The 60,948-nt window shown below is 33.5% G+C and overlaps 6 protein-coding genes across 8 annotated transcripts in view; 5 read left to right on the top strand and 1 right to left on the bottom strand.

Moving 5' to 3' along the window:
- Positions 1–12,151: 12,151 nt before the first annotated feature.
- On the top strand, positions 12,152–12,714 carry LOC142519577 (uncharacterized). Its single transcript, XM_075622621.1, has 2 exons — positions 12,152–12,161; positions 12,281–12,714. The coding sequence occupies exons 1-2, from the start codon at positions 12,152–12,154 to the stop codon at positions 12,712–12,714; spliced, it is 444 nt and encodes a 147-aa protein (XP_075478736.1).
- A 1,596-nt stretch (positions 12,715–14,310) lies between these two features.
- LOC142518961 (uncharacterized) lies at positions 14,311–15,325 on the top strand. Its single transcript, XM_075621825.1, has 2 exons — positions 14,311–14,774; positions 14,930–15,325. The coding sequence occupies exons 1-2, from the start codon at positions 14,457–14,459 to the stop codon at positions 15,194–15,196; spliced, it is 585 nt and encodes a 194-aa protein (XP_075477940.1). The 5' UTR covers positions 14,311–14,456; the 3' UTR covers positions 15,197–15,325.
- Positions 15,326–16,590: 1,265 nt separating this feature from the next.
- On the top strand, positions 16,591–20,552 carry LOC142518795 (65-kDa microtubule-associated protein 3-like). The gene is made up of 12 exons (XM_075621609.1): positions 16,591–16,676; positions 16,794–17,000; positions 17,170–17,403; positions 17,711–17,920; positions 17,990–18,145; positions 18,231–18,390; positions 18,649–18,800; positions 18,893–18,980; positions 19,175–19,248; positions 19,344–19,418; positions 19,519–19,780; positions 20,092–20,552. The coding sequence occupies exons 1-12, from the start codon at positions 16,620–16,622 to the stop codon at positions 20,439–20,441; spliced, it is 2,025 nt and encodes a 674-aa protein (XP_075477724.1). The 5' UTR covers positions 16,591–16,619; the 3' UTR covers positions 20,442–20,552.
- A 5,960-nt stretch (positions 20,553–26,512) lies between these two features.
- Positions 26,513–30,612, bottom strand: LOC142518044 (protein DOWNY MILDEW RESISTANCE 6-like). 3 transcript variants are annotated; one of them, XM_075620639.1, is made up of 6 exons: positions 30,456–30,582; positions 30,253–30,328; positions 29,033–29,386; positions 28,495–28,742; positions 27,772–28,096; positions 26,513–27,103 (listed from the first exon to the last, which is right to left on the bottom strand). In XM_075620639.1, the coding sequence occupies exons 3-6, from the start codon at positions 29,225–29,227 to the stop codon at positions 26,861–26,863; spliced, it is 1,011 nt and encodes a 336-aa protein (XP_075476754.1). In that variant the 5' UTR covers positions 29,228–29,386; positions 30,253–30,328; positions 30,456–30,582; the 3' UTR covers positions 26,513–26,860. The 3 variants fall into 3 exon arrangements, with proteins under 3 accessions (XP_075476754.1, XP_075476752.1, XP_075476755.1); XM_075620637.1 differs by lacking the exon at positions 30,253–30,328 and having other exon boundaries at positions 30,456–30,612; XM_075620640.1 differs by lacking the exon at positions 30,253–30,328 and having other exon boundaries at positions 30,460–30,596.
- A 20,404-nt stretch (positions 30,613–51,016) lies between these two features.
- On the top strand, positions 51,017–54,153 carry LOC142519202 (proteasome subunit beta type-1-like). The gene is made up of 7 exons (XM_075622140.1): positions 51,017–51,193; positions 51,277–51,384; positions 52,492–52,573; positions 52,891–53,020; positions 53,112–53,254; positions 53,342–53,428; positions 53,812–54,153. The coding sequence occupies exons 1-7, from the start codon at positions 51,147–51,149 to the stop codon at positions 53,884–53,886; spliced, it is 672 nt and encodes a 223-aa protein (XP_075478255.1). The 5' UTR covers positions 51,017–51,146; the 3' UTR covers positions 53,887–54,153.
- Positions 54,154–59,519: 5,366 nt separating this feature from the next.
- The window catches only part of LOC142518593 (methylsterol monooxygenase 1-1-like), a 6,942-nt gene continuing 5,513 nt past the window's right edge, over positions 59,520–60,948 (top strand). Inside the window, exon 1 of the mRNA XM_075621384.1 lies at positions 59,520–59,960. Coding sequence (XP_075477499.1) covers positions 59,631–59,960 — 330 coding nt within the window. The 5' untranslated portion in view covers positions 59,520–59,630. The remainder of the gene's footprint in view (positions 59,961–60,948) is intronic.

Genomic DNA, 60,948 nt, shown 5'->3' with positions numbered 1-60,948 from the left:
GTGTCGCCATATCCGTATCGTATTCGATACGATATTCGTATCCGTATCCATACAACATAGCGTGTAATAGCTACGAAGTTTACTCACTGGTCCATTTATGATGGAGCAGCACTAGGACTTTGTCCAAATCCGACACAGAGTTTCGGAGGATTGCAGTATAATATATAGTTTTTCTACTAGGATCTATTTACCTTAACGTACAGAGGAAAAGTGATTTGTCAAAGTTTGATTTTTTTTCTTGAATTCAATCGTTTTTAACCGATTGGTTAATAGGATGTCGAATGTTATTGATGGATATGTACTTTTATTATATAATGGCAATGAAGCAATTACTTTTGTGAAAGAATTTTTTTAAAAAGTAAAGATATGTAAGTGAAAATATATATTTAATTCGTAAAAATTATATTATTTTATAATATTTAATTTAAATTGAAAATGTAGTGAATGTGGATCAAAAATGTGATGAGTCTTAGAAAGTCAAAGATGATTGTTCGGCGTTCAAAGCACAAGGCGACAGCTAGTCTAGATGATGTCACAAGTAACGGAAGGGGAACATTGGTGACCTCACCACTTTCTAGATCTACTCACCCTCTTTTAACCCACTATTAATCAAATATTTTTTCTTTCGAAATTATAATAATGGGAAAATAATGTTATGCATGTATATATTGAGATTATAATTAATTTTGTCATGTTGTCAAAATATAAAAAAAAATTGTATGAAGTAGCACTTGCACCAGTAGAGATTTCTTGATTACGAAATGTATCGAAGTCTTGGTTAGTAAAAAAAACGGATGCTGGAACGAATATGTATGAAATAGAAGGATTCCAACACCTAAAGTAAAGAACTATTACAAATAATGAAGAAACAAGTAGGCTTAGAGGTGAAGCAACGTAAAATAAACTCAAAAAGAAAAATTATACAAAATTATATATAAGTCGCTACTCTTTTAAACGTATCTAAATCGATACCGCGTTTACATATGAATCCCCTTCGTCATTCCATTTCATTTAGGTTCAGAAATAGGCATAATTGGACTTGCTTTTTCATGTGAATGAAACAACTAATAATATCAAAGGAAGCGATAAATGCAACCATTTGTTTCTCTTTTATTTTGATTCTCTTTCGATTCGATTATTTATTTGTACAACTTTTTTATAAAGAAAAAGTTATAAGTTACGTAAGTGTGTGTATCTTATATTAATTATATATACTCTTGAAATCTTATAAGATGCTGAGTATTAATTTACTTACATGTACATATGCATGTATGCACATACTTTGGATGTATGAGAAGCGAATTGGAGTCAAGTAGAATTATTAAAAAGGAAGGCCAACGAAATATATATAGAGTGTTGAAAAATATATTTAAAATGTGAGTATTGAATATTTGAATGTTGAATATTTGAATGTTGAAAATAAGAGTTGTAAATATTGAAAATTAGTGTGTGATGATGTAGGTAATGATGTATTTTATTTTTGGATTATTTGTAAAGATTTCCTATAAATAGATCTCTCATTTGTGAAGAAAATCACAATTGAGTAGAGAGAAAAATATTATAAAGTGTGTAGTTTGGTAAATTTTGAGAGTTTGAGATTTTTACTTTTTACCATAAATTTTTATTTTTTCACAACACGTTATCAGCACGAAGCTCTAAAAGTCCTACATACTTTTCCAAGCTCCAAACAGAAGAAAAAGGTAACAAAAATAATTATATTTATTTTACTGTTATTTATTTATTGTGTATTTATTTAATATACAATATAATGTTATTATTAGAAATAATAAAAATAAATTTTTCATAAACTTGTTATAAATCCTGGGAGGATGTTAAGACGACATCCCACACTCCCGGTAAGGGATACGACAAGTATAAAAGCCTATAAGGTTTTTAAACAAAATAAATTATGACACTCATTATAATATTATGATATGATATACATAATTATTTAAACATGTCTAATATTATATATATCATATTATTATCATAAAATTATACAAATACATACCTTTATTTTTTTTGTACCCCAACGGTCATAAATGGTAAACAACGGCTATTTTTTGCCCTATAAATATGATCTCACAAACACATTCCATCACTCCAACTTTCTCTTCTTCTCTAAAAATTATTCATCATCAAATTTTTCGAAGAAAAAAGAAGATGGCTTTCTCAAGGTTATTTTTAATTATTTTGGTTATCATACTCACGAGTCTTTTATTTATCGGAGAATATCCTCCTCGTGTGTTTTCTTTATTTTTACAAATACTTGTACTTGTTGTTTATCCGTTACTTTGTATTGCAATAATTATTAACTAATAAAATGCATCGTAATTTTTTAGTACCACCATGTCAAATTTAACAAAGCTCGAATTTGTTGCGCTCGACATCACGGGAAAGAATTATATGCCATGGACTCTAGATGTAGAAATGCATCTTGAGTCATTGGGTCTAAGCGAGACCATTAAAGAAAATGGCATATGCACGTCACAAGAAAAGGCAAGAGCCATGATATTTTTGCGTCGACATCTCGACGATGGATTGAAATGTGAATATCTGACTGAAAAAAATCCCATGGCTTTGTGGAAGGGATTAAAAGAAAGATTCGAACATATAAGAGAAGTTATACTTCCGACCGCCCGGGATGAATGGAATACATTGAGATTCCAAGACTTTAAAAAAGTCAGTGATTACAATTCGGCGATGTATAGAATAATCTCGCAATTAAAATTTTGTGGACATGAGGTCACAGAATCTGAGATGCTTGAAAAAACATTTTCCACGTTTCATGCATCAAATATTACTCTACAGCAACAATATAGAGTACGTGGATTCGCGAGATATTCTGAACTCATCGCCTGTCTTCTTGTGGCGGAAAAAAACAACGAGCTATTAATGAGAAATCATCAGTCCCGACCCACTGGATCAACAGCATTTCCAGAAGTAAATGCTGTAAGTAAAAATGAATTTAAACCTGGAAACCAAAATCAAATTCAAAGACAAGGTTTTGGTCGAGGTCGAGGTCGAGGTCGTGGACGTGGACGTGGACGTGGAATTGGCCGTGGTCGTGGTCAAGGCCGTGGTTTTGAAAATAATCGAGATAGTTATTTTTATAACTCATCTCAAAAGAACGTCCCAAACCATCCACAGAAAAGGCATCATGAGAATACAAGTGTTAATGAGAAGCACTCAAAAAGATATGAAAGTTCTTGTTACAGATGTGGTACTCCAGGACATTGGTCCAAAGTTTGTCGAGCCCCTGAGCACCTTTGTAAACTTTATAAAGAATCATTAAAGGGGAAAGAAAAGGAGACCAACTTCACTGAACGCAGTGACCGTTTGAGTGATTCAACTCATTTTGATGCTGGTGATTTTATGAATGATTTCTCTGGAAATGATCAATATGTTGGTCGGATAGAAATGAACAATATTGATGCTGCAGATTTTCTCAACGATTTCTCTGAAAATGAACAATATAATGGTAGAATATAAATGTACAATAATCTATTTTTCATGTATTCATAGAATAATGTTTTATTGTATAATTATGATTTGTGTTATATTTAAATATATATTGCAAGTAATTTATTTCATTGCATATTTTTTTGAAGTTCAAATATGGAAAATGCTATGAGCAAAGCTGAAGTTTGCATACCCGATAGTGGTACAACGCACACTATCCTCCGAGATAAAAGATATTTCTTGGAACTAAAACCAACAAAAACAACGGTGAATACAATATCAGGTCCTGTAGACTTGATTAAAGGATGTGGTAAAGCACAATTTTTGTTACCTAATGGTACAAAATTTTTGATCAATGATGCTTTATATTCACCACAATTGAAAAGAAATTTGTTGAGTTTTAATGATATATATTCCCATGGGTATGATACTCAAACAATGAATGAAGGGAATGAGAAATATATGTGTCTTATCACATATAAATCAGGAAAGAAATATGTGATTGAAAAACTACCAATGCTCCCTACTGGATTGCATTATACACATATAAGTCTCATTGAATCAAACATGGTAGTTGATAATTCTTCGATATTAACCAATTGGCATGATCGATTGGGACATCCTGGTTCAACAATGATGCGAAGAATTATAGAAAATACACATGGTCATCCACTGAAAGACCAGAAGATCTTTCAGAATAATAAGTTTCAATGTAAAGCATGTTCTCTTGGAAAACTTATTATAAGACCATCACCAGTCAAAATCCAAACTGAATCACCAATGTTTCTTGAACGTATTCAGGGTGATATTTGTGGACCAATCCATCCACCATGTGGACCATTCAGATACTTTATGGTATTGATTGATGCCTCCAGCAGATGGTCACATGTATGTTTATTGTCAACTCGAAATGTTGCATTTGCAAGATTACTTGCTCAAATAATAAAATTGAGGAATCAATTTCCCGATTATACAATCAAGAAAATTAGACTTGATAATGCTGGTGAATTTACTTCCCAAACTTTCAATGATTATTGTATGTCTATGGGAATCATTGTTGAGCATCATGTTGCTCATGTACATACACAGAATGGATTGGCTGAATCATTGATTAAACGTTTGCAAATGATTGCTAGACCAATGATTATGAAAACAAAGCTCCCTATTTCTATATGGGGACACGCAATTTTACACGCTGCTTCATTAATTCGCATCAGACCAAGTGCATATCATAAATACTCCCCATTGCAGCTTGCATTTGGTAAAGAACCAGACATTTCTCATCTTAGAATTTTTGGATGTATGGTGTATGTGCCTATTGCACCACCGCAACGAAAGAAAATGGGACCTCAAAGAAAGGTTGGAATTTATATCGGTTATGATAGTCCATCAATCATTCGATATCTTGAACCTCAGACAGGCGACGTGTTCACGGCACGTTTTGCTGATTGTCATTTTAATGAGGAAATCTTCCCAATGTTAGGGGGAGAACAGAAACATACCGAAAAGGAAATTACATGGCATGTATCATCATTGTTACATCTGGATCCAAGAACAAAACAATGTGAAAAAGATATACAACAAATTGTACACTTGCAAAGAATAGCAAATCAAATACCAGATGCATTTGCAGACACAAAAGGGGTAACTAAATCATATATACATGCTGCAAATGCCCCTGCTCGAATTGAAATTCCAAAGAAACAAATGGAAGATACTCATGATGTCATTAAACGCCTGAAGCGTGGAAGGCCAGTCGGTTCCAAGGATAAAAATCCTCGAAAAAGAAAATTCATAGAGAAACACGATGATCACAAAATAAAGAATGACGTTTCTGAAGAAACACATGATGATCACAAAATAGAGAATGGTGTTCCTGAAGAAACACATGATGATGAAAATGTTCTGTCAGAACCACAAACTGACGAGAATCATGAAATCTCTATCAATTATATTAATACTGGAAAAATATGGAACCGAAAAGATATAGATGAAATTGATGATATATTTTCTTATAATGTGGCAATCGACATCATAAATGATAACGAAGATCATGAACCAAAATCTTTTGGTGAATGTAAAAATCGGCAGGATTGGATAAAATGGAAAGATGCCATCCAGGTTGAATTAAATTCGCTAAATAAACGTAATGTTTTTGGACCTATAGTCCTTACACCTGAAGGTGTAAAACCTGATGGATACAAATGGGTTTTTATTCGAAAGCGAAATGAGAAAAATGAAATAGTGAGATATAAAGCTCGACTTGTTGCACAAGGTTTTTCTCAAAGGCCTGGAATTGATTATGAAGAAACGTATTCTCCCGTGATGGATGCAATTACGTTTCGGTATTTGATTAGCTTGGCGGTATCTGAAAATTTAGAAATGCGTCTTATGGATGTTGTTACAGCTTACTTATATGGATCACTTGATAGTAATATATATATGAAAATCCCTGAAGGATTTAAGATGCCTGAAGCACAAAGTTCAAAACCCAGGGAATGTTATTCTGTGAAATTACAAAGATCATTATATGGGTTAAAGCAATCAGGTCGAATGTGGTATAATCGACTAAGTGATCACTTGATGAAAAAGGGATATATAAATAATTCAATATGCCCTTGTGTTTTCATTAAGAAAACAACATCCGGATGCGTAATTATTGCTGTATATGTTGATGATTTAAACATCATTGGAACGAATAAAGAAATTCAAGAAGTTGTGTCATACTTGAAGGAAGAATTTGAAATGAAGGATCTTGGAAAAACCAAGTATTGTCTGGGTTTACAAATTGAACAAAAAGAATGTGGAATGTTTGTTCACCAGACAAATTATACAGAAAAGATCCTTAAACGTTTTAATATGGATAAAGCAAATCCTTTAAGTACTCCAATGGTTGTTAGATCATTAAACATAGAAAAGGATCCATTCCGTCCATGTGAAGATGATGAAGATATTCTTGGTCCAGAAGTACCATATCTAAGTGCCATCGGTGCCCTTATGTACCTTACAAATTGTACAAGGCCTGATATATCTTTTGCCGTGAATCTGTTGGCAAGATTTAGCACATATCCAACAAAGAGACACTGGAACGGAATTAAACATATATTCCGTTATCTACGAGGAACGACAGACTTGGGACTTTTGTATTCAAAAGATGCTAATCCAAGTATAATTGGTTATGCTGATGCTGGATACTTATCTGATCCACACAAGGCACGTTCCCAAACTGGATATGTATTTACTCGTGGAGGCACTGCAATATCTTGGCGTTCTCAGAAACAAACGCTCGTAACAACTTCATCAAATCATGCCGAGATTATTGCACTACATGAAGCAAGTCGTGAATGTGTGTGGTTAAAATCAATGACCCAACATATCCAAATTTCATGCGGATTATCATCTGATGAGAAGCCTGTGATACTATATGAAGATAATGCTGCATGTGTTGCTCAAATGAAAGAAGGATACATAAAAAGCGACAGAACTAAACATATTCCTCCTAAGTTCTTCGCATTCACTAAGGAGCTAGAGAAGAATAAATATATTGATGTTCGTCACATTCAATCAAGTGAAAACTCATCAGATCTCTTCACAAAGGCACTTCCTACGTCAATATTCAGAAAGCACATATATAATATTGGGATGCGCAATCTACGAAATTTGTGAAGAATTGTTCGTGTCAACATGAGGGGGAGTTTACGTGACTGCACTCTTTTTCCCTTACTATGGTTTTTATCCCAATGGGTTTTTCCTAGTAAGGTTTTTAACGAGGCAGTATAAAAACACGTAATGAAGACAATCATTATGATCATCATCACAAGGGGGAGTGTTGAAAAATATATTTAAAATGTGAGTATTGAATATTTGAATGTTGAATATTTGAATGTTGAAAATAAGAGTTGTAAATATTGAAAATTAGTGTGTGATGATGTAGGTAATGATGTATTTTATTTTTGGATTATTTGTAAAGATTTCCTATAAATAGATCTCTCATTTGTGAAGAAAATCACAATTGAGTAGAGAGAAAAATATTATAAAGTGTGTAGTTTGGTAAATTTTGAGAGTTTGAGATTTTTACTTTTTACCATAAATTTTTATTTTTTCACAACATAGAGTATATATATATATATAATATATATATAATGAAGGGAAGTAGTAGAAATGATGTTGCAAAGTTCAGTAACAGTGGCTAACGGCGCCACCACCGCGCAGTCCGGTTGCTGTCTAAAGCTTGTGGTGTGAAGAGGAAGCAATGACAGGATGGCCTATCTTGTCTCGCATTCACTGCATGCCAATAATATTAATAGCTATCATTACATAATAAAATATATGTAATTAGCATAATATAGTATGTATTTATATGCCAAAAATTAATTAATTAAAAAATAATAAATAAATTATCTTGTATAGCATAAATTGTCTAGAACATTTCGTTATGGAAAAATACAGATGTATAGGTTTGAATTTGTCAAGGATATATATAATCCAATTTAATTTATTAATCAACTTCGCATTTTTAAATATATATATATATGTGTGTGTGTGTGTGTGTGTGTCTATATATATATATATATATATATATATATATATTATGAGAATTTTTTATTTTTAGCATGCATGTTATTTAGGAGTATCAATGAGGTATTATAAAAAAGCAAAGTATAAATTTTGATAAAGCAATTAATAATGGTGTGGCATATGAATTATGTAAAATGTTTAATCGATAGATGATATTTCACATGCTCATTTAACGCAACAAATGAAATGATCAATATAAAAATTTACACTTCCACAGTGTTTATACAAACATAACAAATTTAGAGGCGACCAAATAAAAAAGAATATTATGTAAAAATTCGATTAATATTTTCTATTTCAATGGTGCAAGTATATTATATGCGATATCGTCACTCAACCATGCATGTTCACTCGAACATTTACTTCGAAAAACACATGGTTTTGACGTTTCCTCTAAGAAAGAAAAGAGTCCTTACTCTTATTACAAATAACCATACTTCAATTATGGTCAATTTTTTCGCCTTCCCATTAAAATAATTTTGGGAACCGTAATTATTACATTAATATCTACAATATAGTATAAAATTCAGTGAAATCCTTTGGACTAAATCATGTATGTTAGAAACATTGTATTAAAATAGTGAATAATTAAATTTTGATTCAATCAAGTCCTTTCGTTCAATTTAATTCTCATAGTTGAAATTCTATAATTTCTCTAACATATGTACACACACATAATTATTTTCTTTAAAGAAAATTATAACTATCAGTAAATGTATAAATGTAAAACTCAAATAATTGGATTGTTAACAACTCAAAACACATTTTGATTCTATTGTTACATAAAACTGCACAATGATTATTTTTTGGAACTAAAAATAATAGAGTATATTATTATTATTTTTATATTGTTACCATATATACCCAAATATCTATGTTATATATCGAAAAATATACTTCTCGGCGATGAAGTATTCATGTACCCTAAAAATCTTTGAGATTACATTCAGATGGATGGATCGGCAGTCGGTGATTTCAAATTCATAAATCATAATTAATAACAAATACATTGGTTTGTTTGACAAAATCCACTTGATAAAGAATTTCAAATTCCAACTAGCTAGTTATTTTTCGAGTCATTATGTAAGATTTCAAATTCACCGCAATATAAAATCATTTCAAATTCTCTCTTCAAATATATATTCTCTCGAATCCAAATTCTCTATGAAAGGAATATTTTATTCCTTTATTATTTTGAGAAATTGATATTATCAATTTATGATTTTGTCTTTCTAGATTATTATTTGATTTATTTCTAGATTATAAAATCTTGCTTGATTTATTTCTAGATGATAAGATCTTGCTTGATTTATATCTAGATATTATAGGATTTGTTTTTAATATGATTTTTATCTCCAAGATATTTTATCCTTGTTAAAAAGAGTTTTATATCTAATGAAAATCTTGTTTCCATATTTTGTAGGACTCTTCTATGGAATAACTTTTAGGTCAAGCTATGGATATAAAGATGAATAGCCTTACAGCCGAACTAGGTGCTTTCAGAGAGAGAACATCTTTTAGAGAGAGAAGGTGCTAAAAGCTTTTAGAGTGAGAAGAGCTTTAGATAGAAGATAGTCTTTTTTCGTGGGAGCTTTTCGTGTGTACCTTTTCGTGAGGCTTGAGAGAGGTCGGCGGAGGAGTTCTTACATAGAAGAAAAATACGAGAGCCGAGCTTATTTTGATAAGAAGCTTTTGTGTGATCGTTTGATCACTTTGTGCAGTTGCTGAAGGTTTTCGTATAATCGGTTGATCACTTTGCGCAGCTGCTGGAGTTTGTCTATGAACACACTTATAGTTCAGAGTTGAAGATTTTCCTGTGAAGAGTTTGTGTAATTGATTCACTGTTATACCGTGTTGCTGATTGGTGTTGCCAACACTCGAAGAATAACACTGACGCAGAGTGTTGATCGAAGAATAATTTCGTTTGGTTTTAAGCAATACGTGTTTGTTTTATGCTTCTAGATTTGATTTGTGTTTTTTATGCATATTTTAATTCCTTGGAGTGTCAAGAATTTAATTTTTTTATTTTCACTAGTATTGTTTTGGTGTAAACGATTTACAGATTTTTCTAGTGAAATTTTTGCCATGAGGCATCGTACAAGTATTAGTACTTGTGCATAATTTAAATCTGGTGTTAATTTATTAATGTTATATTTGTGTGTTAATAATTAATTTTCGCTGCATGTTGTGTGCTTGTGTTGACAACATCAGAGCACAACACTAACTTCTGATACACACATTATAATATTTAATTAATTTCCTGTACGTTTATGAGCAACATTCTTTTCGCTCTCATCTAAACACAACATGAAATTATGCAAAAGATCACTCATATCTTTTATCTGATCATGTAATTAGAAATATTGCATGAACTAAATGATTTTATAACATTCATTTTCTCACATGTTGGGAACAAATACAAGTTCCTAAATTAAAAAAACAAAAGGGGGGGGGGGGGGGGGGGGGGTATGCATTTACTTGAAGTGAAAATATTATTTCTTCAAAATTAGGTCTTGGCAAATGCGTACGTGTCTAATTTCTTTTTTCATAAAAAGTATACATACTTTAGACTCACTAACTTAAATTTAGGAAACAAAATGATAATGACTTCAAATGATGAATGTAGGGCCTTAGATTTTCCATTCGTGTGGTCAAGACATATGAATGATTAAACTTAATACACTATGAAAATCATTATAGAAATCAACTTGGAAGGTAGAAATCACACAGTTTCCAGAGTTTTGGTGAATGAAATGTGTTAAAAATTACAGGATGTCACCCCAGCATAGTGCAACTTAGACTTTGGACATAATTATTAATATGTTGGATTGCTTTACCAAATATAGAATATTCAAAATGGGATGAGCCCTTTAATAAAAGAACAAAAGAGTACCCTGTGAAATAGTTGAATATTTAATGAGATTTTTTGATAATCATTAACTATTGCTAGTGTAGAATTCCATGTGTAGAATGGTATTATAGTATGTGCATAAAAAAGTACTCATGTGGGTGCTTTAGAAGTAAAAAGGGTCGGCCTGATGTCGATCTGGTATCAAGTTCTTAAGTCTGAGACGAGAAATGGGTTCGAAACACAATCCAGAAAAAAGGAAAAAAGCTAAAAAGGATTGGTCAAAGTTAATTCAACCATGCTAACCATGAAAGCTGTTAGGAAATGTTTTCTCCTTAAAAGTAGATACAGTCAACTAATATACAGAAAAATATAAAAGAATATATTCTCCAAGGTTATATTAAAATACAACATGGTCAAGTTTTTACTACAAGATAGTTATCAATGCTTCCCTAATTTTTTCTAATTCTGTTGCTATTTCTTTTTTTTTTTTTTGGAAAGGTTTTCCTAATTTTTTTCAATTCTTTTTTTTGTGAAGACGGTTCTTTTTAAATTATGGGCTCATTTTACCTGTGAAAAATAGGCCGTGGGCCGATTAAACAGCAGACACTGAATCTGCGTTTAAAATATTGAGGAATACTTTATGACCCAAGCCCGTGCAGAGCATTCAAGAAACAGAGACATGCGGAAAGTCTACATGAGCATTCAAATTTTTTTAAAAGAAAACCGAAAGTAAAAGTTTGCAAATAAAAAGTGTGTGTCAACATGAGTTGAGTCTGTCTGGTTGATTCGTCTCGCCTAAATATACATGTTGGGTCGGAAAATTCTCGACCAAGTCCAAATGCAGGCCGGCCTGCTCTAATCTGTCAAATATAAATAAAAAATGACGAGACTCAAATCGTGGAGTCGACCAACCTTGCCGGCCTGTTGGACACCTTTACACCCAGGTTCAAATCCTTCTTATCCTAATTTTTTTTTTTTAATAACCATTTTTCCTTCTACGAATGAAATGTGCCTTATCAGTTAAATCTTGTCAGTCTCTCTATATATATTTTTTATTTTTTTAAAAATATTGATTGGAGATTTTGTGATGTTCACGGATGAATGGAAACTAAACTGCATCCGTTAAAATCAGATTGAGCCCGAGTGGACAGCCTACGTGTGTGTGGATTTGTTTTGCAGACCTTGATTTCTGTGCACCAAAGAGCAGCTCGGCTGTGGGCCGCTTTGTACATGTTATCCATATAAATATTATCATTAATAATGATCACTGGTTTATATACTATGATTGAACAAGTTATCGTGATTTATACATTGAACACATGTTTTATGTATTGAGTAGATAAAAAAATTATTTATATGAGAAACATAAACAAAACCGCTATGTACCAGGTTCTTGGCGTCTAGATGTGGATGTATGCTATGATGAGAGGCGTGGGTCCTTTGGCACGGGAGGCATCATCAGGGGAAGTGATGGTTTGGGGATAATTGCTTTTGGTAAGAGTATACCCAAACCTCAATCAGTGATGGACGGGGAGCTATTGGCAATTCGGGATGGCTTGAAAGTTGCAAAGGAACGACAATGTTTTCCCTTACAAATTGTTTCAGATTCTCTTTTGACGATGCAAGCAGTCATCAACCCAAGCGAGAATCTGAGCCATACTGGTATCCTGATAACTGAGATTTTGAAGCTAATGGAGGGACATGAGATCACCAAAATCGGCCATGTTCGTCGTTCGGCTAATATGGTTGCGCATTATATTGCTAAATTTTCTTCTTTATCCCCTCTTCCTACTTATTGGGAGGGTGGGACTTTCTCTTTTTGATTGACATCTTTTGTCTAGAATTATATCAAAAAAAAAAAAATCATAAGTCCATATACTATTTTGGTGATTATCCCTATTATGTTATTCTCTCCTTCATAAACATATCCAACACATGTGAATAATAATGATATTCATCTCCATCTCCATCTCCATTTCTCCAATATTATAATAAAAAAATAAGAAACCTATAATTTGAATTACCCCAAAAGGGAAAAAAATTGAATAGGTTGGGAAAAGACAGATCTTCCTGTTTTTCTCACTATGGAACTGATGGAAGTGACAGGAAAAGAAAGAGCACAAGGTTTTTGCTGAAAAGATGGGATGTTGTCCCACCTTGAAATGAATAAAAGAATCAACTCTCATTGTATGTATCAAATGTTTTTCTTCATAAACTTGCATTTTTTATATTTTTGTGTAGGTCATGCTTTTTCATAGATAACTCAAATAAAAAATTTGTCTCACAAAAATACGATCCGTGAGACCGTCTCACATAAGTTTTTGTCTTTTTTCACATATATTTATGAATTTTTGGTAATGTTCAGTTGATAATTATTTGTGAATTCAATTTAAATTTTTAAAATTATATATCATCCTATATATAATGATTATATATTTTGATCGCTCATATACACCATAATTATACTCTAATAAAAATAATTGAGATTAATGTAGACATATATAGATCAAGAAAAAATATCTTATGAAACAATTTCGATCCAATCAATTCCTACAATGAAAATAATTTTTTTGACTTAAAATATAATAATTTTTCATGAATTGGATCGAGTCGAAAATCTATTTTACAAAATTGACTATGTAAAACAATCTCACGGAATTTTTTGTCATAGATCATGTATCATTCACGTTTTCAGCTATATTCAATGGCAAAAAGTTGTGTGATACGGTCTCACATGTCATATTTTGTGAGACATATATCTTATTTGTGTCATCAATGCTAAGAGTACTACTTTTTATTGTGAATATCGGTAGGGTTGACCCGTCTCACAGATAAAGATTCGTGAGACCGTCTCACAAAAGACCTACTCATATTCCATTCGTTTAAGATAATCATATTAACTTGTAAGGCTTTATTTATTTTCTATATTCTAAACTAAATCATATTTATGATTTTATGTACACACCATTACAAAGTTAGGTATTTTTTTTTTCCACCTGCTGTATTGTATTGTACTTAGTTTAGATCAAGAAGTTGTCACTTAATATATACTAGTTACTATACACACGCGATGCGTGTGTGTACAATATTTTTTATTATTATTGATGGACTAAAGTGAAATTTGATAAATTATGAAGAGACTAAATTGATATTTGAATCGTTGAAATAAAAAAATAAAATAAAAATGTGTGTTGAATTTTTTTTTTAAATATAATATTTGTATCATATAAAGGTAAAGTTAAAAGAATAAGTTGGGTGTCCTTCCTAAGTAGTTACTATAATGTCTTAGACTTTAATAAAATAGAATAGATAACCTAAGATTAATCCTTGTACGTGGATTATGTTTCAAGTTGTACCTATGAAAAGATTTAGCCTTACGGGTTGAAAGAACGTAATGGTGAGATTTTGAACTGTTTACCCAGTTCGACTACTACTAACCCTGTCAATTGACCCACCGCCAAGTCAAGCGGCCTCCATCCTTTTATTAGCAAAACCTATCAACTAAGCTCTCCATAAAGCAAATCTCCATGAGAAAGATCATACGTAACTATAAACCAAAAGATAAATGAATATTTGTGGCGGTGGCGACGATCAAAGCACTGGAGGTGGGGGCGGCGTTGGGCCTTGCGGTGCTTGCAAGTTTCTGAGGAGGAAATGCTTGAAGGGTTGCATTTTCGCTCCGTATTTTGACTCAGACCAGGGCACCGCTCACTTTGCGGCGGTTCACAGGGTGTTCGGTGCTAGCAACGCCTCGAAGATGCTGCTCAGAATCCCGCCGCACCGCCGGTTTGATGCGGTGATCACTCTTTGTTATGAGGCTCTGGCTAGGGTTAGGGACCCTGTTCATGGCTGTGTGGGCCATGTTTTCTCTCTTCAACAGCAGGTAGATTCTACGTGGTATTTATAGAAGAAATAGACTCATATGTCCGAGGTTTTTTAGAATACTCGGCAATGAGTCTCAGATAAAGAAAATAATATGGGTTTTTTCGAACTTATGAAATTAAGCTCTTATTAATTATTTTGAATATGCATATGCAGGTGGTAAATTTACAGGCAGAGTTGGCGTACATCCAAGCTCGTATATCAACCCTTCAACGTTTCTCCTCGCTGCTTCCCAGTCTTTCGTCCTCCAACTTTCATTCCTCGTCGAAACTTGTTCAAACGTCGATGGAGATGGTTAGTCTCCACGACCAAGAAGATGACTTCATCGACGAGGATGAGGGCGACGAACTACATTCGCTTGCTCGGGAATATGTTGCGAGACACTTTCCAGGAGTTAGATTTAGGCCTCCATGTTCGAAATGAATTTATTACTTTAAATTACAGTAGAAAGAACGTACTGTGCAGAGCTTTCCCGATCTTGTCAAACTACGTTTTGTGTGCATCTTGTATTCATCTGTAATTTTAGCTGGAAAAAATTAATTTGGCGTTGTGAATGAGTTGCTTCTAGATTTAACGACGGACATAATTAAATTTTAAAAATTGATATGATTAAAGAAGAGACTAGAGAGAGAGAATCAGTGGTTTTTTATTCAAATAATTCAAAAAATCATTAAATTCGCCAAAACAATAATAAATATATCAATATGGGAGACTGTAAAGGGAGGAAAGAAAATCTTTTTTGAATTTCGAAAAATGAAACCCAAAAGATATCAATTCTTAATCAATGACCTGCTGGTATATAATGCTTTCCAAGATCAAAACATGCGTTACGCCAACTTTCCTTTTTAGGGGTGTTGAACGGTTTCAATCTTTCCAGACAAGCTCCACACTCGAAAACCCTTATCATTTTAGCCTCCAGCGACAGTGATCAAACTTCTTGAAGTTGAGGTGCGGTTTATAAATAATATCTGCTCAGTTTTTGTGTTTCTCAGAAGAAAAGGGGTGATGGTAATGAAGTGGCATTATGTTTTTTTTTTTGGTTTGCTCTTTCACTGTTCACTGAGTACGCATATGAAGTTTCCGGTTTGAAAAGTCTTTGCACTGTTTGAGCGTTTCGTTATCGCTTTCTGAAACAAGGGGTGAAAATTACATTGACGCTATGTTTGAATGAGATTGATAAAATCGAGTGGGTTATTGTGCATACGAGTGCGAGTAAATATTGCACTGCTGTTAAAAAATTGGTAGATGAAAAATAAATAATCTTTTCGCGCCGATTTCTTGATTCTTTGATATATCCAGAAATCTTCTATGTTGCTTAAAAGTTGGTATATGAATGAAGATTGGTTCTTTGGTGCTAATTTGCTTCATTCTCTGTTGCGTCAGGTTGAGGATTTACGTTATAGTTCTGAATGAAATTGATGAATTGGTTTAGTAATGCTTCCATAGCAGAATGGATCTCTGTTATTATTTCCCACTTTCAATTCACAAAGTTTAATTCGATGTAACAGTAGAAATGAGATGAAAATTTACAACTGTGTTTGCCTTATAAATGTGAAACGGTTGGATTGGTACTTAAATTAACATAATTCTTGATTTGATTGATCTTTCTGTGTTTCAAACTTGCTCGTTCGATTATGGAAGTTAGATGATCTACTGCTCAGTGGTAACATTTGTCATCTTTCTAGTACTTTTGTGTTCTTCGGTATTCTTGGTTCAAAACTTCATGAAAATTATGGGTCACATTTTTACGCATGTTGTTACCCCAATTATCTATTTCTTATATTCATGGCGCTTTTCTTCTGTGTATCACATTTGGTGCAGTTGTCTTTGCAATAATAACCACCCCATGCATCAGCCTTTTCAAATGGAAACAACTTGTGGTTCCCTTTTATCTGACCTGCAGGTGATTTCAGACTATCTGTGTGTTTTTCTATTTCTCTTTGTTCTATTGTGAATTCAAAAACTTTGCTGAGGCGAACATAAAGTCTTCGTATATGAAAGAATTGTTTTGTGGAATCAGAAAATATGGGATGAAATTGGAGAGCCTGATAGCGAAAGGGACCAAATGGTTTTTGAACTTGAACAAGAGTGTTTGGAGGCATATAGAAGGAAAGTGGATCAGGCAAGCCATTGTCGAGCTCAGATGAGACAATCACTCGCGGAATCAGAAGCACAACTTGCTGACATTTGTGCTGCATTGGGAGATCAATTGGTTCATATAACGAAGGTAAGACTAAGACTTCCGGGAGTTCTGGGAACTATAGACGGTAGCACTTTAACACGATATGTAATGACGTCGTGTGAATCATATGATAATACCATGTTTGGCACGGTGCATGATAATATATGACACTATGTGATTCATAAACAATACCATGTTTTATGTTTTTAACTAGAGTTCTGGGAGTTTGAAAAAAAAGCTTCAAGACATAATGCCTCAACTTGAAGATATTAAAAAGAAAAGAAACGAGAGAAAGGGTCAATTTGCCGAGGTTTTGAAACAGATAAATATAATATCCAAGGAGCTTTCTGGATCCATGGAGAACAAAGTGATCATCGATGAGGGTGATTTATCTCTGAAAAGCTTAGATGATTTACAAAATCAGTTATGTTTGCTGCAGAAAGAGAAGGTCCGTTTTCTTGTGTTTGCTCACTTCTACTTATTTCTCTTATATTGATATTGATTTCGCCAAAAAAATAAAAGTAAAAATGGCAGTACAACTTCCATGAATGTGCCAGAACTATCCTACTTCGAAATTATACAAAAGAACTTAGGTTTAAATTTGAAGTACGGAGATTTTTCTTTTGGTCAATCAAGTAGCATAAACAAAAATTGAAAGCTTGGTTTCTGTGTTCTAATAAATGCGAGTATCATCTTGTTTGATAGTTTTATCACATCCGACCATATTTGAGCATATATTTTCATGATACGCACAGAATGAACGACTAAAACACGTGCTCGGCCATTTGAATGTTTTAAACTCTCTTTGCTTGGTGCTTGATATGGACTACAAATTAACAATTCGAGATATTCATCCAACTTTGGAGGATTCCAGTGGCAAGAAAAGCATAAGTGTAGATACGGTCGAGAGATTGTCTGCTACAATACATAGGGTCAAGGATGTCAAGTTGCAGCGCATGCAAAAGGTATACCATTTTCTAATGAACTTTCTTCATGTAATTTATCTACTTTCTCTTATTTTGATCCTTTTTCAGTTGCAAAATCTTGCGATGACCATGGTAGAGCTCTGGAATCTGATGGATACACCAATTGAGGAGCAACAAAAATTCCAAAATGTGATACGTACTACTGCTGCCTCAGAAGATGAAATAACAGAGTCCAACACTCTATCTTTGGAGTTCATCAACAATGTATTTTGCTGCCTTTTCTCCTTACATGTGTGCTCGCTCGATCAATGATAATTTTTAATACATTTGCAATAATTCTTGTGTTCAGGCTGAGGCAGAAGTAACGAGATTGGAAGAAATTAAATTAAGTAAAATGAAGGAGGTCCTTTCGAAAAAAAGGGTGGTTTTAGAGGAAATATGTAGAGGAGCACACATGGCTGTTGCAGTACAACACACAACAGATCTTTCAGTGGAAGCTATGGAGTCAGGTGCTGCTTCTACTCTTCTTTTACTTTAAAATGGAGGCATGTTTTTGTCTGGAAAGGGAGGTGTCAACCCACTAAGTCTCCCCTTCCCCACAACCCCAAATGATAAAAATTAAATTCTGCGTCATTTTTCAAATTTTCTGCTCCTCCCACTTTTGTCTCATCTAGTTCCGAGCTTCGTTGGTCCGGCCATTTTCACAGCGACCTGGTACCGTCACAAAATATTACTAGTAACAATCTGAATTTTTACCATCTTTGCAGAGGCAATCAGTCCATTACATCTTTTAGAACAACTGGAGGTTCAGATTTCTAACGCCAAAGAGGAAGCTTTCAGTAGAAAAGAGATCCTCGAAAAGGTTAAAAAATGGTTGGCTGCTTGTGATGAGGAATGCTGGTTGGAGGAATATAATAGGGTCGGTAATAATGTATCTTTTATGTCCTAATGTTGGTTCGTTAAGTATATTTATTTGTATTTTTTTTCATTTCAAGTGTATTTCACATACAGGATGAAAATCGATATAATGCTGGGAGAGGTACACATCTTGTGCTAAAGCGTGCTGAAAAAGCTCGTACACTGGTCAATAAAATTTCAGGTACTTGGTTTACATTCCAGCTTAGCAAGTAATGTAGGTGAAAAAATGTGTTTAATTGAAGGTTTTGTGAGAGAACGAGTGCTTACTAATTATGCTGCATGCTTATATGTCAGCATCAAGTTATAAATGATGTTTCAATGGTTCAAATGATAAAAAAAATTTCAATAGTTTCTTTTTAACTGTGCTATCTTAAGGAATGGTGGAGACGCTGAAATCAAAAGCAAAAGCCTGGGAGATGGAAAGAGGAACCGAGTTCTTATACGACGGGGTAAGCACCGGTGTCTTATACGATGGAAAGAGGAACAGAGTTTTGACATTGTGTTATGTTGTAATCCGTAGTTTCTTGTTATTTCTTTTGTTTAGGTTGGTCTTATGTCCATTATTGAACAGTACTGTGACATAAAGCACTTGAAAGAACAAGAGCGTCAAAGGCAGAGGGTATATACTTGACATTTGACATGAATCCCATATCTATGTGGGATTTTACCGCATTTATATGCTAAAATATGAAATTTCCTACTTCTTTTTGTCACATTAGGATCAAAAGAAACTTCAGGGACAATTAATAACAGAGCAAGAAGCGATTTTTGGGTCAAGACAGAGTCCATCAAAAAGCTTGAACAAGAATTCTAGACCGTCAACTGGAGGTGTGGTTGGTAAAAGGTTTTCCTTGGGAGGGGCAATGTTGCAAAATATGCTTGTGGAGAAAGTTGGTGCTCATTCATTGTCAAAGAATAACCATGTTAAGCAGCAGGGTTCTCGAAGCCATCACCACAGTGGCCTTATGGTTCATTCTTCTGGTAAAAACATCATAAAACTTCTCAGTCTAAAATGTTTTACATCTGATCCATTTGTAGTTGGAAGGATACTGAGCAGCAACAGTTACCCCTATCATTCTATATGGCTACCTATGTAGTATATCAACTGAAATATGGCTTGGATTGCTGTACAATTCAAAAGATTTGAGCTGCATCTTATGCATCAGCTATATCTTGTGTAGAATGCTCCTAGGGACTTTTGCTTATTATTAAGCTCTTATATCACAGCACAATTTTGTCTAATTTAAGTTTGAAACTGTATATAAATCATCTGCCATGAATTTTTGTCACAGGCAAGAAAAACATATGTAGTGGTCCTGTAAAACCGCAATCCAGCAATGCATCCAACACACAGCACCTACAAATGTCGCCTCTGAGGAAGCCCCTCTTTCCCCTATCTTCATTTTCATCGAACAGCACTTCTTTAAATATGAAAATTGTGGAGTTCCAGGACACACATAGTGTTTGCGGAACTCCGGCGGAAACCCCAAGAAAGATCCTCTCTTCTAGGAATGAAAACCAAACTCCCAAGACAATGCCAATTCCAATGCCAACAACTCCTCCAACAGTGTCTACGGCAATGCAAACCACTGGGACACCTTTTAGCCAACCGGCCTGTGGTACTCAAGAAGTCGTTGTATGAGGATCAACGAGCTGGATTTATTGTCCCTGAATCACATTCTAGCAGTAGTCATCAATAAGGTTTTATGTGCATAGTTAGTCATTTTCCTATTTGATTCACCTTTTTGTGTTATTCCGGTGATGTCATTTGGTTTATGGCTCTACTGTTTCATGTGTATCACACAAATCTTGAGGACTTCTCTCTTATTTTATTTTTGGATATGATACAATATTTTGATCATTAGGTTATGATTGCCTAGTTTAATCAATAGAATTCTGACATTTGGTGGTATATCGAGAATATCTTTTCAATTCGCAAGAGAAAACTATAATTTATGTTTCGATTTTGGTAATCAATGTTGTCAACTTTAGTCTTAGTTATATATCTTTCAATTTTTGATGATTTTCGTAATTTTTCATTGGAAATGTTATGAGACTGTACATATCAGTATCATGTCGTATCGTAATCACGTAGACTATCGCATATGTGTCACATCAGAAAAAAGACCAAAATTACAAAATAAAAATGATACCAAACCAGTATAAGAGTTTGAAAAAATAAAAGATCATAAATGAGATTACAAAATTAATATGGCAGTTTTCCTCATTTCATGGTGTGTAGTTCTTTGTTTGTATTGTGTTTTAAAGTTTTTGTTGTCTGAAAAATTTCACGATGACGCCAAATTCATGATTAAATAAGTTTATATATAAATGTTCCTTATAATTTGTTTAGAATGTTTCAACAATTTGTGTGATTTTTGTTTTCGTTTAATTTCTCTAGTTTAACTTGTTAAAAATCGACGGACATATGTTATATACATAGTAGACACAAAAACTCTTTTGAATATATCTTACAGATTAATTTTATGAGACATATTTCTAACCCGATTCGCTTCATGAAAAAATATTATTTTTTATATCAAAAATTTTTTTTTTATAAATATAGATCGAATCAACTCAACTCACAGATAAATATCTATGATACCGTAGAAGATTTACTAGTATATAAATTAGTGATCGAAAGTATATCTATATGAATTTTGATACTTTGAAATTAGCTAAGTTGTGTAGAAGAAAACTTATTGTTAAATTATATTGGAAATTCAATAATATTGCAAATGCTCCATAAATTTAAAATCCCCCCTCGACTCGTCGCATGCTGGCGTTCCTACGGTGATGTAATGGATGAAACGATTACACTTAAATAAAATAGTAAATAAAAACTCTAAAAAAAATTAAATAAATTAATAGAATATATGAAGAGAATTAGATAAGGATATATCGTGTTTGACAAAATGATAACGATAATATTTATTTTACAGTGAAGTAGATGGCTTTGTATCGCAAGTAAAGGCCCGTTTGGAGATTTGGACAAAGATACTAAAGTTTTGATTAATTTGTTTAATGTTTTAGTCAATGAAATCGAAGATCCAAACATGATTCATATATACTCTAATTCTTGGTTGAACAGGTAAACTAATTAGGGAAAGCTGCAAATTGTTGTGATGAAAATTGGCCGTTCATCTCTTTATATATTCACGTACTTTTCTATATATATAAAAAAATTATGCAAAAACTTGTGTGAGACGATCTCATGGGTCGTATTTTGTGAGATGAATATCTTATCTGGGTCATTCATGAAAAAGTATTACTTTTTATGCTAAGAGTATTACTTTTATTGTGAATATCGGTAAGGTTGACCTGTCTTACAGATAAAGATTCGTGAGATCGTCTCACAAGAGACATACTCAAAAAATTAAGGTTATTATTATTATTTTTATATATATTATATGTATATATAAATCAAGTAGAGACATTTCCGTTTAATATTTTATTTTTAAGTCAAATATGTGTGCTATATATTCAGTGGCGGAGCCACATACATGGCCACGTAGGAGCCCAAATTTTTTTTAAAAAAATTATATGTTAGGTTAGGATTAATTTTATATGTCCGAGTGAAATAATTTTAAAAATAAAAATATTATAGAATTTAAAATCTTGATCCAGATAGAGCAAATATCCTGACTTTGCTCTTCTATATATTGACATCTTTGACTGAAAATTATACGTATAAATTTTGTGAAATTATCGAGAATCAATATTTTGATTAAACAAGAAATCGAGTTGGAGTTCATATGTGATGTGCTAATTCAAGTGAAAATATTATTCTAAACCGTCAATTATATATATATATATATATATCGAATTTGTTACCCTGCACACCAGGTGTGCAGGGTAGCCAAACTTAATTCTTAAACGTAAAAGAGAGAGTTTGTATAATTTCACCTCACATCTATGATATCATAATGGTCAGAAACAACTTGTTGATCACAGGGGTGAACCATTTATAAGTTTTACATTTAATAAAGATGGAAAATTGTTTGTTTGCGATTTTGATCTTTTATGTTGTCAATTTTAGTTTTAGTATGTTAGTTTTCTTCGGTTTTATTTTTTTTTCTCGGATATAGCGTTATGAAATCAATTTCCAAATTACACTAGTTGTAAAATTATTATACTACAATTAGTCAACAAAACTCACCTTTCGTGGACCTAACCATCAGGCACAACATATATATTATAGGTCCGAATTTTTTATTTTTTAAAAAAAGAAAAATAAAATATTTCTCATTTAACGTTTTTTTCAACTACAAAAGAAACTCAAAGGAGTCTCATTATTCTCAACACTTGGAGGAAGCCTAGATGAATACATTCAAAGGAGCTAAAGTGGCATTTCTCATTATCTTTTACATAAAAATCATCAACTTTTTCCTCAAATTTCTATGCATAGATCAATCTCAAAATTTCACGAGACCAAATCCTACTACCGTTATGATCTTCCTCGCAATCATCTTCTTCATGTTTCATACCAACAATCCCACCATTAAAGAACATTCCAATTCGTCCTCGCCATTCGACGAGCTTACGAGTTTCATAATCTCTGAAATCTCATCGATCCCATTTCTCGATCCGTCCACAAAATATTCGGTTCCTATAATCTCAGCATCATGTGATCTTCGGGTTAATGAAAACATATTGATCATGGAGGGAAGTAACATACTCGACGAAAGGGGCGATGCATTTAGCCCTCCGTTACTACTCTTGGAGTACAAGAATATGCATACAGAAGATGAAGCCGAGAGAATTCAGCAAGAAAAAAAATATACGGTGGAAAACAAGCTTATAATTTCCTTCGGCTCTCTACACGATGAAATTGGCTATGATAATCCTCGGCGTGATCGTCGAAAATCTATAACTATCTATGATCATGGTGCAGAAATGGATGAATATTCAAATTATGTTACATGTCAATGCGGATATGAAGGGGATAGCGAAGATAATGGATATTCTAAACATGATGATTTAAATAAGATATTTGAAGAATTTATTGCTGAAAACAAAAGGGTCTGGAGGGAGGATTTGATCAAAGAAAAATCCCTTTACTTGGAGGGTTGACAAGATAATGTAATTAATTTAGATTTTATATTATTTTTATCCTTTAATTTGTACGTTTTGTTCATCTTCTGTATGACTGTATAGTTCTTCCTTTTTATCAACTTTAAAATATATAGAGTTTGAATTTTATGTTAAAAAGTTATTGATAAAGAGCGGTTAAGATATACATGTTGTTTCAATTTTTAGTCTCGTAACATATTTGAATAATATCTCACCAATAATTATTAAAAAAATAATTTTTATTATATTGATATTCTGATTTTTTATTATACTAATGTTTTCTAAATTTTTAAAAAGTATATTATATTATATTTCGGGAAAAAAATTGTGTGAATTTAATTAAATATGAATAAATAATTTGTTTTTCTTTATATAATAAGAAAAAATATAGTTCACTTGATGACATGTAAAATTAATTAATCTTTTTTTTATTTCAAACAAAACAAAATTATATATTTGCTTTATGTTTGGAATTAGATTCCACCTACCAATCAATTTAATAAGCCATTTGAAATTTTCATATATTAATAATTCTAGATTTCAAATATTGAGATAAACATATCTAAATCTCAATTAATAAATATTATTGACTTGGGAGGCACACATCACAAATATTATTGATGTACTTAATTTTATTTTGGGGTGAAAACTGATTTTATGAACTTCCCAATTAAATATCATAATTTTTTAATTGCATGTCAAATTTAAGATCACGTTTCAAATTTAAGATATTGATGTCAGATGTGTGATAAAATATAAGAGATGAACAATTTTGGTTTTCCCCATTGGTAATTGATGCATAAATCCATCTTAATATTTAATCGGAGGCTCGCCTTAGTGTATTTTCCTAGTATCCTTTTTTTGTCAACTGTGATGACAATTTTGTTTGGTTAGAGTGAACGTCATCAGCTGGACTAAATCCCACTTTGTTTTTTGTTTGTTTGTGTTGAATAAGACATGGTTTTAAATGGATAACTGTTCATTCATGGACTAAGTCGACAAATGACGACAATATAAGGGTGGGTGACGTTCACTGAATTGCGTCACCAAAAATTGATTAATTTAATTTACATAAAAAATAAATTTATATATATATATATATATAGATCTGAAATCTCATCGGTTACATTATTAAAAAACTTCATATAAGAACTAGTATATCGATGCTCGTGTTGCGTGTTTGTATAATATTTTTTATAATTAATTTTATTTATATTTAAATGAGAATCAAAATATAATTATAAGAAATAATGAGATATTACACTACAATTTTGATAGAAAAAAATTTTGGTGAATTTGTCCATAATGGAGGGGCAAAAATGAATATAAATATTTTGATTTCTTTAATGGTTTCTATCATTTACTCAACTTTAATGAAATTAAATAGATATAACAAATTGCAATTTGTTATATATATATATTCAACTAGTGGTGCATAAAGAGACCGGGCTTTAGCCCAAGTGGTCTCACCCCTTTCACCTGTGTAGTGGCTCGGTTCGAGCCCTCCCCCATCTCATACTTAGGATTTAAAAAAGAAAAAAAAAACAAACTACTGGTGCAGAAAAAAACTATAAAGAATTTTAATCCCTCAAAACACATTGTAATTTGTTCATTTATGTTTGCTTTCGGTTTGCGTTAGTTAAATATTTTTTTGTTCTATATTTTTCAGGTTTTAATAATTTTAATCATTTTTATCGAGAGTAATGATGTATTACCTTGTATATTAGTGTTGTCTCGATATTTATCGGTCTCATGTCGTGAAAATGACTAAAATTGTAAAAAAAAAAATGTAAATAGTAGATGAGAATGATATTTGACAACATACATAATCAAAATTGCAAATACAGTTGATAGAAATTTTCGTCTTCTTTTCTACAAAATAAAAGGTATTAGATCTGTTAAGATCATGGAATTGGTTATTATTCTACTAAAAAACTAGCTTATGTGGAAGATTGTCTAAATTCATATATAAAATTCTCAAAAATTAAATTTAGTTGATATGAGACATCTAATATAGATCTTCCAAAAATCGGGTGAAAGACCCAAGCTAACTTGGAAAATCTTAATTGAAAGAAAAACCTTTGACAATCCAGAGGTAAACCATAAAAAGTTAGCCGAGAAGTTCAAATATTTTTTAAATGTAGACTTTAATCTAAATATATTTTAGCAAAATTTGTGTTAGACGATCTCACGGTCTTATTTTGTGATACATGTCTCTTATTTGTGTCATCCATGACAAAGTGTTACTTTTTATGCTAAGAGTATTACTTTTTATTGTGAATATCAGTAGGGTTGACCCGTCTCACAGATAAAGATTCGTGAGATCGTCTCACAAGAGACCTACTCATATATTTTATACATGAAATATTTTTTTATTGAAAAGGATGGATCGAACCACCCGATCTGATCTCTAAATGGCAATATTCTAGTCCCATCTGTTTAAGAGATTAATATGAAAATTTTCACAAAGATTACAAAATGGAATCTTTAAGAAAGTTGACCTTAATATTCAGAAATTAATTGGTTGCTGAAGTTGTACATATGATGTAAAATTTCACTAGCCCGTGTATATAAAATGTGCAATTTAGTTATTTGTAAAGAAAAAGTTCATATTCAATTTCGTTAACCAGTTGCAAATCCTACCTTAATCCAAATGTAGATTCAAGAAAGAACAGTGAATTCATCACGATGTCGTGAAGTAGACAACATCCAAACTTTTGAAATTACAAGGGAGGAACAAAGATACATGTAGACTAAATTTACAGAAATCATTAATGTAGCATAAATGGATTTGACACTTTTGCGACACTACCGTTTAAATAAGATAGTGGAGAGATCAAACACTGGAAGCAACTAACCGCTGCTTATTCAACAAACGAAAACATAGCAAAGCCGGTGATCAAAGACGTCCCAACCCATAGTCTGATGGGGCCGAAGGCAAGCTAATAAGTTGGCTTCTTGACGTAATCCAAGAAATGAAAGGTGAATCTAGTTCTTGAAAAGTTCCAAACAGTGTTCCTGATCCAAGTTCCTGCTCCAGAATTTCTTGTAATACTCAGTGTATGTGAAATCTCGATAAATAGTTGGCTCCCCTGAGCTTGTAAGAGATTTTGGTGCACTAATGGTTGAACTATCACATGGACAGAGGAAGGAGGCTACGGAGAGTCTTGGTACAGCTGCATTTACCACGGCGCGATGCCAAACACTTTTGTACTTTCCGTTACTCAGCGCCTACAAGAATTGATTGATGATAAGAACCATTCAATTTATAAACTTCAATATCAGTCTTATATGTAGTCCGCTATGATACATAGGCGACTGAATTCACTTACAGCCATCACATAACTACAAGGTCTGCATTTTCACTCATTCTTACTCCTACTCTAAGGTAAGGTACCCTTAGTATTACGGCTTTTGCATTTCTACTGAGAATCCAAGAATCCGAAGGAGTCTTAGTTTGAGTCAAATAAATTGGGTTTGCACGTAAAATTTGCCATTTGAAGCATTTGAACATGTGGCAAGTGACTAGCTCCTATTCAATTTTAGTGATGTCGAAAAATAGTATCAATTTTGTCTTCATTTATTATAATTCATGAGGAGAAAAAACATCAGCAGCGATCTAACATACATGACTGTAATATCTTGCATTTCATAAGTTTTTTTATAAATATATATATGATCGAGCACTGGTCGTTATTATATCAGAAACTATAGCTTGCGGCAAGTGTAATTCAAATGTTTTAGATTATAACATAGTGGCCTAAGCATCATGTTGGGATTTTTGCACATATGACATAAGTCACAATTGTTACTCTCCTGCAATTGCACAATTCAGTTGTTCAAAAGAGTATTCTCATATTCATAATCTACCAAAACTATAACTCCGAATCAAGGTTTACCTGAAGTTGATCACCAATGTTGATGACAAAAGCATGGGGGTGGGGTTTTATTGCCAACCATTTCCCATTTTTAAGGACTTGAAGCCCAGCAACATGCAAATCTTGAAGGAGAATGGTGAGAGCATTTGGATCTGTATGGGCCGGTAATCCATATGTCAGCTCCGGTTCTGGGCAGGCCGGATAATAATTAATGGCCATATGTTGACCTTGTTCTCCTAATATGTTCTTCAAGTTGTCTTTATCTAAACCTAGGCTCTCTGATATAGCTTCCTGCAACCTCAATCCAAGTTGTCGAACCTCATTGCAATAACTGCTTACAACATCCCTACCAGAATAAAAAGTTTGTTAATTTATTGTTTTTCTACCATCAAACAACATAATGAATTGCTGCTCAGTTGTAGACGACCAAGTTACAAGTATGTAAAAGATTGGTTTACCTTCCTTGCATTGTTATCACACATGGTCACCAAAATAAATAACCTTAAAATCTTTTAAAATCTATACAAGAAAGTAAGCTACTTTCTTTCTATCGTAAGGGGTAACTTGATATTCATTTCTTCTTCAGTTCCTCAAAAAATAAACATTTTTTGAACTATAGTTCGACACATATATTTCATAGTATTCTCCACTGCAATTCTTTACAGACCGTTCCATGCGTGAGAAAGTTATGGTAGGTGATAAATTATAGACCAAAAGTGAAGTGAGGAATAATATTTTTCTCACTTGAAAGAAGAGGGAAGCGAAGGCCACTCAGGGACGTATTTATCCAAGGGATAACAGTGAAGCCTGAGATAGTCCCTCCAGTTGTGAACTGTCTCCTTTTTCACATTAAAACTTGTAGACAGTCTCATTGTTTTGGAAGGATCATCAGAGTATAATTTCATCTTCTCTTCCACTGGTAAACTAAAAAATTCATGAGCCACCTCTAGGACTCTATTCACAGCTTCCATGGATACTCCATGATTGATCACCTAATACCACACATTCACAAAAGGATAATACGTAAAAATTTCCCCAATATGCCATAGTATCTGAAATCACGCACTTGGTAACAGTATTTAATCTGGTCCAAAAAAATTATAACAAGGGGCAGATTCAGTAGGGCGAGGATAGCTATCACTCCCCCTCATAAGAAAATTTGTAATTTTTCTAAAAGTTCAAGCTTCTCGCATAAATACATCAAATCACCCCCAGTCCGCCCCATCCCTCACCCACTTTTTTTAATCTGCCCCTTGATAACATGGAAATGTCGTTAAGGAACCTGGAAGAAGCCATATTCTTGACAAGCATTGCCTATTTGTTTGATGGTTAAGCTTTTATCTTCACATCCCAAGTCAATGACCGGAACATTTTCGCATTCCATAACTTCAGACAATTTCGGCCTCTCATGTTCCGGACGGATATAGCTAGCTGGAAGACTGGAGAACTGGATACCGCTGATGACTTTTGTTTCCATGGAACCAACTCCTTAGTGGTAAAGAAGTAAGTGGAAAGATTCACCAGAAAGTGTGGCCTTGCTTCGACACCAAAGATTCAAGGATCGCCAGGAGAGGGAATGCAGGACCGACCACTGGATCTTTCACAAATTCCTCTGGTTCCCCACAGTGATCGGTACCTGAACAGTTCAGGAGTGCATAAATTACTTTTTTTTAAAATCAGTAACAGGGTGAAAAAATAATTAGTTGGGAGTCCTGCGAAATTAATTCTATGGTTTCATCAACAAATATTTTATCAGATTCATGTAGCCAAATGCCCAGTGGATAAATTCTACAAACACGAGCCATCTTTTAGAATGATTTTAAATATTAATCCTTATCAATTCAGGCACCACAAATTGACAACAAACCATCTTTTAATTCCTTTAAATCTTCAGACATGCATCCAACAACAAAAGATGCAAATGCCCATCGAACCAGTGGCAGGCGGATTCCCCAAAGTGTTCTAATTTGTCATGATTATCAACTAACTAATTTTGGGCATGGAGTTGCAGACTGCAAAACCATAAACCAATATCTTACTTTCGATAATTTAATTTTCTTGATTAAATATGAATACCATTTCCCCAGCTGCTTCACAAACCCACTGGTTATTCCCCTATGACGAGCAACTCCATGTAATCAACCAGCGGCCGATTCCGAAGCCGAGGTTAGGCTATTTACTCATTCTCGTAATTTTTGGGTTGCAGTTTTTTTTAAATAAAATAAACATTAAGAAAAATTATCATGGCTTGTATTTGGCTCTGACTCCAAAGTCAACTCCATATCCCCTTTCCTGTTAAATAAGACTGAGTTTCAAGAATTGAATCTCAAGATTAATATAACGATAAGACTTGAGAAACAGCTGAAAAAAGACCTCAAATTTTTCTTTGGAATGAATCTGAGGCCTACCATTACATAACGAATTGTTAAAAAAAAAAAAAAAAAAAAACTCGACTTTGATAACTTGAAGAAATAAAAGAAAAACAAAAACGAATCCCTGAACCTTTTCCTTGGCAATTAAGAGAAATAACTGAAACCAGCAAATTACACTTCCACTGGTAAATATTTCGATTTGAATCCTAAATTAAATCACCAAGAAACCAAATAAAAAATCCAATTAAGCAGATAAAAGATTCAACTGGTTCTGAAAATAAGATAAAAGATTCAAGAAGGAATAAAGATCGAAAAAAGATAAAGAAATCTGACCCACAATTTATCCTGCTTCCAATAAGCAATTACTATTTCTGTCAACTTTGTTGCGAGAAGAAAACATAGAGACTAAATTAAATAGGCAGCGAACAGGAAACCGAGTTTATAAATTTGATAAATAAATAAATAAATCTGACAAGAAATATAATCTGGCATGAAACTCTTTCATTCTCGTGAAAATAATTCGTCGACTTCACCGGTTTCTCTTTCTTACGTCAACACGCGGGAAATCTGCTTTCATCACCAACCTGACGTCACGTTCTCCCTAGGAGTACCCAGCCCATACCCGATCTAGTGGGTCTACTAACAGGTACGAGTGTGTCTCGGTTTCGATTAAATCCACCCCATACTTGTCCTTCAAAATATAATGCCCGGTAAATTCTTCTCGTCTCAATTCATTGTCATCCCTGCTATTTCTTTATTAATCATGGTTGAATGAGTGGTCATGATTTATCAATTGTACACACGTATCATGTGTTGAATGAGTAAAAAGACTATCCATGTGGACAACATTAACAAAACATAAATAAAAGAAGAAAATAGAGAAACTGCTCTAGAAAAGTTTTCGGGTAATTGATTTTATCATATTATCCCTCGCTTAGTGTTTATGTTTATCATTTAATAAAATAAAAAGGGTATTCTTGGTGTTTAAATAACAGTCATGCCAAGGAATTTAAATCAGTTATATCTATATCCCATGGAATTGCACCATCTTAGCAAACTTTTATGATCAACCAAGAACAATTAACCAAGTAAATAGGAGTGAATGTCTAGAAAAGCTATGATGGAGAAATTACCCCTTAGCCGTGTTCACCGTGAGTTCGAAGACTCTCTTCTGGATCCATCCCTTCGGGTTGATTTTCGTGTGGAAATAATATCTACGCCTTAGATATAGTGTCTCACACACGACGCCAATGATATCAATCAAGTAGCAAATCGGGTTGAAATTAGTAGGAGATTATACCGGGTCAGATGGATTTTTTTCTCGGGCACGCTGGATTTCAAGCGGAGAGTATCTGAGTAGGAGAATCTGCACACTTAAAAGAGCAAAGAACTTTAGTGGGGCGTCGGAAGGTTTCAAACGTGACTACTCCGATGTTCGAATCAGTCAAGTGTTTACGCAAATAAAAGTATATAAAGAGAGTATGCTTTTTAGTGAAGAAAAATCTGAATGCATTAATATAAAGTAAACATTGTATTTATAAAGGAGAAATCAGTGATACCTTATTTTCATTGTTTGGTTGCTACTCATGACAAAATGGTTTCTTATGCACTGCTATCTGACAATGCTACATTTGACATCACATATCAATCATGATCTAGTCGTGCACTGAAAGACATGCCAATATATCAAATATTGATGTCTTATACCTATGGATCCGGGAGTGACACTTGTACCAAAATGCTGGGGTAGGTGATCACGGTGTAAAGCCCTAACCTCTGGATCTCACTATACTGCTCGAACTTACACTACCCGAGCTCCAGGCTTTTTGTGGATATCATCGTGGAAGGTGTTCGTGGAATGATTTCAGAATTGTATATCATTTGGCTACCTGTAAGGGAACGTAGCCAAATCCCATATATCTTGAATTACGAAAATAATAAATATATTAACACTTTTACAAAAAAAATTAATTACCATTTATCACAATCTTTCCCATCTAAACAATTTCTATACTATTATTTCTTACAATATAATGTAACCTCATTATAACATTTGAATTCTCATTTAACCAACAAATTCTCACGTTTGTTTGGATGGCGATGCCCTTAAATTTGGTACGCTTTTGCGGATCCGAGCCTCATCAAGGTGGTCTCCTAGACCACAACTCCTAACACTATCAGAAATCCTAGCCCAACAAGGTGCTGGGAAATCGAGCCCACCAAGGAGTTGGGAATTCTGAGCCCTGACGTGATTAAAGGATATGAAGATATTCTCATTAATTAATAAGGGTCCCAACGGATGCAGGATATGGGTAAATCTAATCAGGATCAGGCAAGAGTCCCAGCCGCTATGGTCATGGAGTCCTACTGTTTGAAATCTCATATCCCAGGTATGATTCTATCTCAGCAAGAGTCTACTCCAATAAAAAAAATTAATCACCTCCATCTATAAATATCAGGTATGTGCTACGGTTTTACACATTCACACTATCTTGTTCACTTCGCACTACTATATCTCACTCTTAAGTTTGCTCTCTAAACTGACTTAAGCATCAGAGTGGTCATGCTGGAAAACTCTCTAGCGCCCCCTAACCTTATTTATGTCTGTGCAGAACTGAAAGTTCCGACCCGACCCAATCAACTATTAAGTTTTGAAGATTCACTCTTCAATTCGAACTCGATGTCAAATTTGATATTATCAAATGACATATCAGATGGAGTTCAGTTTTTTTCTTTTTTTTAAGAAAAATAATAATAATGGGTTTCGTGTTAGGTCCAATAACCCGACAATGGTTGATGAAAACATGAGATACTACCGACTGATCATCACACAAGTTTTCTTTTCCAAAATAGATGAGCTAAAAATAGGTCAATAATAGAACTGAGATATTATAAAGAATATGTTTATTTTAAGATGATATATTTATATTTAAAATAAAATTAATAATATTTTGACATAAAAAATAATATTTTTCATAAATAATTCAAATTAAAAATAAATTTCACAAAATTGTATCATAAAATAATCTTACGACGGTTTTTTTTTTATATTCTAAAAATGTGTGTGGAGAGGTTGAAATGGTCAATAGCAGTGCATGTGCAAAAGAAACATTGTAACATGTACATGTTACCCTATTTAATTTATTATTATTATTTTTCTGGAGTTGAGTTACAAGTGAGTTTATCTTGGTGTATGATGAGTAATAGGTCATCGGCTATTTAAAATATTTTTCCATATCGCGGATATGATGCAAAAAATAGATACGTTTTTAATAGTTTTTTAATTTGATTTGATTTGATTTAATGAATTTTTGTGTTTTAATTTGATTTTGTTTATACTTTATTTTGTTAGGGTTTAAGCTTTTTGTAGTTTGATGCTGTTAATTTATAGAATGATATCAATGAAATCTAGAACACTTGCCTAGATATTAGACAAAAACTTGTGTGAGATGGTCTCACAGGTCGTATTTTATGAGACTGATATCTTATTTAGGTCATCCATGAAAAAATATTATTTTTTATGCTAAGAGTATTACTTTTATTGTGAATATCGGTAAGGTTAACCGGTTCACATATAAAGATTCGTGAGATCGTCTCACAAGAGACCTACTCTAGATATTATTCGCCAATGCATCTCTCAATACCTCAGTTTTGTATATATTTCTCATATCCACATTTATTCATTATCTTCATTCTAACCAATATTTTCTCAGTTGAGTCTGTCTCCTAAAACTTTTTTAGTATAATTTATCTGACTGACTTGATTTACAGACTACTAAGTTAAGCATAATGGTTTACCCAGTACACATACAAAAAGAAGCCGTTGTGGATTTCTCAGTCAAAAAAAGGGTATGATTATTTTTACTGTCTACACCATGTCACGGCAACATCAGAATTTATAAATTATATAATTATATAAAGATGATTTATTTGATTTTTTTAAAAAAAATTACAATGTTTACTCAATAATTTGACTAAAGCCGTCAAAATAATAATTAATTTCAAAATTAAGATGAGTTGTGAAATTTTGCAAAAATAATTGCAAAACTCCATTACTTTTGGCGTACGTTGCGAAATAAATTTGCAGCATCTGCCAAACACGGAAGTCATACCGTCCTTCGTCAGTGGCAACGACGCTGTAAAATTTGCACCGCCCGCTACCAACATGATCAGATACTGCGACATTTTTTTCGATTTTACTTATTATTCTTTAGGAGTTGAGGGTCATCCCTTGTTAAACATAATGAGACTTGATACCATATATTAAAAAAAGTGAGTTAAAATTCAAGTTCACTAATTTGAAAAATAAATAATCCTAGCTACCAAAATGGATTGTACTCGTCAGGTTGACCCATCCCGCTGCATAAAATAGTTGGATTGCGTTGATAAAATGCTGGCCTTCCTACCCCCTTCCCCGCTCCACATAATGCGTGTTGAGGTGGCTTGCGAGTTGGCCCGTCCCGTCCCATCCAGTCAAATTCAACACAAAATTGATAAAGCTTCTCGGGTCGATCCGTCCAGACACACAAAATAGGTGAATTGAGTCGGTAAAATCTCCTTTATGGGTTAGCTTACTCTGTCGTCTCGTTTTGATAGTACTACCTAAAATGTGATCAAACCATTTTTGTAAAAAGACAATATTATGAAATTTATCTTTGAGAAAAATTGTATTATTTTTATAAAGAAATAATTCTTTAACTTATTTAGATAAGTGTTGATGTTGATTTAGTTTTCGGAAAAATAAAGGAGATATATGTGTGTCGGTAAACTTATTTTTTATTTTATCTTTACAACTAATATGATTAATATATTCAAATATCATTATTATTTTTATTAATTCTATTACTAGTAAAAAAAATATTCACTTTTTTTAAAAGAAATAATACATGGATAGATTATTATTTTCCAAATATTATTACTATTTTTATTAATACTAGTACTGGTAAAAATAAAAAATAGACAAATACACATACTGAGGAACGCATCCTTATTGTTTTGAAAACTAAACCAATATATATTAAATAATAAAGGAATTTAAAAAACAATAAAAATTAAAAGAGGACAAACTGAGGAATTTTGCATACAACAATTCAAGAATTCTGCGCACCAAGAATTAAGATATTTGAGAACTTGCACATGCATAATTTTAAAACTATTAAATATCTATAAATTATAAATAAAATTATAATAAAAATAAATTAGAAAATAAGTATATCAATACACATATACATTTATGTATTTTCTTCGAAAACTAAACAAACACTTATGTAAATAAATAAAGGAATTTGAAAAAAAAAGTAGAATTTTAAAAATAATGTCTATTTTTTTTTAAAAAAAATGGCTGCCCGATTCAATATTTTTAAAAATATCTTTCGAATTTGTAAACTTGAGATTCAACTCTGTTGAGTTAAGCGCCTATGAGTGAGTAGTACCGAAAAATAGTGACTTCATGGGAAGCTCTCATGCGTCAAGCTGTTCACGTTGCACTGTTTGATTTGATTGGTTATGTAGGCCGTAAAAGAGTGACGCCAAATATTAATCGGTAATACTGTCTCTGGTGAGAACATGACCGACGGTAAGGAAAATGTAAGATTGATTTCTAAGGGATATGAGACAACACCAACAGATAGACATGCAACCTCCAGACTCATGGGCGTAATAGACCAAACCATTAGCACCCAAGTAGGTGCACTTCGGTTGCCTCAAGTATAAAGAAATAAAGTCGCGTCTTGGCTAGCAGCTATAGACTCTAATGATAAACGTTTGATCCTAACAATTGGTATCAGAGTGAGATCATAAGTTCAACTCTCACAAGAAACATATTTATATACTTCTTGGGGGATGTTGGGTTAAGCATGCATGAGTGAGAGTAGTACACTGATGAGCTGCTGACGTTGCGTCGCTTGATCTGATTGGCTAGGTGAGATGTAAAAGACTGACGTCAAATTTTAACGGGTAATATTTTCTCTACTAGGGACAGGACCGATGGTAGGAAAATGATAAGATTGATCTCTAAGGATATGAGACAGCGCATGTAGATAGACACACATCTTCCCAGAATCATGGGCATATTAGTTCAAATTTGATTTTTAAAACTCATTGTACAAACCCATTTCAACTTAATAGTTATTTGTTGCCTAATTGAAACTCCTAGCACACTTTCGATTGTAGGCCGCAGCTTCACAATCTGCATAATATTTAATGTTTCTTTTTCCAATACTACAAACACAATATTTAACGCCTTTGTGTGAAGATCAACTTAACTAAACTTTGAAGCTTAAATCTCATGAATATATGTGAGGATTTAATCCATTACAGTGTGTGTATTTCTCAAATGTATCATCACACTTGGGTTTGCTCTCATTGTAGCTATTTTCTTCACGTATGATGTCCATATTTTTAATCTTCTTCCAAAGCTTGTATTTTATCTTCAAGATATTGTAATCATAGGTTCTAAGAAAAATGTATATGTTAAACACAAGAATATCAAGTTTGGGAAGATTATGGACAGTTTTTGACGTTAAAACATTCATTTCCGCCTTTATGGCCTCATTTCCTGAGCCTGACTGATTTTGAGGTCGACTGTAGTTAAGCTCGTCAGCTAGACTAATTATTCAGTTGGGCTTGTCAGCTAGACTTAGCCAAACTGATGAGGTCTGTTGAAATCAAAACTAGTAGTTTCATCGTCAGTTATCAGCATTTTAGGCTCCGATTCAAACTTCTATTTGTGAATATGATTTGCATATCATGGTATTAGCTTCGTAACTCATACTAAATCATTTCATTAAAGTAACCGAGCTGATCAGGCATACCAAAATACATCAACTGTTTATAAATAATTGATTGATATTTTTGTTGCAATTAGTTTGGTCTTTCAACCATTAGTTTGTCTATATAACATTCGATTTATCCCATTGACGTGAAATATAACTTTCCCAAATTGAGTTTTATGTTCATTCATTTCAGCCGTTGGCTATTTGCATCAACGAGCTGTGAGATATAATCAAAATACTACAACTTATTTTTTATTTGGCTAAAATCGGGTTTCAGTTTCCATATCGAGTTAATAACTTCACATTTCAATAAATATATTAGAAACACCATTAACAAATTTTTTTATTATCAAAATCAAGATTGTTAGAGTTTCTAAATCACTCCCATTTTTGTTATGTCACATCAAGTCCCATTTTAGTCCCATTTTATTAATATTTGACGTGACCTCAAGTCTTAAAGAAAAAATGAAATTGGAAAAAAACTTCCAATTTATGCCGCTGCGAAATCTGCAATGTTTGTTGCCACCGAGAAAGGACATTTGCTCTATATGTATGTATCTTTTAGTTTAAATGCTGCGTCTTATTTGAAATCTAAAAAAATTATTTACATAAAATTTATATCCATGACAATGATTTCAATTCTATGCTACATTATGTAAGCTTCACCCAAGGTAACATCCATAATTAAGGGATTTTCTCTCATCCACCAGCACCTTTCATTTGGTGTGAGGCCTACATAAATGAAGGATTGATGCTACATCACCCTATATATAATAGAATGTCTCCATAATTTATTTGGTATGAGATGAAGAGACCCCACATCAAATGAATGATTATCCAAAACACTTTGATGATAAACTACTAAAAGAATAATAGGAAATAATATTTGTGTTGTATTTGGATTTATGAATTTAAAGATAATGATTTTAAATTCATAACAAATATATTGATTTGTTTGAGTAATTTTTTTTATATATCATTATAGTGAATTTCAAAATCATTTCAACTACTATATATGTTATTAGTCCGCGTTTGACCATTGTGTTATAAGTACATGAAACTTTTTAAATATTTACGCAATATAATGGTCTAGCTATAGCTCATACCAAACAAACTTATCATAACACACATCCAAATTAATTGTAACCACAAATTACTGAATATGACGTTGATGATGCCCGGGTAGATTGGGTGAGCTGGTTGGGCAATATACCCGGGCAGAGAAATGTACTTTCCCTGTAAATATTTCGACCTGTTGGGATGATTTTGGCATAGCTTGATGGGATGAGTACGAGTGGTCTGGCCTGGTGGGATGACCCCGGGTGGTATGGCCTGTCCTGGTCTGCCCAGGTGCTCTGGCCCAGTCTCTCGGGTGGTATGGTCTGTCCTGGTCTGCCCGAGTGATCTGGCCTGGTCTCCCAGGTGGTCTGGCCATTAGGCTGGAGGTCCTGGGTTCAACACTTTAAGAATCTATGCTACTAGCCCAACTAGTGCCAACACTTTAAGAATCTAGGTACTTATGCCTAGAGGTCCTGAGTTCAAGTGTTGGGGGAGGCGAAAGAAACCACTTTCTAGGGGTGGGATATTCTATGAGTGACGGTGCATGGGCATGGGCCGAGGACCTTGCTGGACCATCCTAACGACCCATGACCAGTAGTTGTGCATGGGTATGGGCTGAGACCCATGTTGGTTCAGCTTAATGGCCATGATCGTCACAGGTCTGGCCTTTCCTGGTCTGATCGGGTGCTCTGGCCCGATCTCTCGGGTGGTATGGCTTGTCCTGGTGTGCCCGGGTGATCTGGCCTGGTCTCCCGGGTGGTCTGGCCTTTTCTGGTCTGCCCGGTTGCTCTGGCCTGATCTCTCGGGTGGTATGGTTTGTCCTGGTGTGCCTGGGTGATCTTGACTGGTCTCCCGGGTGGTATGACCTTTCCTGGTCTTCTCGGATGATCCTCGGGAGATGACCTCGGGTCAGAAAATCTGCACACATTTAACAAGATAATGTCATTGGGGCGCCAGAAGGGTTTCTGGCATAGGCATTTAGACGCTCAAGTCAATACAAGGTTCACCAAGTGGAGAGAGAATTTATTGAATGCAGTAGATTGTCTTATCTCAAATGAGCAAACCTGGGTATTTATAGTGGAGAAGATGACCTAAATTACAGTGCAAGTACATTGTTCCTGATTAGACATATGCCCATGCCCTATCTTCTAACGACTGCCCATGCCCTGTCATCTGTCAATAAGTATGGTGACCCATACTGTTCGGGTCTTGTCATGGGCACTGATTGTCATGCTAATGATGCATGATGACTCATACTGGTCGGGTGACCTGAACCTTGGTTGAGCGATAGGACACTGATTTGACGAGAGGACCCTGGCCGGGCTGAAGGACCCTGGTCGGGTGAGAGGACCCTGGCCGGGCTGGAGGACCCTGGCCAGGTGGATTGGGTAAGCTGGGTGGGTAATCTACCCGGGCAGAGAAATGTACTTTCCCTGTAAATATTTTGACCTATTGGGATGAGTCTGGCCTGATGGATGACCTCGGGTGGTCTGTCTTCCTTGGTGGGATGACCTTAGGTGGTATGGCATGTCTTAGTCTGCCCGGGTGCTCTGGCCCGGTCTCCCGGGTGGTATGATCTGTCCTGGTCTGCCCAGGTGCTCTCGCCTTTCTAGTCTTCCCAGATGCTCTAACCCGATCTCCTGGGTGGTATGGCCTATCCTGGTGTGCCCGAGTGATCTGGCCCGGTCTCCCGGGTGGTATGGCCTTTCCTGTTCAGCCCGAGTGCTCTGGTCAAATCTGCCAGGTGGTATGGTCTGTCCACGTCTGCCCGGGTGCTCTGACCCGATCTGCCCGAGGGCTCTGGCCTTTCCTGGTCTACTCGGGTGCTCTGGCTCGGTCTCCCGGGTGGTATGGCCTGTCCTAGTTTGTTCGGGTGATCTGGCCTGGTCTCCCGGGTGGTATGGCCTTTCATGGTATGTCCAGTTGCTCTGGCCCTGTCTCCCAGGTGGTATGGCCTGTCCAGGTCTGCCCGAGTGCTCTGACTCGGTCTGTCCGGGTGCTCTGGCCTTTCCTGGTGGGATGATCCCTGGTCAGACTATCTGCACACACTCAACAAGATAATGTCAGTGGCGCGCGTAATCACTCCGATGCTCAAGTCAGTACAAGGTTCACCAAGTAGAAAAAAAATTTATTGAATGCAGTAGATTGTCCTATTTCTAATGAGAAAACCTGAGTATTTATAGGGGAGAAGATGACATAGATTACAGTGCATGTACACTGTTCCTGATTAGACAGATACTCATGCCATGTCTTCTGACGACTGCCCATGCCATGTCATCTGTCAGTAAGTATGGTGACCCATACTGTTCGGGTCTTGTCATAAGCACTGATTGTCATGCTAATGATGCATGGTGACTCATACTGGTTGGGTGATACGAACCCTGGTTGAGCGATAGGACTCTTACTTGACGAGAGGACCCTGGCCGAGCTGGAGGAACCTGTCCAGAGGAGAGGACCCTGGCCAGGCTAGAGGACCCTTGTCGGGTGAGAGGACCCTGACCGGGTGAGACCCTGTCCGGGCTAGAGGACCCTGGCCGGGTGAGAGGACACTGACCAAATTTTACACATGCTGTGGCGCCCCAAACCTCGCCACGTAATCATACAACATGTGACGTCATATGCATAAAATTTTTTTCTTTTCGACGACGTAATAATATAATGCATATACGACAAAATAGTGCAATCACCCCACTATCTACGTCAGTGTAGCAGAAACAGTATAATAAATACACACATACAACTCAAATAAGACAATAAGCTATACTGTCTCTATCTACTATCAACTACAAGACTGTTTCACTAGACACACCTAGTCCTTCACCACTATCATGTCTCACGCATAGTCCTGTATTCTGCCCAACAGAAATAGCCCTCAAAGGGTGAGCATATACAACAATCATCATCGTAATACATAACAGTTATATTAACAACATAAAATATAACTGAAATCATAATAGAAATACCCCCTTTGCCGTTTCTTGACAATCAGCCAACAACAACCTCAACAACATCACAATGCAACAACATCGACGATACGTCGCACCCCAACACCGGCGACAGCAATATCGTCGAACGAACAACAACATCGACGATACGTCGCACCCCAACACCGGCGACAGCAATATCGTCGAACGAATAACAACATCAACGATACGTCGCACCCCAACACCGGCGACAGCAATATCGTTGAACGAACAACATCAACGTGACAACATCAACGTGACAACATCAACGAGACAACATCAACGAGACGTCTCCCAACAACGATAACCAACAACATCAACAATAATAAACAACAAATATAATACCAAATCACCAAATCCAGTGATTTATCGTCGTTCAACACAATAGTATTCATCAATACTAAACAATAACAACATATGCTCGTACGTCAACACGTACCTGATAATCGAGTATATATACAATCTGGCTATTTCTTTGATCCTGAGGCTTGTGATGTATCTAAATAATTCAACAATAAATATCAGATCATTGTCACCGTATCAACACAGTTATAACAGCCTCAATATATAACATCAAATAGCCCAACAACAATTAATTCAACAAAATATAAAACTCGATTATAAATTCGTATTGTTCAACAATTTAATATTCTAGTGTATTTAATTCACAATATTACCATCAAATACACCCTAATTAATTTAACATCAAATAATAGACTATTTTACAACATCCGTCAAATTACGAAAACTTTATATCAACGTGTAGCCTATACTTCGTAGACTCCGAATATATAATCAGAATTAATAACAACTGACAAACAACTCTTCAATCTCAATTCAACGATTAAAAATTCCTAATTATAATAAATTAGGAATAATTCAAAACAACAACACAATAATCTTCTCTACTTCGTTAAAATCATACACTACTCAACAATCTTCAATTTCAGTAAGATTTAACAATTTATTGGATTTATTTCAGAAACCGACGAATTTCAAACATCACCAAAAATATAAAATTTATACCTCAAATCGAAGACCTCGTGTCAACGATCCCAAAACTGAAGTCGGTTCGTCGATTGGATAAACCGATAAATCGCAAGATCGCAAAAAAAAATCACAAACCCTATATTCTTCTTTCTCTTCGATACTGTATCTATTCATTTCTTTTGAACAGTACGGTGGAACTCAATCTTTTTTTTTTAATTTAATTTTTTTAAATATTATATTATATTATATTAATAAAATAATATAATATAATATAATATATAATATTTAACATTTTAACACCGGTATATCCATTTGGACAAGTCAAACGATAAAATTTTTCAAAACTCAAAACATGAAACTTCTATATCTTTGTGTTTTCTACGTTATATCCAAATTTAAAATCATTTGGACTTCATATGACCAAAATATGTCATATTTCATTCTTTAAAAATCATTAATTATTTAGTAATCTCATATTACTAAATCAACAACTTGTGATATTACTTCAGGCATTACACATGCTCTACTGTTTCGAGCAAAATTAGAATTTAACTCGGTTAAGTTTTCTTTTTTCGTCCGATTCCAATAATGACCCGAGCCTTTTCCAGGATATTAGCCGTCGTTATCCCTTTATTTAAATCACCAAATTAGCATTTTGATCCAACAAGGAGCACGCATGTTAAAGGCTTGAAAACGCACAAACTTACTTGCCCTGCTTGGATTTTTTTAGAGTAATTTTTTTGTCAACCTTACATTTTTTTTATACCATTAAATAAAAGGAGTAAAAACCATTTCTCTCGTAATTGAAGTAGGTGTTAATTTTAAAATAAAAGTCACCAATTCGATTGTAATTTCAAATGCTCTAGAGCGTTCAAAAGCATGCAATTCCAAGAGTTATTTTGTCTGAATTTGAATGGATATTGGTTTTGGACATTGACTATAGCGACACATATAAACATAACGTGTTTGTGCTCAGTCGTATATATAAAGCATGAGAAACATATATATACTATATTATTAATACTAATTATTTTGCGAGGTGATCGTGTAAATTTTGAAAAGTAGGTATCTTGTGAGACGGTTTTACGAATCTTTATATGTGAGATGGGTCAACCCTACCAATATTCACAATAAAAAATAATATTCTTAGCATAAAAAATCATGACCCAAATAAGATATCTGTCTCACAAAATACGACCCGTGAGACTGTCGCACACAAGTTTTTTCTAATTTTGAAATACAAAACGTATCTATCTCAAATTACAAAAACACTCTTCATTTCAACTATTTTCTAATAAAATATTTCTCTGTCTTATCTGTAATTTTGAATTTTAAAATTATCATATCATCTATATCACAAAAAATTAGTTATAAATTTTTGATTTTAATATAATCCCTAGATTTTTCACAAACCAATAATTTAACATATATTTTTTAATATGTAGATGTTGATTAACGATAATTATCCAAATTGTAAGAAGATCATTGTACCAAGTTTGGAGTCATGTATTACACGTTCAATCGACGTGGGATCTTGTTGATTTCGAGATGTAAAGTGGTGATAGTCTTCTTTAAAACAACAGAAATTAAAATTTTTAGTCCTTTTTTTTAAATAAAAATTGAAAATACATTTTATTTCAAAATATTATGATGGCAGCAAGATTTCGTAGGATTGACTTTGGCGCATGGTGTCCCTCGATTAATTGCAAGTGGTGAATTAAAATAGTAAGTTGAATTGATTTGGAGGGATATTTCAACCATTAATTTGAAATGAAAATCATGTTGAGTGTATTTCAGTTTCATCGTAATTATGATTGCATCTACACATATTAACAAATGATGGATTTGAAATTCATCTAAGATAATTTCAGTAAAACTAACAATGATAGGTCTCTTATGAGACAGTCTCACGGATTTTTATCATAAAGACGGATCAATTATACTTATATTTACAATATTAAGTGTACTTTGACATAAAAAGTAATATTTTTTATGAATGACCTTAATAAGATATGACAAAAACTTGTGTGAGACGGTCTCACGGGTTGTATTTTGTGAGACGGATCTCTTATTTGGATCATCCAAAAAAAATATTATTTTTAATGCTTAGAGTATTACTTTTTATTGTGAATATCAGTAGGGTTGATCCGTTTAACAGATAAAGATTCGTGAGACCATCTCACAAGAGACCTACTCATAAGATATTTGTCTACTAAAATTGATTCGTGTGACCGTCTCGCCATTTTTTTAAATAATCCGATATATTTAAAACCTATAGATTTGAATTTTCCTTCTAAATCAAATATTTCTATATCGAAATCATAATCTTAGATTATTTATTATGTCAATGCCATCACCTTTAACTTAATTTTTTTCTCAATGAATTTTAATTTTTGTTTATTTTAAAACAATAAAATTAAAAATTCGAATTCATATTAACGTAATTTTAAATAATTTTCCAACAAGACATGATGAAAGCGATTGATGTTTCATCAAAGACCTAGTCAAAAGTACGTTTCACCAATAACCAAATGACATGTGTTTATTGTAATTAAAATAAAAAAATCAATATATTATTATTATTAGTGGTATTATATTATAGAATAAAAATGTGGGTCGTGTTGTGAAAAAGTAAAAATTTATGGTAAAAAGTAAAAATCTCAAACTCTCAAAATTTACCAAACTACACACTTTATAATATTTTTCTCTCTACTCAATTGTGATTTTCTTCACAAATGAGAGATCTATTTATAGGAAATCTTTACAAATAATCCAAAAATAAAATACATCATTACCTACATCATCACACACTAATTTTCAATATTTACAACTCTTATTTTCAACATTCAAATATTCAACATTCAAATATTCAATACTTACATTTTAAATATATTTTTCAACACTCCCCCTTGTGATGATGATCATAATGATTGTCTTCATTACGTGTTTTTATACTGCCTCGTTAAAAACCTTACTAGGAAAAACCCATTGGGATAAAAACCATAGTAAGGGAAAAAGAGTGCAGTCACGTAAACTCCCCCTCATGTTGACACGAACAATTCTTCACAAATTTCGTAGATTGCGCATCCCAATATTATATATGTGCTTTCTGAATATTGACGTAGGAAGTGCCTTTGTGAAGAGATCTGATGAGTTTTCACTTGATTGAATGTGACGAACATCAATACATCTATTCTTCTCAAGCTCCTTGGTGAATGCGAAGAACTTAGGAGGAATATGTTTAGTTCTGTCGCTTTTTATGTATCCTTCTTTCATTTGAGCAACACATGCAGCATTATCTTCATATAGTATCACAGGCTTCTCATCAGATGATAATCCGCATGAAATTTGGATATGTTGGGTCATTGATTTTAACCACACACATTCACGACTTGCTTCATGTAGTGCAATAATCTCGGCATGATTTGATGAAGTTGTTACGAGCGTTTGTTTCTGAGAACGCCAAGATATTGCAGTGCCTCCACGAGTAAATACATATCCAGTTTGGGAACGTGCCTTGTGTGGATCAGATAAGTATCCAGCATCAGCATAACCAATTATACTTGGATTAGCATCTTTTGAATACAAAAGTCCCAAGTCTGTCGTTCCTCGTAGATAACGGAATATATGTTTAATTCCGTTCCAGTGTCTCTTTGTTGGATATGTGCTAAATCTTGCCAACAGATTCACGGCAAAAGATATATCAGGCCTTGTACAATTTGTAAGGTACATAAGGGCACCGATGGCACTTAGATATGGTACTTCTGGACCAAGAATATCTTCATCATCTTCACATGGACGGAATGGATCCTTTTCTATGTTTAATGATCTAACAACCATTGGAGTACTTAAAGGATTTGCTTTATCCATATTAAAACGTTTAAGGATCTTTTCTGTATAATTTGTCTGGTGAACAAACATTCCACATTCTTTTTGTTCAATTTGTAAACCCAGACAATACTTGGTTTTTCCAAGATCCTTCATTTCAAATTCTTCCTTCAAGTATGACACAACTTCTTGAATTTCTTTATTCGTTCCAATGATGTTTAAATCATCAACATATACAGCAATAATTACGCATCCGGATGTTGTTTTCTTAATGAAAACACAAGGGCATATTGAATTATTTACATATCCCTTTTTCATCAAGTGATCACTTAGTCGATTATACCACATTCGACCTGATTGCTTTAACCCATATAATGATCTTTGTAATTTCACAGAATAACATTCCCTGGGTTTTGAACTTTGTGCTTCAGGCATCTTAAATCCTTCAGGGATTTTCATATATATATTACTATCAAGTGATCCATATAAGTAAGCTGTAACAACATCCATAAGACGCATTTCTAAATTTTCAGATACCGCCAAGCTAATCAAATACCGAAACGTAATTGCATCCATCACAGGAGAATACGTTTCTTCATAATCAATTCCAGGCCTTTGAGAAAAACCTTGTGCAACAAGTCGAGCTTTATATCTTACTATTTCATTTTTCTCATTTCGCTTTCGAATAAAAACCCATTTGTATCCAACAGGTTTTACACCTTCAGGTGTAAAGACTATAGGTCCAAAAACATTACGTTTATTTAGCGAATTTAATTCAACCTGGATGGCATCTTTCCATTTTATCCAATCCTGCCGATTTTTACATTCACCAAAAGATTTTGGTTCATGATCTTCGTTATCATTTATGATGTCGATTGCCACATTATAAGAAAATATATCATCAATTTCATCTATATCTTTTCGGTTCCATATTTTTCCAGTATTAATATAATTGATAGAGATTTCATGATTCTCGTCAGTTTGTGGTTCTGACAGAACATTTTCATCATCATGTGTTTCTTCAGGAACACCATTCTCTATTTTGTGATCATCATGTGTTTTTTCAGAAACGACATTCTTTATTTTGTGATCATCGTGTTTCTCTATGAATTTTCTTTTTCGAGGATTTTTATCCTTTGAACCGACTGGCCTTCCACGCTTCAGGCGTTTAATGACATCATGAGTATCTTCCATTTGTTTCTTTGGAATTTCAATTCGAGCAGGGGCATTTGCAGCATGTATATATGATTTAGTTACCCCTTTTGTGTCTGCAAATGCATCTGGTATTTGATTTGCTATTCTTTGCAAGTGTACAATTTGTTGTACATCTTTTTCACATTGTTTTGTTCTTGGATCCAGATGTAACAATGATGATACATACCATGTAATTTCTTTTTCGGTATGTTTCTGTTCTCCCCCTAACATTGGGAAGATTTCCTCATTAAAATGACAATCAGCAAAACGTGCTGTGAACACGTCGCCTGTCTGAGGTTCAAGATATCGAATGATTGATGGACTATCATAACCGATATAAATTCCAACCTTTCTTTGAGGTCCCATTTTCTTTCGTTGCGGTGGTGCAATAGGCACATACACCATACATCCAAAAATTCTCAGATGAGAAATGTCTGGTTCTTTACCAAATGCAAGCTGCAATGGGGAGTATTTATGATATGCACTTGGTCTGATGCGAATTAATGAAGCAGCGTGTAAAATTGCATGTCCCCATATAGAAATAGGGAGCTTTGTTTTCATTATCATTGGTCTAGCAATCATTTGCAGACGTTTAATCAATGATTCAGCCAATCCATTCTGTGTATGTACATGAGCAACAGGATGCTCAACAATGATTCCCATAGACATACAATAATCATTGAAAGTTTGGGAAGTAAATTCACCAGCATTATCAAGTCTAATTTTCTTGATTGTATAATCGGGAAATTGATTCCTCAATTTTATTATTTGAGCAAGTAATCTTGCAAATGCAACATTTCGAGTTGATAATAAACATACATGTGACCATCTGCTGGAGGCATCAATCAATACCATAAAGTATCTGAATGGTCCACATGGTGGATGGATTGGTCCACAAATATCACCCTGAATACGTTCAAGAAACATTGGTGATTCAGTTTGGATTTTGACTGGTGATGGTCTTATAATAAGTTTTCCAAGAGAACATGCTTTACATTGAAACTTATTATTCTGAAAGATCTTCTGGTCTTTCAGTGGATGACCATGTGTATTTTCTATAATTCTTCGCATCATTGTTGAACCAGGATGTCCCAATCGATCATGCCAATTGGTTAATATCGAAGAATTATCAACTACCATGTTTGATTCAATGGGACTTATATGTGTATAATGCAATCCAGTAGGGAGCATTGGTAGTTTTTCAATCACATATTTCTTTCCTGATTTATATGTGATAAGACACATATATTTCTCATTCCCTTCATTCATTGTTTGAGTATCATACCCATGGGAATATATATCATTAAAACTCAACAAATTTCTTTTCGATTGTGGTGAATATAAAGCATCATTGATCAAAAATTTTGTACCATTAGGTAACAAAAATTGTGCTTTACCACATCCTTTAATCAAGTCTACAGGACCTGATATTGTATTCACCGTTGTTTTTGTTGGTTTTAGTTCCAAGAAATATCTTTTACCTCGGAGGATAGTGTGCGTTGTACCACTATCGGGTATGCAAACTTCACCTTTGCTCATAGCATTTTCCATATTTCAACTTCAAAAAATATATGCAATGAAATAAAATTACTGACAATAAAATGCAAAAATATAGCACACAATAAACTTTCATATCTTTTTGAGTGATTCTCATTAACACTCATATTTTCATGATGCCTTTTCTGTGGATGGTTTGAGACGTTCTTTTGAGATGAGTTATAAAAGTAACTATCTCGATTATTTTCAAAACCACGGCCGCGTCCACGACCACGACCACTTCCACGTCCACATCCACGACCACGACCTCGATTTCGTCCTCGACCAAAATCTTGTTTATAACTTTGATTTTGGTTTCCAGATTTAAATTCATTTTTGCTTACGACATTTACTTCAGGAAATGCCGTTGAACTAGTGGGTCGTGCCTGATGATTTCTCACTAAATTCATTTGTTCGAATCTTTCTTTTAATCCCTTCCACAAAACCATGGGATGCCAACGCAAAAATATCATGGCTTTTGTCTTTTCTTGGGATGTCGATATGCCATTTTTTTTTATGGTCTCATTTAAACCCAATGACTCAAGATGCATTTATACATCGAGAGTCCATGACATATAATTTTTTTCCGTGATATCAAGAGCAATGAATTCGAACTTTGCCAAGTTTGACATGGTGGTACTAAAAAAAATTACGATGCATTTTATTAGTTAATGAATATTGCAATACAAAGTAATGGATAAACAACAAGTACACGTATTTGTAAAAATAAAGAAAACACACGAGGAGGATATTCTCCGATAAATAAAAGACTCGTGAGTATGATAACCAAAATAATTAAAAATAACTTTGAGAAAGTCATCTTCTTTTTTCTTCGAAAAATTTGATGAATAATAATTTTTAGAGAAGAAGAGAAAGTTGGAGTGATTGAATGTGTTTGTGAGATGATATTTATAGGGTAAAAACTAGCCGTTTTGTTACCGTTTATGACCGTTGGTGTACAAAAAAATAAAGGTATGTATTTGTATAATTTTATGGTAATAATATGATATATATAATATTAGACATGTTTAAATAATTATGTATATCATATCAATATATTATAATGAGTGTCATAATTTATTTTGTTTAAAAACCTTATAGGCTTTTATACTTGTCGTATCCCTTACCGGGAGTGTGGGATGTCATCTTAACATCCTCCCAGGATTTATAACAAGTTTATGAAAAATTTATTTTTATTATTTCTAATAATAACATTATATTGTATATTAAATAAATACACAATAAATAAATAACAGTAAAATAAATATAATTATTTTTGTTACCTTTTTCTTCTGTTTGGAGCTTGGAAAAGTATGTAGGACTTTTAGAGCTTCGTGCTGATAACGTGTTGTGAAAAAGTAAAAATTTATGGTAAAAAGTAAAAATCTCAAACTCTCAAAATTTACCAAACTACACACTTTATAATATTTTTCTCTCTACTCAATTGTGATTTTCTTCACAAATGAGAGATCTATTTATAGGAAATCTTTACAAATAATCCAAAAATAAAATACATCATTACCTACATCATCACACACTAATTTTCAATATTTACAACTCTTATTTTCAACATTCAAATATTCAACATTCAAATATTCAATACTTACATTTTAAATATATTTTTCAACAGGTCGCGATTTTTATTTTTTATTTTTAAAATAAGCTTCATTAAAATAATGATTTTTGCGTATCGTTATATTTAAACTTCATTAAAATAATGATGTGTTCATGCCATATTGTGGCAACCCTCGTGATAATTTCTCAGTTGGTCGACATGGAGCGAAACACATCAAATTCATACAACTCCACTTGTCGTAGCATTTCTTTATATATATATATATATATATATATATATATATATATATTCTTATTTTTGTATTTTAAAATTATTCATCATTCCGAGTAAAAATAATTAATTATGATTTTGATGATAAAAATTAGTGTTAACAGAAAATGTTTTAATATAAGTTTCTTGTAACATTTAACAAATGATTTGATAATTATCAAGTGAAAATTGACTCGAGGTTCAAAATTTTAAATCAGCAAGTTCCACGTTTGAAACCATGTTATCAATTATCTTTTCATTTTATTAAACTAATGAATAATAAGCACTTAAAATGCGTGCACACAATGTAATATATTATTAGAAAAAAAATATTTTTGACTAGCAAACATTTTTATGGAAAACAATAACTTGGTGCAATAGTGGAGAGAATAATACATAGGAATTTTTGAGTATTTGTCTTGTAATACGGTTTCACGAATCTTTATCTGTGAAACTAGTCAATCCTATCGATATTCACAATAAAAAATAATACTCTTAGTATGCACACAAGATTCGAGGAGGAAAGAATAAAAACAGTCGTTTAATTGAATAAAAATATAAAATTTCTGCCAAAAAAATTTCAATTTAAAAATTATGCACAACCAAAAATAATAATAATAATATAAAAGGTCACCAATATTCTTTGGCAAGTGTGAGAAATGCCCAATTTAAACGCCCAAAGCCCAAAGTTTACTTGCTTTGCGAATAGTCCAGACCAATAGTAAAATCAGTTATCTGGAGCCCAACAAGCGAGGCCCACTTACTTTTCTTGAGAAAAAAGACAGTGCGGTGCCATAGCTCAAAACATCAATCTTCGCGTTCTTTTTCGCGTCTCTCTTACTATTTCGAATTCGACATGACGAAGCAGCGAGCAAATTGGTCTCCGTACGACAACAATGGAGGGTGAGTTAAATCCTTGTTCAATTTATGGAGAAACCCTTTGATTTCAATGCTAATGTTGTGTGTATTTTGATTGCTTTGTACAGGACGTGTGTTGCGATTGCCGGCGCTGATTACTGTGTGATTGCGGCCGATACTCGAATGTCCACTGGCTACAACATTCTTACACGCGATTACTCCAAAATTATTCAGCTGTGAGTATAGTTTACTGCTTAATTGTTTGAGGCTTTGGTTGTTTTTACTGAGAAGTTATGATAATAGAAGTTCGTGGTAAAAAGATCCGATTTTTACTTTTATATAAGATTTTTGTGTGCTTTATTGGATCCGTTTGTTAGAAGGTTTTAGTCTTGATTATGAAGCTTATTATTATTATTATTTTTTGACTGCGAAGCTTATTTGGTGAAGTTAATTTTACTGAATTATTTTGTTTACAAGATGTCTTAGGCCGGGTTTGAAGATAGATTAATAGATAAACAGTAAGAAAATGTTAATTCTGTGCTACAAAGAATGCTGATGAAGCACACTGGGCACACAGTCTAGTATTTTTTTTGTTTTGTTTAACTAGACTAGATACTAATTATGCACATATGCTTACTGTTTGTTCTTTTAAAGACATGGAATATACTCTTCGCGGGGCTTTCTATTTATTTCCTGTATGAAACCATATTAATTAAGAGCTGAGAGCGCAATGTTGTGCAAGGGACACAACGCAAGGTGAAGGTTGCGATTTACTGAATCGATATCCCTAAGTGGGGATGATTTGCTGTAATCTAAATATTTGAAGAAAATTTATCAAGTGAATAAATTATTTTTACCTAGCATTTTGTCTCGGATTTATAACTCAACATTTTTGATTCACTTAAATGGCCTCTGAAGCATTAACAGCGCATCATGTAGACTGGGCTTCATGGTTGAAGCACGTGATTTATTGGAGGACCGGACCTGAGGCTCAGCCCTTTATTGACAGAGCTTGTGGGCTTTTAATGACTATATGTATAAACATGATGATTTAACATTTAATGTACCAAGTAGGCAAGTACTAGCCATTTAATCTCTGTTTAATTCCATTATCATGGAGCCTTCACGAGGAGATTCCATGATGGAATAATTGTTCCTCACCTAAATGCGGAGAGTGTTTCTTTTACTTTTTACTTCAGTAGGATATCATATATAACTTTCTTATATTTATCAATACATGGTGATCACAATGCTTACATTTCGTTTTTTTCCTCTTTGATGCTCGCACCGTTGTTTGTATTTTACTTCTCCTGTGAAGTTTTTTTTGGTTTCTTACCATATAGGGCAGACAAATCTTTGATGGCCTCTTCTGGCTTTCAAGCAGATGTCAGAGCTCTGCAAAAGGTCCTGGAAGCTAGGCACCTGGTGAGTTATTGAATTGTTTTGTATGTTTAAAATTTGAATTTATTGTTAATTCCTGGAAAACGTGTTGAGGTACATTTAGCAAGTAATAAACTGGGTAATGACAAAGCACAACAATCTCTGGCCATCTCCCAAAGAGGGCAAAAGTTTGTGTCTTAACTATGGGGGCATGGTGAGATGTTATGCATGGTTGGAGAAGTAAATTCGAACTTTCTTAAGATGAGTTTGATGTCATTTAACATAATGTTTGGACAGATTCTTTGAACTAATGTTTGTTTGAATTCATTCACATAATTTGATAATCGTTATTTGACTTATAGATCTATCAGCACCAACATAACAAGCAAATGAGCTGCCCTGCTATGGCTCAGTTGCTCTCTAATACCCTGTACTACAAACGTTTCTTCCCATACTATGCTTTCAATGTCTTGGGTGGCCTTGACCATGAAGGTTAGTCTTAATCTTATTTCAATTGGGTCATTATCTCAATCTTTATACTGGTTCAATGTCCGTTTCTTTTGATCTTCCTGAAATCCTGAAGGTAAGGGCTGTGTCTTTACGTATGATGCTGTTGGGTCTTACGAAAGGGTCGGATACAGTTCCCAAGGTTCTGGTTCTACCCTTATAACACCATTTCTGGACAACCAACTGAAGTCTCCCAGTCCTCTTTTATTACCAGCAAAGGTGTGATTTTGATAACAGTCTCTTTCAGCATTCTTATGTACCTTTTTTTTCTTTATCTTCAAATTAAAAACCACATGGTTACTACAGGATGCCGTTACTCCCCTTTCAGAGTCCGAAGCCATTGACTTGGTGAAAACTTGTTTTGCATCAGCAACAGAGAGGGACATATATACGGTAGGCTTGTTACCATTGCTCTGTCACTGATATGCTTTGTAAATAGGATCAATGAGTGAATTTTAATGCACATTCTTTATTCATCAATATAATACAAACATAGGATCATGTTGTGCAGTAAACAGTGAATCAAATTTAAACGACCCAGTAAACAAATTAATTTGTCAGGGATAGAAAGTTACTTCGATGCTTGGAAGGTAGTTGGAAGTGGCTTTTCTGTTATCATGTGAATCTATCTGCCAATTTTAGTAGGGATTATCAATTCTTTTCTGGACTATGAGCTTCATGATGAAGGATTTCCAATATTCATTTGTTGTCAATATACTACAAACGAGGATTAACTTTTCCCCCGCTCTTCTGAACTTGCTAATGTGGTGTTGCAGGGAGACAAGCTGGAAATAGTCATTTTAAATGCTGCAGGCATACGGCGTGAATACTTGGAACTCAGGAAAGATTAAGTCCAGATTTCTGTTACTGGCGTCCATGCTGTACCTGAAACGGGAGGTTGAAAATGCTTGGGATGCCCTCACTTGAGGAGGGTGGTCATTGCTTACGCTTTCTTGGATTCTGTATGTTCTTCTTGCCTCAATGAATTGGGCCTTTCATGGAACTGTTGCTGTATTTGCATTAATTTGTGGTTGAACTTTTAATCCGAGATTCATGTGATAACTGCTGATTGGCACCCACATTCTTATTGGAAATTTGTACTCCACTATTTGCAACGAGTCCTGCGCAACAGGATCTTGACTTGTCTGTTCTCCTGAAAACATTTGGTTTGTTGATTTTATTTGCGCCAAGAACTTGAAAATTCGTTTCATTTGGCTTTCGCTAGGTCACTTAGGTTCGTTTGAACAAATACTTTAAAAACATTTTTATTGTATTATAATTGAAAATTTTAAAGTATGTGTTTGGATAAGATTTTTGTAAAATCTTTTTGAAAAATATTTTTAAAAAGTGTTTTTCAAGTATATTTTCGAAAGAACAATTGAGATGTATTTTCTGATGTTTTAGAATATAAAAACGTCAGTTAAACGAGAATTAAAAGGATTTTTTTATACAATTGAGATGTATTTTCTGATGTTCTAAGCTATTTATTTTTAAAAAAACTTTTAAAACATTTTATAATTTTTTGTAAAAAATATTTTTATGACATACAAAGCTTGATTTTTTTTGGAAAAATAGAAAAAAGTTTATTGGCCACTGATCGTGGACCCGACTTTTGATGGAAGGGAACCCAAACATCCATTTAGAGTGACACCTTATGTCTCCATCACAAGGCCAATAGTGTCTATAACAATTTTATGGGAAAATCCTTATTTAATCATGTTTTGGCTTGTTATAAAATTTTTATTTAGTTCCTATTGAACTAAATATTGTTTTTTAGATTTTTACCCAATTTAGTTCAAATTCCCATTTTGTCCCTGGTTTTGTTTTTTATTTATCTTTTTCAACTCATCATGTTTCCGTAAAATTAATTAAACATCATACTTTTTGATCAAAATATCGTCAGATCGTGTTTGTCATATTTTACAGACAATTTCTCACAGCTTAACCACACAGTCGCAATCGATAATTTCTATCATATATTCCTTCAACAATACCTTGCACAATATTGTTTTGTTTCCTAGTTTAAGACATAAAATAATAAATTTAATGTGAAATAAGCATAACATGAGGGCAAAAATATGATGATTTTATTCAAATATATTAAATATCATTACATTAGTAACCTTGTGTATAAAAGAGGAGATAACTTGTTTAGTTACTAATTATAGCTGAAAATACAATATATAAACTAAAATAAAATATTACAATTTTTATTTGAAAGAAAATTGAAGACGATGATCGACGCTCTCAACTTCCTTTTCCTTGATATTTATAGAAGCCTCTTTCAGATTTAAAATTCGGACTTCAGACTTGTAGATAACTTTTTGCATTATTGGCTAACAACATCCTGTAGTGGGTGGTCATGTCTTCCAATAGTTAGTGGTATTGTCTTTTGTGGTGGTTGAGTCAATTATCACATTTTTATTTTTTTCATTGTATTTAACAAGAAAGACCCGTTAACTGAATTTTGATAAAATTTAAATGAAAACTTGACTTTGTCCATATCAACGAGACAAACTCATAATCCTCATGTTATTTTGGTGGATATGTCATCTTCACTTAGTTTGGCAACAAATGGTGTTTCATCTGTAAGAGAACTTTTGATAGATTTCTGGGCATTGATCTCTAGCCTCTTGAGCTTTGATAAAATATAAAGTCTTATGTGAGCCTTTCCCATCCGATTTTGGTGCTGCATTGAAAAAGTAGATCTATAGAATGTCTCAACTGAACAAATAGTCATTACTTTGCCGATGTTTCATTTACAACTTCCTGGATCCATCTTGGTAGTAAAAATATTTCCAAAAAACTTGGTGATGTGGTATAGATCGAGATAAGAGCCTCAAAGTCATACTATAGCTTTGACAATTTGCGATGGTTTTTGGTGTAATAACGACGGTGTTTGACTAACCGTCGCTAATAATTAAACACCGTCGATATTAGCGACGCTTGTTTATTAATCCATAGTGATTAGCGTCAGTTAAGCAAAAACTGTCGCGATTAACGACGATTATTATTAAACCGTCGCTAATTTAAAAATTTTTAGCGGCGGTTTTATTAAGAATTGCGACCGTCACTAAATATAGCAACAATTTAAAAGAACCATTGTTGTTTGTCCAAAAAACAAGCTAATGGACAACGGTTTTCTAAAAACATTGTTGATCGTCCAAAATAACACGCTAATAGACAACGGTTTATAGAATCGTTGTCTTTGATCCCAAAAAAACGCTAAAAGACAACGATTTTTAGAAAACCATTGTCTTTAGCTTAAAAAACGCTATACGACAACATTTTTCACTAAAACCGTTGTTAAAAAATAAAAGACAACGATTTTAGTGAAAAACCGTTGTCGTATGTGTGTTGTGCTTTCTTTGACTCCGGAATTCTATCTATATTTAGTGAATAACATAATGTATTCATCTACTAAACAAATGTCATCTAATTCAAGAATATATAGAGCTTGAGTATATTTTTTTCTTCTATATATCTTGACTATTGAAAAAATATTGTGCCTTAAATAGGGTGGTCATTATTCCGACTATCTCACGAAGATTTTTCATGATGGAACTAACTTTTTAGTTTCTGTCAAAGTCATGTCCCAAGCGATTTTAACTGATCCAATAAATCTCATTTCTAAAAGTTTAATGAATCATTCTTTATTGAGATAAAGTATTCCTATTTCGATTTTCATAGCCGATGTCCAATAATATATGAGATCTTCTTTATTTTAAGTCCAGTACATAAAGGTTAATCATAACCTCGTAAAGATGTATTGATTCTAAAACAGTCTTTTCATAAGATATTTGCTGCAAAAGAATTTGATTTCTTCTTGACCATATATCCATTGTGTGTGATTCCTCATCGACTTGGAAGTCAATATGGTTTTCATTAGGTTATTTATTTCATGAGACAAATTTTTTTATATATATAAAAGTGATAATTCTTTTGTAACGACCATGGGCTATCCCGATCTTGGGCTCCCTCGGGGGCCTTTTTCCATCTTGGGTTCCCACTGGGGCCTTTTCCCTCACGGACTTTTCACATGCGTCATTACTCATAGGACTCTCCACACCAGGTTGGTGGAGTGTTACCTCCCCAAGTCTCGAACCCATGATCTCCTGGCATAAGTACATAGCTCAACTGGTACCAAGTCTCTTTGAACTATGTACTTATGCCAGGAGATCATGGGTTCGAGACTTGGGGAGGTAACACTCCACCAACCTGGTGTGGAGAGTCCTATGGGTAATGACGCATGTGGAAAGCCCGTGAGGGAAAAGGCCCCAGTGGGAACCCAAGATGGGAAAATGCCCCCGAGGGAGCCCAAGATCGGGATAGCCCATGGTCGTTACAATAAAAGGCGCTTTAAAAACAAATCATGTACTCAAAATAATTTTCCTCAAAATTCTCCGGTCTCCGTTCCTCGTTCGAGAGCGAAATGAGACTTAAAAATCTTTAATGTATGAACCTTAAAAATTATCGTTAAATAAATTCTATCATGCATGAATTATGCATAAAAATAATTAAAAACAAATTAATAAAATAAAAATGCATTTATGCTCTAAAAGAATTTAATAAAATACCAAAGAAATTTAATAATTTGCATGCATGTAGTTCACGTTTCGATTTTCGGGACGTTACATCTTTCTTCATCGGTTAGATTTTTTGCACCACGTTGGATTTCTTCTTTTTGATGTAATAATGGTTATGTATCAAAGGATGATGATAACATTTCTCTAATTTTCTTTTGACTATAACTGGGTTGTCATATGTTTTGAATTCTTGTTTTAATATCCTTAAATGTTTCAAGAATTCCTTCTTGTTTTTGGATGATTTTTTCAATTTGTTGTGGTACATAATATAAATTTTTGTCATAATTTTGTACTGTATTTTGTATTTTTCTAAGATCTCCCAAATGTTTAGAGGAATCCGGAAATATTTATAGGAATATACACTGGAATAAAATTTGAAAATAAGAAATCTCGAACATATGTTCAGATCTAATGCCCCCTAAAATCGGTAAAATTTTGATATCATCAATATCTATAATTTTGATAAATATCTATTTCTCATACAAGTTACACAATAATAATAATATAATATATTGAAAATGTTCAACCAAGGCTCTGATATCAGTTTTATGGTTTTTTTTATATTTTTATAAAACAAGGTTATTTTGGGCATTTTTTCAAGTTTTTTAGCATGAAGGACCAAATTGAGCATGATTTGAAAGAGTAAGGACTAGACGGTGATAACATGGATCAAATTGGGGTTTGAGATAAACATTAGATATCAAATTGGATATTTTCGCACAATTTTATCGTTAAAGTTCTTTTCTATGTTAAGGAAGCTAGTTGGGTATGCACTAATTACATTTTTTTTAATTAGAAGATGTGTTTTATTACAATTGAGTTTCGATATGTCATCTCAAACTTAGGATTTTTGTATCAGGTGAGATATAATATCAGATGTTAATCACAATATTTGTGTAATTTAATAATTTAAAATAAAAAAATTGAAAAAAACATAGTCCAAACCTAGGGTAATCAATTTTTTTAATACATGATGGAATTATATTTTTGTCAAGAATCGCATCAAAAGCTCACATAATCTTTTTGCCATAATATTTGACCTAGATTATAATAACCCGCAAACAATACACTCAATTAAGAACCCGTCATTCACTCTAACTCAACTCTCATTAAAAATTCTTCATCTTACAAACAAACTCTTCTTTTTAAATATTTTTCAAAATAATCTTGTATATTTTAAAGTATTTGTTTCTTTTTACTACAAATTTTTTGTTTGATGTTTACAAGTAAAAAAATACAGCATACTGCAAATGCAATTTTGTTATGAGTGGCTTGTTGTGCTCAAGTAAATTAGAATTTATTAACTTGATTTTGAATCTTCATAATTATTTTATCCAGTTTATTTTTTTATTTGAGTTATATTTTACTTTTTAAAGACATTCTATTGTAATTTTTTAATCAATTTACATATATGTTCTGTTATTTTGCATTGTACTTGCTCATTCACTAAAAAATATGATATAGAAGTTGGTGAAACATATTGATTTCTTGTATAATTAAATTTAGAGTATGTCTCATGTGAGACAGTCTCACGGATTTATATTCGCGAGATGAGTCAATTTGATCCATATTAAGTGACAAAAGTAATATTTTTGACCTAAAAATTAATATTTTTCATAAGAGTTTTCGTGTTAAATTTATATTCAAAACTAAAAAATACTCTTAAAATAATAAATTAGTATAAATTAATTAATATTTCTATAAATTATTAAAATTTCATAATGCCAATATTATTAATTTAGAGAGATTTTATAAAATACTTATCTTCTTAATTTCATGTAATTTGAGTCTAGAATATGAAAGGAGCCTAAAAATGTATGCCATCTTTTTCTCTCCATCACCAGTCTCGGGACCGAACGATGCATAACATATTTTTCTTCATTTCTCTCCATTCCTTCTTCTTGTTCTTTCTGCAACTGCTAATACATCAACTTCTCTCCTTTTCTCTCTATATACACACGTATAGAGAGAGCGCAACAAAGAAATTAAACACGTAGTTAAGAACAAGAATGTTGCCATTTCAAACCCTTCAAGAAGCAGAGATTTCTCTTGGGAGAAACCTGACATTTGCGGAGACATTATGGTTCAAATACTCTCACGAGAAATCTGATAACTTTCTGTATTGCCACAACACATTTTTCTTGTTCGTTTTCTACACGTTGCTGCCGTTGCCTTACGTGATTTTAGAGTTGGTGCGTTCGGAGAAAATCGACAGGTTCAAGATTCAGCCGAAGGTCAAGAATTCCCTATCAGATATGTTGGATTGTTACGGAAAAGTTTTGAGGACGTTTGTCCTGGCTGTGGGGCCTTTGCAATTCTTTTCTTTCCCAGTTATCGAGGTATTTTAATTTTTGATCAGATGTGCTTCAAGATTGGATATACACTGGTCTGTTTTCTCATCTTCTTGTCCTTCTTTGTTTTGCTTTTTGTTCTCAATCCACTGTTTGTAATATAATTCGATAATGATAAAAAAAATTCAGTCTTAAATAAACGGTCTTTCTGTTGGGAAATTACCTCGAAGCGATACCAACCGCAATGATAATATAGTGCCGAAAAATTTGCGGAATAAAATAATCAACAAGAATACAAAGATTTACGTGATTCACCCAATATAGGCTACGTCCACGGAGCACAGCAACTTTTATAACCGGAAGAAATATTACAACAAGTGTATACACCAATACACTCAATATTTCTCACACTCCCAAACCAGAGTATACCGAAAAAATAATTTCTCTAACTCACACAAGAGAATTCTCGCACTCAAGAAAAAAATACACTTTTTTTTTTATGCACTCTCTTTTTATCAAAGCTAAAAAGCTTTTGATTTTGGGATACAACAACTGAAGGAGTTGAGCTCTATTTATAACTAGAATTCTTAAGCCAAAACAGAAAGAAATCCGATGTGGGATTCTGATTTCGGAATATTTAATTCAGCGTGGGCCCCACCTCATTAAAAATTTCACCTAACAATTCACCCACTTGAATACTTGATTTCAATCATGTCTTCACAACATCATTGCAACAGCTCATATATCTTCATTTATACTTGCAGTCCGACTGAAGTTGAACACAACTTCAGTTTGTCAATGGTTACTGTCTTTGTGAGCATATCGGCTGGGTTCTTACTTCCAGGAATCTTCTCCAGCATCAAGATTCCATCTTCCAACACTGATATGATGAAATGGTACCTAACCTGTATATGCTTTGTCCTAGCATGATAAACAGGATTTTTTGCTAAATGAATAGCACTCTGACTGTCACAGTGTAACGTGCTATCTTCAAGCTTCTGACCCAATTCTTCCAGAAAGGATCTCAACCATATCA

This window comes from Primulina tabacum, chromosome 11 (assembly GCF_025594145.1).
Source record: "Primulina tabacum isolate GXHZ01 chromosome 11, ASM2559414v2, whole genome shotgun sequence".
Lineage (NCBI taxonomy): Eukaryota > Viridiplantae > Streptophyta > Magnoliopsida > Lamiales > Gesneriaceae > Primulina > Primulina tabacum.
This window is presented reverse-complemented; position numbering and strand designations above follow the sequence as displayed.

Bases quoted from the DNA above. Each gene is read 5' to 3' on its own strand.
- LOC142518961 (XM_075621825.1), top strand. From the start codon at position 14,457: ATGAATATTTGTGGCGGTGGCGACGATCAAAGCACTGGAGGTGGGGGC. The intron at 14,775-14,929 runs GTAGATTCTACG...ATGCATATGCAG, and splicing joins TTTTCTCTCTTCAACAGCAG to GTGGTAAATTTACAGGCAGA.
- LOC142518795 (XM_075621609.1), top strand. From the start codon at position 16,620: ATGCATCAGCCTTTTCAAATGGAAACAACTTGTGGTTCCCTTTTATCT. The intron at 17,921-17,989 runs GTATACCATTTT...ATCCTTTTTCAG, and splicing joins AGTTGCAGCGCATGCAAAAG to TTGCAAAATCTTGCGATGAC. The intron at 18,146-18,230 runs GTATTTTGCTGC...TCTTGTGTTCAG, and splicing joins CTTTGGAGTTCATCAACAAT to GCTGAGGCAGAAGTAACGAG.
- LOC142518044 (XM_075620637.1), bottom strand. From the start codon at position 29,227: ATGGAAACAAAAGTCATCAGCGGTATCCAGTTCTCCAGTCTTCCAGCT. The intron at 28,743-29,032 runs GTTCCTTAACGA...GTGTGGTATTAG, and splicing joins AAGAATATGGCTTCTTCCAG to GTGATCAATCATGGAGTATC. The intron at 27,104-27,771 runs GTAAACCTTGAT...CAATTCTTGTAG, and splicing joins ACATTGGTGATCAACTTCAG to GCGCTGAGTAACGGAAAGTA.
- LOC142519202 (XM_075622140.1), top strand. From the start codon at position 51,147: ATGACGAAGCAGCGAGCAAATTGGTCTCCGTACGACAACAATGGAGG. The intron at 53,021-53,111 runs GTTAGTCTTAAT...GAAATCCTGAAG, and splicing joins GGGTGGCCTTGACCATGAAG to GTAAGGGCTGTGTCTTTACG. The intron at 53,429-53,811 runs GTAGGCTTGTTA...GTGGTGTTGCAG, and splicing joins CAGAGAGGGACATATATACG to GGAGACAAGCTGGAAATAGT.